The sequence below is a fragment of the Lotus japonicus genome, chromosome 2 (genome assembly GCF_012489685.1).
Source record: "Lotus japonicus ecotype B-129 chromosome 2, LjGifu_v1.2".
In the NCBI taxonomy this organism is placed as follows: domain Eukaryota; kingdom Viridiplantae; phylum Streptophyta; class Magnoliopsida; order Fabales; family Fabaceae; genus Lotus; species Lotus japonicus.
This window is the reverse complement of record NC_080042.1, coordinates 94,306,986-94,363,238: the sequence shown is the minus strand read 5'-3', so window position 1 is coordinate 94,363,238 and position 56,253 is coordinate 94,306,986. Positions and strand designations below refer to the sequence as shown.

General features: G+C 35.1%; 8 protein-coding genes across 15 annotated transcripts; all 8 read left to right on the top strand.

The window, feature by feature from the left end:
* The first annotated feature begins 3,774 nt into the window (after positions 1-3,774).
* On the top strand, positions 3,775-7,808 carry LOC130741334 (4-coumarate--CoA ligase 2). Its single transcript, XM_057594197.1, has 6 exons — positions 3,775-5,106; positions 6,248-6,446; positions 6,611-6,756; positions 6,866-6,933; positions 7,159-7,261; positions 7,403-7,808. The coding sequence occupies exons 1-6, from the start codon at positions 4,000-4,002 to the stop codon at positions 7,523-7,525; spliced, it is 1,746 nt and encodes a 581-aa protein (XP_057450180.1). The 5' UTR covers positions 3,775-3,999; the 3' UTR covers positions 7,526-7,808.
* Positions 7,809-10,183: 2,375 nt separating this feature from the next.
* Positions 10,184-12,516, top strand: LOC130741333 (small RNA-binding protein 11, chloroplastic-like). 5 transcript variants are annotated; one of them, XM_057594192.1, is made up of 6 exons: positions 10,184-10,338; positions 10,658-10,781; positions 10,949-11,114; positions 11,914-11,982; positions 12,062-12,168; positions 12,279-12,516. In XM_057594192.1, the coding sequence occupies exons 2-6, from the start codon at positions 10,725-10,727 to the stop codon at positions 12,363-12,365; spliced, it is 486 nt and encodes a 161-aa protein (XP_057450175.1). In that variant the 5' UTR covers positions 10,184-10,338; positions 10,658-10,724; the 3' UTR covers positions 12,366-12,516. The 5 variants fall into 5 exon arrangements, with proteins under 5 accessions (XP_057450175.1, XP_057450176.1, XP_057450177.1 ...); XM_057594193.1 differs by having other exon boundaries at positions 10,220-10,338; positions 10,693-10,781; XM_057594194.1 differs by lacking the exon at positions 10,184-10,338 and having other exon boundaries at positions 10,882-11,114.
* Positions 12,517-12,610: 94 nt separating this feature from the next.
* Positions 12,611-18,519, top strand: LOC130741332 (poly(ADP-ribose) glycohydrolase 1-like). 3 transcript variants are annotated; one of them, XM_057594191.1, is made up of 11 exons: positions 12,611-12,748; positions 14,013-14,210; positions 14,749-14,852; positions 15,080-15,284; positions 15,394-15,498; positions 15,725-15,843; positions 16,254-16,397; positions 17,131-17,224; positions 17,409-17,606; positions 17,817-17,879; positions 18,166-18,519. In XM_057594191.1, exons 1-11 carry the CDS (start codon positions 12,662-12,664, stop codon positions 18,331-18,333), a joined length of 1,485 nt encoding a protein of 494 aa, XP_057450174.1. In that variant the 5' UTR covers positions 12,611-12,661; the 3' UTR covers positions 18,334-18,519. The 3 variants fall into 3 exon arrangements, with proteins under 3 accessions (XP_057450174.1, XP_057450173.1, XP_057450172.1); XM_057594190.1 differs by lacking the exon at positions 12,611-12,748 and adding an exon at positions 12,756-13,891 and having other exon boundaries at positions 16,254-16,379; XM_057594189.1 differs by lacking the exon at positions 12,611-12,748 and adding an exon at positions 12,757-13,891.
* Positions 18,520-19,418: 899 nt separating this feature from the next.
* LOC130741331 (transcription factor TFIIIB component B''-like) lies at positions 19,419-24,941 on the top strand. Of its 2 annotated transcripts, XM_057594186.1 has the most exons (14): positions 19,419-19,669; positions 20,200-20,304; positions 20,390-20,719; positions 20,861-21,075; positions 21,188-21,254; positions 21,329-21,729; positions 21,839-22,012; positions 22,116-22,509; positions 22,602-22,696; positions 22,802-22,845; positions 23,588-23,774; positions 23,928-24,072; positions 24,274-24,377; positions 24,621-24,941. In XM_057594186.1, exons 2-14 carry the CDS (start codon positions 20,259-20,261, stop codon positions 24,789-24,791), a joined length of 2,373 nt encoding a protein of 790 aa, XP_057450169.1. In that variant the 5' UTR covers positions 19,419-19,669; positions 20,200-20,258; the 3' UTR covers positions 24,792-24,941. The 2 variants fall into 2 exon arrangements, with proteins under 2 accessions (XP_057450169.1, XP_057450170.1); XM_057594187.1 differs by lacking the exon at positions 19,419-19,669 and having other exon boundaries at positions 20,082-20,304.
* Positions 24,942-25,358: 417 nt separating this feature from the next.
* On the top strand, positions 25,359-29,024 carry LOC130741330 (uncharacterized). Its single transcript, XM_057594185.1, has 8 exons — positions 25,359-25,587; positions 25,671-25,779; positions 25,960-26,075; positions 26,506-26,625; positions 26,802-26,891; positions 27,265-27,404; positions 28,169-28,427; positions 28,726-29,024. The coding sequence occupies exons 1-8, from the start codon at positions 25,384-25,386 to the stop codon at positions 28,876-28,878; spliced, it is 1,191 nt and encodes a 396-aa protein (XP_057450168.1). The 5' UTR covers positions 25,359-25,383; the 3' UTR covers positions 28,879-29,024.
* Positions 29,025-29,855: 831 nt separating this feature from the next.
* Positions 29,856-36,374, top strand: LOC130741329 (ERAD-associated E3 ubiquitin-protein ligase HRD1B-like). Its single transcript, XM_057594184.1, has 8 exons — positions 29,856-30,012; positions 30,370-30,908; positions 31,891-32,067; positions 32,362-32,511; positions 32,599-32,807; positions 33,297-33,453; positions 34,920-35,178; positions 35,838-36,374. Exons 2-8 carry the CDS (start codon positions 30,376-30,378, stop codon positions 36,000-36,002), a joined length of 1,650 nt encoding a protein of 549 aa, XP_057450167.1. The 5' UTR covers positions 29,856-30,012; positions 30,370-30,375; the 3' UTR covers positions 36,003-36,374.
* Positions 36,375-43,388: 7,014 nt separating this feature from the next.
* On the top strand, positions 43,389-44,953 carry LOC130741328 (chalcone synthase 4-like). The gene is made up of 2 exons (XM_057594183.1): positions 43,389-43,697; positions 43,827-44,953. The coding sequence occupies exons 1-2, from the start codon at positions 43,520-43,522 to the stop codon at positions 44,816-44,818; spliced, it is 1,170 nt and encodes a 389-aa protein (XP_057450166.1). The 5' UTR covers positions 43,389-43,519; the 3' UTR covers positions 44,819-44,953.
* Positions 44,954-49,126: 4,173 nt separating this feature from the next.
* LOC130741326 (chalcone synthase 4-like) lies at positions 49,127-50,718 on the top strand. Its single transcript, XM_057594182.1, has 2 exons — positions 49,127-49,401; positions 49,549-50,718. The coding sequence occupies exons 1-2, from the start codon at positions 49,398-49,400 to the stop codon at positions 50,538-50,540; spliced, it is 996 nt and encodes a 331-aa protein (XP_057450165.1). The 5' UTR covers positions 49,127-49,397; the 3' UTR covers positions 50,541-50,718.
* The last annotated feature ends 5,535 nt before the right edge of the window (positions 50,719-56,253 follow it).

Here is a 56,253-nt window from a genome sequence, read left to right as displayed (position 1 = left end):
GTTCTAAGAAAATACCATGCTTGATGGTCATCAACTCAGCTGAGAGCACACAAAAACTGTGAGAGGAGTCCAAAAAAACCACCAAGTCAAGAACACAACTAACAGAACAATGGAAAAACCCTCAAATAACACAACTATTTCTCCATTTTGTTCACACCCACCCACTTGCCGAAGAAGGGGGAAGATGGAGGAGGAGGAGGTTGAGGAAAATATAATTTTAGGGTCCTAACATAATTAACAAAACATTCTCGGGTCATTTCCATTATATTACATAATTTAGGGCCAAAATTAAAAAGATAAATTTTATTAATCAAAAAATCAATAAATATGGTAAACTCCTTATATATGGATCAAAAGTGGCTTGTGTAAAATTTCAAAAGAAAAACTTGTGAGCCACACTTCAAGTCCTCTAAGCAATTAAACTAATCGCTTAGGATTGGGGCTATGTATACTCCAATCTGGTAGCCCTAAATCCGGCTTTAATGACGAGTCACACTTTAAGTCCTCTAAGCTAATCACTTACATATGGGGTTGTGTACCCTCCTAGTTTGGTAGTCTAAACTTGACCTGAATGATTAGTCACACTTAAGTCCTCTTAGCTAATCGCTTAGGAGTTGGGAGGCTATGTACCCTCCGAACATAATCCCAAACTCGATTTGATTGATGAGCTTCCTCATCCACTTTTCCAAACCATCAAATATGTTGCCCTCTTCAATAGGTCAATCTTCACACTTAATTGGCACCATCAATGTGCTATAGAGCCATAAAATTAAAACTCCCCATCAACCCAAGAGGCAAAGGAAGAGCCTATAAGAGAAACCAATAAACTAAGAGAATGAAACTTTACTCTAACACTATTTACAGACCTTAAGTTTAGACATTTGCCTTGAGTTGGGACCTCCCTGTACACTAATGGAACACTAGACAAACTAGTATTATATAAATAAGTAAATACAAAATTGGTGGACACTGGACACTAAAGCCTTCACTGTTTTAAAAAAATAAAATATAAAACAGTTCTACATAACGAACAATGTAAAACTATAAAAAATCAATTAGTAATATTAGTTAATGTTTATGTAAGCATAGAGTTACAGAGACAACTTATTCACCAAAGGATTCTCTTGCACCAAGGTGCTATATGTAATGTTCATCAGCATCGAAGAGTGAAACACTGTTTAATCACGTTGGGGTATGGCTCCACCTTCACAGTATTAGTTTCTCAGACCTCACCTTATTTCCACCAAGGAACAATACCTTAAGTTAACTCCAGCTAAAATATGCGTGGTTGAAAACTCCTGTTGAATGATAGTATGTCGGAAATGTCCATAAGTAATTTTCAAACACCAAAGAACCAATTAACTATGTGTTGGAGGTTTTTTTTTAACTCGTTTTTCTTTTTAACATAAAAAAAGAGAAACACAAAACCAACCCCTTAAATTATATTTTGTTGACCCGGCTGGTTGAAAATTTTACGTGGAGGGTAGACAAGTATATTTACTAATTTGTCAGCATCCACCACGTCAACGTTCAAACCAGACCACCACGTCTTAGTTTATTTGACAAATATATTAATGGATGTTTTATTTGTTTAAACAAAAATAGAGGGTTTAGTGTTTCTATTATTTGTTTGAAAATAAAGGATTTAACCACATAAATTTTAGGGTGCGTTTGATTTATTAAAATACTCAGTATTTGATCAGAATGGAAAGTGTGGTGGTGTACTCCATGACATTGGAGACAAATTTCCATCTAATTTTGTGTCTCATTTAATCGTTTCACTGATGAATTATTCTCATATCAATTAAAAAAGTAAGAGTATGGTAGTTACAAACCTATATGAGCCGTTTTAATTGATATATAACGATAATGTATAGGTGAAATAGAGATAAAGAAATTATTTGAGTACATAGTACATAAGATTCATATTTGATAATGAAGGTCATTATTTATTCAGTAACACAACTCTGAGTGATTTTACGCGCCTCTATAAGAGTTTCAAATCAACGGTGTGGAATAAGAGCGAAGAGTGCATTTGACTCTCCATATGTTCACACTTGATTTATCATCTTTTCGATCCGTCCTTGATTTGGTAAATCATAAAGATAAATTTCACTCTCTAGAGATTGATTCTGGACCCTTCCCACCAAACCCCACATGTGATTCCCCTAACTCCTACAACATGAACTATCATTCGTTGAGATTTTAAACCTATAAAAAAAATTTAAAAATAAAATAAAATTCATGAATAACATAAACTAAAATTAATATCAACTTATAATAAGTCTTCAAATAAGCAATGTGAATTTATCATCATACTCATATGTTCTATCTACAAACTCTATAAAGTGGCCATATTTTTTTTTATGCTAACTTGCTTTATTTCTTAGGTTCGTTCTCTATCAATGTAAATGAAGTACTTTTCTTGACTAACCGTTTACCGCTTGATATGAACATCAATGATAAAGTAATTAGTCACTAGTTAGCGGTGAATACCTTGAATTTACCCAAGAGTATTACATTATATCTTACAACAACTAATATTACAAACACCTCTAATTAAACACTCAATTTTATCTTTATTTCCCCTTCTTTTTTATCGCATCATGTCACATTTATTATTATTTCTATCGAGTATCTACTCTTTTCTTACATTCTCACTCTAGATGCCACTCATGCCAGCATCTCTTAGTGGTCAATATAGCAAGCATTTTTCAAAAACTAAATATGCAATCAGAGTTTGAGCTTGTACAAGAAAAAAAAGACACTTTGAGCTCGCTGAGACTGAGCACCATACATTCGGCGCCCCTCATGATTAAAATCTTGAAACCTCTTGACTGCTGTTCATATGGCTCTCATTTCTTGTAATTGAATAGTAAATTACTTACTATAATAATATATGATATATATTATTTAATATATCATGACATATAATTATATGCTTTTACCAATAAAATGTTGTTCTGGTAATAAGAAAATTAGACCTTACAAAAATGAGAGCACAACCAGTGAAATAAAGTCATAGCAAGTGAAAAATACATTTATAACCTTAAATTAATGATTTTTAATTAACATGATTTGTGAAATCAATAATGAAACATCATTGAAGTATAGTTGATTTTTGTCCAATTTTTACACTTTTTTTCCTTGACAATGCATGGAGCAGGAGCAGCAGCCAGAATAAAATAACCTATAAATATGCTAAGTGCTGGCCCACTTATAAACAATTAAGCAAAACTAACAAGTTCTTGATAAATACTTTGTAGGAAAAAGTCTCCTTATTTAATGTGAAGTCTGAGAATCAAACGAAATTTAACAATGTTACTTTTACACATTTGTCTGAAATGGAAAGAGGTGGAAGAGAAGAGAGATAGAAGTAAAAGAAAAATTAAAAGAGAGAAAATATGAGATGTGAATTCATAAATAATAAAATGAGAGAGATAAAAATAAAAATATAAAAAATAAGGTGTAACCATATCATTGTTGAACAAAATTACTCTCATACTTACAAGTTACATGCATCACATGTAGAGAGGATATATATTAAAAAAAAGAAATGGCAAGGCAAGCAGGCATATTGAAAAGGATAGGAGGGTGGGTAGGTAGGTAAGTAAGAGTGGCTGCGAGAAGAACGCTTGGTTTCCATTTGAACGTGATAATACTATACTCTCTCCATCCTTCCTAACACTTCACTCTCACCTAACACCTTCCTTCATTTTTCTTCACCGGCCAGCCAATATTAACTCTCTCTCTCTCTCTCTCTCTCTCTCTCTCACCACTTCCCATTCATAACTCATTCCCTACCTTCCTTCCTTCCTTCCTTATATAATACCATCACAACACTCTTCCCCTCTTCAATTCCACAATCATCACTTCCCTCATTTCCTAACTAAACAACCCACTTTCTCCATTCAATTCATTCATTCACAACACACAAACTAGCTTTCCTTTCCTTTCGTAAAATACAATTTCATTTCATTACACACACTTTCCAACACCATGTTGTCAGTTGCTCCTTCTGTTGATGCCAAACAGACCTCAACCGCACCAGAATCAGTGTCAAATATTTCAGACACCACCCCAACACAAAACGCATCTAATTCCCAAACTACCCACATATTCAAATCTAAATTACCAGACATACCAATCTCCAACCACCTTCCCCTCCACGCTTACTGCTTCGAGAATCTTCCACAATTCTCCGACCGTCCATGCCTCATCCTCGGCTCCACCGGAAAAATCTACACCTACGCCGAGACTCACCTCCTCTCCCGCCGCGTCGCCGCCGGAATGTCCAAGCTCGGAATCACCAAAGGCGATGTCGTCATGATCCTTCTCCAAAACTCCGCTGAATTCGTCTTCTCCTTCTTCGCCGCCTCCATGATCGGCGCCGTCGCCACCACCGCCAACCCGTTCTACACCACCGCTGAGCTTTTCAAGCAAATCACCGTCTCCAAGACGAAACTCGTCATCACTCAGGCAATGTACGTCGACAAGCTCCGGCCACTGGAAGACGTTAACGGTAACGACTACCCGAAGCTCGGGGAGGATTTCAAGGTGGTCACCGTGGACGAACCACCCAAGGATTGCTTGGACTTCTCCGTGATTTCGGAAGGAAAAGAGGATGATCTGCCGGAGGTGGAGATCAACCCAGAGGACGCGGTGGCGCTGCCATTCTCCTCCGGCACGACGGGCCTCCCGAAGGGGGTGGTTCTGACTCACAAGAGCCTTACCACGAGCGTGGGCCAGCAAGTGGATGGAGAGAATCCGAACCTTTCTCTGGGAACAGAGGATGTTCTGCTTTGCGTGCTTCCCCTGTTTCACATTTTCTCGCTGAACAGCGTTCTTCTCTGCGCGCTGAGAGCGGGGAGCGGTGTGCTTCTGATGCCGAAGTTTGAGATAGGGTCGTTGCTGGAGCTGATTCAGAAGCACAGGGTGTCGGTGGCCATGGTGGTGCCGCCGCTAGTGCTGGCTCTGGCGAAGAATCCGAAGGTGGCGGAGTTTGACCTGAGCTCCATAAGGTTGGTGCTGTCAGGGGCTGCGCCTCTCGGGAAGGAGCTCGAGGAAGCTCTCCGGAGCAGGGTGCCTCAAGCTGTTTTGGGACAGGTGAGTTATTATGATTTATGAGTAATTAGTAGTAAAATTAATCTAAATTAATTGCATATGATTTGATGATTGGTTTTCATTTCATTTAATATCTCACCAAGATTTTGTTCTAGCTTCTACTTCTTTCATTTTCATCAACTTTCCCCTTCCATGCAACCAACTATGGAGCCAAATTAATTGAAACCAGGGTGTTCTGTCATTTCAATGAAAACAGTTAAAATAATATTATCATAGTATTATACCAATCATATTCAAGATAAGCGATAAATATAAATTTTTTAACCAATTTATTTTAATATTATTGGTCCATGAAAATTAGAATGATTAAATTTAAACTTTGTGTGGGTCATTTAGAGAATTCCTAAATACGATTAGTGGTTTAATTTTTTTATAGTAAAAATGAAAAAAGAAAATAACTTTCAGGTAAAAAAATATGAACAAAGAAGAAAAGTGGTCCAACTTTGCCATGCAACTAGACATGAGGCTAAATTAATTCAATGAGGGCAATCTTTTCATTGCATTGATGACGCCCTGGCTCTTTCCTTTTGTGGTTGATCTAATTAAACTCTGTGGGTTTGCATGGACCACAAAAAATGGGTAAAAGAAAAATAAATTTTAAAGAAAAAATGATGAAAAACAATATATATAAAAAGTAGATCAATGATAGGGATAGGAGGATTTAAGTTTTTCCTTTTGTATTTCATTCTTATTTTTTCATTCCCATTTTCTTACAACTTGACCTGGCTCAACTTTGGCTGACATGTTCGGGGTCAAACTTGACAACATGATGATAATTTTCGTTGTAGCTGGGTTGGTTGACTAGGCGAGTGCTGCAATGCCACCTAACACACAAGCTAATACCAGTCAAAGTTTTCAAAAAAAAAAAAAAGGATTTTCATATTAAACCTTTTCTTTTATACAAATCATAGGTTAATATTGATTTTAAAAATTCTATTTGACTTTGCTTGTATCAGCTTTTAAGCAAATCATAAATGCAAAGTTAAAAATGAACCAAATTGATACCACTAAGCAAGGTTTATGAACATGAACATGTGCTATTTATTTGTTTTCCTTTTAATATTCTTATTATTTATCCATTGAGGATCAATTTTTTAAACTTGGATCATGTGTGAATTTTCAGGGATACGGAATGACGGAGGCAGGGCCGGTTCTGTCCATGTCCTTAGGATTTGCAAAGCAACCGTTCCCCACAAAGTCAGGTTCATGTGGTACTGTTGTGAGAAATGCTGAGCTCAAGGTTCTTGACCCTGAAACTGGTTGTTCTCTTGGCTATAATCAACCCGGTGAAATTTGCATCCGAGGCCAACAGATCATGAAAGGTACATATTATAGATACATTGATATGTATGCAATGCTTGCATATATGATACATCTTAATATCCATGATAAAAATGCTACCTAGCTACATTCTATTAAATTCTTCAACAGATCAAATTTTTATGTAAAATCTTATGTTGACATTATAAACATTTAAATGTTTTAGGATATTTGAACGATGAGAAGGCCACAGCCACAACAATTGATGCGGAAGGTTGGCTTCACACCGGTGATGTTGGTTACATTGATGATGATGATGAGATTTTCATAGTTGACAGGGTGAAGGAACTCATCAAATTCAAAGGCTTCCAAGTATGCATTCTTTATGATCAAATTATAGACATTTAAATTTTTCCTAATAAACTTTTGGAGAGAAAAAATATGGCAATCACTAATCCTCCTAATTCTTGTGTTGTGGCAGGTGCCCCCAGCTGAACTCGAAGGCCTTCTCGTAAGCCATCCCTCAATTGCAGATGCAGCTGTCGTCCCGTAAGCTTCTTATCCAACTTCAATTTTGATGGTTAATTTATAGCATGTTTGATTTCACGATTTGCATATGATCCTAGGAGCACTTACTCAGAAGCTAAGACTTGTAGTTTCTGACCATAAGTGATTTTAGAGTATTTTATCGTGAAACTAAACATGCTATATAATGAGCTACTGATATAAATTGTAATTACATGACTAATAATTCATCGTTGGGACTTTTAACAGACAAAAGGATGCTGCTGCTGGTGAAGTTCCCGTTGCCTTTGTTGTGAGATCAAATGGGTTTGATCTAACTGAAGAGGCTGTAAAGGAGTTCATATCCAAACAGGTATGTCACATATGCATTGTGACAATAGTTTAATTATGTGATTTGGTAATGAAAAAATTCATATTCTAGCTTCCATATAATTTGGCTAGAATAAAAATATAAAAAGACTTTGACTGACATGTGGACTTTTTGTGTGAGCAGGTGGTGTTTTATAAAAGACTGCACAAGGTTTACTTTGTTCATGCAATTCCCAAGTCTCCATCAGGAAAGATATTGAGGAAAGACCTCAGAGCAAAGCTAGAAAATGGAAATCAGAAGCCATAGAGGCTAGAAGCCCACATTTTTTTTTGCTCTCTTTGTGGCAATAAATCTTCATCATTTATTTATTTATATTCTAGATCTCATCGTAATATATGTATTGAGGCTTCACGGCACAAAGCCAATCCGAGAAGTCATTGTATTGTAGTTGCACATACTCCTTCATTGTAATTTTTTGTCCATTAATTGCTTGAGCTTCTCTATGTCCATTGGACTTGTAATGTGAAGTGATTTGAGATCACTAAATTATTATCAAATCCTTGTGTGTCATGATAATTCTACTCCCCAATGACAATCTTCAATTTTAATTATTTTTTTTTATCAAATTGCTCTCGCAATTCTGAGCCGAATGTACTGAAAGTCAAATGTGTCTCCTTAAGAAAACGACATTTAAAGATCAGATTTTTGACCTAGAGGTTTTTTTTTGAAAGAGATCTAGAGGTTTAAACAACCGCTTTTTTAAATGTTAAGATGATTAAAATAATGAATGTAAGAACCAATAAAATGCATTAAAAAAAAGACAAATTGTGTTTAAGATAATTCAATCATCATGCGAGCAACAAAAGTCTCACTACTAAGAGTTGATGAGATTCTGTTATCCCTCTTGTTTCCATCAGCTACGTTAGTTGTTTCAACTTTAGCTTATGTTGTTGTTTGTTTGGGACCTACGAAAGCCTTCATCTTCTCTCCATATTATCAGAACTGCTAATTTGACTCTTATCGATGTTGCTAAAGCCATGGGATGAGCTTTCTCGATAGCCGAACAGTCTACAACTCCGGCAAAGCCGAATGAGTTATGTTGATTGGAGCATTTTGTAAAAAGGATAATAGCCGCTCATAAGCCAATTTGGTTATTTGGTTTCTCTAGACAAAATAAGAGATCCATATATTTTAATTAACTTGCTTTTTTGGTTTTCATAAAATTATTAAAAATAAATTAAAGTTTCAATATATTATTCCAAACATTACAATATTTTTTGTTGGTATTTTGTGTCAAAAAAAAAAGTTTTTGATTCTATCACAAACATTGGGCCAAGCTTTCTAGGGATTGGGACTTCTAAAGTGGGTTATAAGCAGCTATGTAGCCAATAAGGCTTTGGGCTCACAGTCTTAGCCCATGAACTTGTTAGCTTGTTGATGAGAACTGAAGGAGGAAGAGAACGTTGACCAAAAAAAAAGGAGGAAGAGAACGGTGGCCGCGACGACGGAGGAAGAACAATATTTCATGACGGTGGTGAGGGAATCTCAGCCTTCTGCCAAAGCAAAGCAAAGAGGGTTACCCACTGTGCAGCCCAATCACGCCTCGAGGGCTCTCTGTCTTGGCCCATGAAAAATTGTGTTTGTTTGACAATTAGTTGAGAGCAATTATCTTCTTTTCTTCATCTCCAACATTTTACATCACATGGCTGCTGTGCGAGAAATTTGTGGATCCTTTATCTCTCTCTCAAAATTGCAACATGCTTCACCTTCTCAACTTCCCTTCCTCAGAACAATGACTTCCAAGATTTTTGTTAAGGGTACACGCGTTACAGACATGAGTGGTAGTTGTTGGAGACCCATTACTTTTTTCATGGCCAGAGCAAGAAGGACTCTTAATTGGATAATGAAAAAGACAAAGTACACCCACTTGTTCAACATTGTTCAACATTGTTTCACTTGATTTAGGTTTGATTTGCTCTACCCTTTGATTATGAAGATATTTATTCAAAGACTAATTTCTTTCGTCTTCAAGGGTTCATTTTGTCTGATCAAGTAAAATAATATAAAACAAAAATATTTTTTTTTTATTTAAAGAAATTTAAGATATTTTTGGAAAGATTTTTACGATGTTTACTTTGAAATTGTTCATCTTTAAAATATTGAAAGTAATAGACATAAAATAAAATTTAAACTTTTTTTAAAAGTAAATAAAATATAAACATAACCCTCTTTGAATTAGATAACTATATATAATAAAGGAACACACATTTTATGTGATAGTGATATGAATTACATGTCTAATTTACAGTCATGAGAATTTGTAAGTAAATTAATACTCATAAATTTTTCATTATTGAAACATGTAAATTATATGAACGAACATATATTGTACATATGGGATATATGTGAGTTTGTTTTGAGATAGATTGTCTCTAGCTCTTCGGTGCTCTTCCACATGTGGAAGAAACCTCTTGGATTGGAGTAATTACTTATCTACTATTATTCACGATAGTCTCTCGTTTGTTCGTCGTTTTGATTTCTTTTATGTTATTTTTGTTCGCCGTCCTAGCAATTCAGTTGCAGACTGTTTTGCCAGCAATACCTCCTCATCATGCATCGATTTAGTGTTGATTGAAGAGGTTCCTCCGGAGGTTGATTCTCTTGCAGTCGCTGGCATTTTGGCTTCTTTCCTGGTTTAATATCAGTATGGTGTTTCGTTAAAAAAAATCTAATAATAATAACAAAAGTTGAATTATTATAGATAGTTAAAAATGTCTACGCATTTATGCAATTATTGTTATAATTAAATATATATATTTTTTCTAAGATATCCGACAACCGACAACCATAAAACTAATTTTCAAAGTTCTAAGATTACATTAAGTGAATACGTCTCTCCTACACATACTTGTTTCATATGCTCACCCCACACTAAAATGAAGACTGTTAAAGACACTAATTTATTTATAGAATAAAACATAGCAAAAGGGTTAATTTGAGGTACGTTCAACAAAACAAAAACAAAAAAAAACTTGAGGCGTGATTCGAGATTCAATTGGGTACTCTGATCCGACTCCGAGTGAGGACATTCCATTCGCGAGCAGAGAGAAGTAATTCTGGTATGCCAAATCCCAATCCCAATCCCAATCCCGTGTTTGCTCAATCTTCTCTGTGAATTGCAGCGTTTTTTCTGTTCGTTTGTTTCCTTCATCATCGTTTCAATACTTGCTTTGCTTATCATTTCTGTGTGGGTTTTGGATTGTTCTTTAGGAAAACAGAATTTTCATATTACTCTGAAATTTGTTGAGTTGACCCTTTCCAATTCAGATGAGAATATGAGAGTTTGCAAATGCATGTATTTGTTATCTTCTTCATTTCTGTACTTGTGATCTTTAAAATATAGATGAAGAAATTCTGAAACTCTTGTTTAATTTGCAGTAATAGCAAGTATTAATGGCCTTTGTCATTGTTAGCTTGAAGAAATGAGCGAAGTGGGAGGAAGAGAATGGTGCCTGCGACAACGGAAGAAGAGCAATATTTCGTGACTGCACCGCCCTCTAGGGTAGCTTCTACCTCCTGATTTCTATCATCCATTTCTAACTTGAAGTTCATAGTAGCACCTTAATTTTAGCAATTGATTGACATTTCTCAAGAGGTTCCAGTGCGCAGCCCAATTACGCCTCGAGGGCTCTTGGTCTTGGCCCATGAAAAATTGTGTTTGTTTGACAGTTAGTTGAGAGCAGTTATCTTCTCTTCTTCATCTCCAACATTTTACATCACATGGCTGCTGTGCGAGAAATTTGTGGATCCTTAATGTCTCTCTCAAAATTGCAGCATGCTTCACCTTCTCAACTTCCCTTCCTCCGAACAATGACTTCTAAGATTTTTGTTAAGGGTAACACTTTTTTTTTGCTGCTATCTCATGCTTCTCTTTGTTGTCGGATTTTAATTATTTATTGCCTTCAAATTTGTTTTGACATATGAATAAAAGAAACCCATGACTTAATTGAACATTGTTTGTTCAACCTCTTTATATGGCATGTGATCATAAAGCTCTTGCTAGCTTATACTATAAGAAAACCCTTCAAAATATGAAATTGAACTACTTAAATCTCTATCTAGTGGTTATGTTACTTTAGAGGATCTGGCTCTACTGGAATCCATATGTAAGCCATGTGTATGTCTGAATAAAAGGGAAGCAAATTCGGATTTCAAAAAAGAAAATAATGGCATTTACATAGATTCAAAAGGGCACTTCCTTGATTAGATGAAATAACGGACTCTAGAATCATTTTGAAGGTTCTTTAGGTATTTAACGGGTTATGATTATGAGGTTTGCCAGTTGGTTTTCATACGGTCATTTACTGTTTCCTATCATGAATTTTAGTTATTGGAAATCGGAATACTTTCTTCTAATTATCATGTAGCCTGATGTAAGAACAGCTAATGTAGTGCAAGTTATTTGCGATCCAAATCTTAAATTACTTGAAATTGTGAAAAATGTTTATTTTTGTGCAATTCAACTATTTTCTTTTGCCCTGACATTTTCTCTACAAATGGGTTCTTTTTCTGGGTTTTTTCTTGCTGTATAACACTGAAAACTCAAAACTAATGCCTTAATGTTGTTTAGTAATCTGATTTTCATTTGCTCTAAAACTTGTAACTGTTACTTTGACCTTACAATCTTGATGCAGGTTTAGCATTTTCTACTACAGAGGATAAATTAGCTGAAGCTTTTTCTCAATACGGCAAAGTCCTGAAAGGTTTGTGCCTCTGTTGTCATTACAAGACTAAAATCTTTCAGGTTAAAATTCTCAGACATCTACCTTTTCACTTCCCCAGCTGATATAGTCTTGAATAGAGCTAAAACTAGATCCAAAGGTTTTGGGTATGTGACTTTTGCTAAGGAGGAAGATGCTCAGAAGGCACAGATTGGCATGAATAGAAAAGTCAGAATCTTCTAACTCCAGTTTTCTTTTTGTTCACCTTCATTATGAATCCAAACATAGCCTTAATTATGTACCAGAATTCAGAAAATGAATCAACACTTTTTTTCCAGATATTACATGGACGTGTTCTGTACGTAGACATGGAACCACCTGACAAGCATAAGAAATCTATTTCAGAGGGGGCAACTGATAGTTGATGCTCAATAGTGTGTAAACAGTCAGATACGCAAGGGAAGACTGCACCTTGTTTCCAAGTGCTTCTAGTTGATATTTTCATCTTGTTTTCAAAGTACAATATTTAGATCCACTAATGAATAGATAGATTTAACTAGCATGTGATTTTTTGCATGTTTGGAAACCCTTTTATAGTTGATTTTGAAGCTAGAATCAGTTCTAGGAAGAAGTGTGTCATCTTATCGTTATAATTATTTGCTTGATTCTTAATTTTCCTTAGTGTATAAATCGTATGTCTTAAAATGCATTTTGGTTTTCCATGCAAAGTTCCATGCAGTTTCACACGACAAGACAGCTGAACATCAAACAAAAACACTGCAAGTCTCTTAGATGCACTAATTTTAAGGTAAAGAATTTCAAGCAAAAAGATGGGAGAGATTGATATATTCTAGTTAGTCCCAGCATTGGAAGAGTATCTAGAACTGCCTTTGCTGAATATTTGCTTGCAACAAATATGGTCTCCTCTAGCAATCAAGCTATTGGTAAATTCATATAAAATATCCTTCTTTCTCAGGGTTCGAACCCTGAACATTCACCTGCAATCACCCTTAACTCTATGTGATGTAGTGTTTAATAAGAGACGAATTGTGTTGTAGGAATTAATATGTGATGAATTGTGACATTGCTCTTATGAAGTTTTCATTTATCTGATACAAGTGTTGTTTGGTTCATTTCTTAGGTTTAATCTAATCACCTTTGATAAAATAAAGAAAAAGAAAAACCTTTGCTTTTTCAAAAGTCGTCGATTAATTTCCAAGTGCCACATATTATTTTTTACGGATGTTTTCACCTATTCGGCCAAATATAGTGTTCCTATAAATAAGTGGCTTTTTTGATATTTTTTATGTTTAAATGCAATTTAAATTTAATTGATCATATTTTTATGTTGTCAATGTTAACACTTCATATGAAATCAACAATTTAATGTATATTCACACACTCTCAGCGAAAAACTCATTTGTACATTATCATCTAATGGCTATGGTTGTTTGTTATGTCAAAAAGTAAATTTTAAATTTAATTAAAATGAAAAAACATGAGAGTATATATGTTCATCTAAGCTTATATGATTTTAATTTACTAAATGTATTTTTTAAAATGTTTCAAAATAGAAAAAACTGGTTTTTTTAATTTTTGATTTATTGAAGAAGATTTTTGAATTAATCGGTTTGAAGAAGGTGATGATTTCAGAGAAGTGTCAAAGTAACATTTGCACTGTAACTTGTTTCTTGAGTTCTCACTTCACTGCTTCGAGAGAATGGAAAACAGACAAGACTTGAGATCGATTCTTCCATATCTACCCCTCGTGATGCGTTCTTCCTCATTGTTCTGGCCATCCCAAGTCGTCGAATCACTCAAGCAACTCGACCGGGTCAACTCCGGCCACCAACTGTTCCGCGCCATTTCCGACCTCAGAACCTCCCTTTCCCTCTCTTCCGAACCTCTATCCCCTTCCGCTGCTGACGGATACGCCCTCTTCTTCGACGATGTAATTCACCCTTTCAATACACTCACTGAGTCACTGGCATGCATTCATTCATTGTATCAATTGGTAGTGAATCCATGATTCAATTGATTTCAATTTGCAAATTGTTGCGTGTGTGTTTCAGCTGATGTCTAGAGAGGAATCTAGAAAGTGGTTTCAAGAGGTGGTTCCAGCATTGGGGATTTTGCTTCTCAGGTTGCCCTCTTTGTTGGAAGCACACTATCAAAATGCTGACAGGGTTTTAGATGAAGAGGGGGGTTTAGTCAGAACCGGTCTTCGCTTGCTCGATTCGCAGGAACCGGGGATAGTGTTCCTTAGCCAGGTTTCTGCTTGTTATTCTTGCAGCTTTTCTGTTTTCTTATTGTTTTGTAGTATTGTGTTTTCCTGTTATTGTCTTTTACTTATAAAAAGGAAAATGTTTTGTGCTACACTCAAATTAAATTAGAGAGAAAGGAAAAGAAGAGAAATAAGTGATAGATTTGATATACAATATGATGCCATAGGAAGAAAGAAAGAGAGAAAAATGAGGTGTATCTGGACTGACTGTATCGCAGGGGTAACTAAGAATCTGGATTGGTCTTTTGATGGTGGAAGATGGTTTATATAGCTACTTGAAATTGAAAATAAAATAAAATTCTTTAACCTCTTGCACTCTGTGTTTTTTACTGCAGAAAATATCAAAATTGCTGTATAGGTGCTCAAAATAATACAACTTGACTGTTACTGTTATGGTGTCACCACCTCCGTTATTATAAAATGGATTTAAATAAAATTGCTTCCGCTCCCGTTGTGTTATACATGTGTGTGACTTGCTTTGTGATGATGGTCATAATTAACATTATCAATTTCTTGCTTTTCAGGAGTTGATTGCCGCTCTTCTTGTGTGCTCATTTTTTTGTCTGTTCCCGGTCAATGAGAGATATGGGAAACATCTTCAGTCGATTAACTTTGATGAATTGTTTGGGTAAGAAATCTTAAGCTATATTTTTTGATCTCCAAGTATTCTTATTCACTTATCATCTTATTTCTCTTAGTGGGGTCAAGATGCTTGTTTGTGTGTGAGAGTTAAGAGAGAGAGATAGAATTGACATTGTTCTGGGTCAAACATTGAAGGTTTACTTAATGTCTTCTTTCATGTCATTGCAAAGTTTCTTGAAATCCAAAAGATCAGTTATGCTTCTGCATTTTCAGGAGTTTGTATGATTATTACAGTCAAAAGCAGGAAAGTAAGATTCAATGCATCATTCACTATTTTCAAAGGATAACTTCTAATATGCCTCAGGGTGTTGTTTCATTCGAGCGAAAAGTACTTCCGTTGGAAGATGATTATATTCACATTTCTTACCCAAATGCTGACGTTTGGAGCACTTCTATTATACCATTATGCAGATTTGAGGTAACTAAAATGAATTTGTTTTTCGACTTTTCACAAAACTAATTTCTTTTAGTTTTATTTTTAATAATCCATTTGGTTTATGATGGGTGATGCTTTGTGATTTTAATAGGTTCACAGTTCAGGACTTATAGAAGATCAGTTGAGTGAAGCTGTTGAAGTGGATTTTGCAAATGAATATCTAGGTGGTGGTGCTCTCCGCAGGGGCTGTGTACAGGTGCAGTATGTTTTTATTTCTGTCTATGACCTTTTGGAAATTGTGGTAGTGCTTCTCCATACCATAGTTCCTGATGTGTTTTATAGGCATATGCATGGAGTTTGTTGTTCATTTTGTATAAGCACCTTTGGTCCTTTTGTAGATTCTGTAGGCTGAGATATTTTTTAGCACTTGAAATCTCAGCCAAGATGTTCATTAAATTTGCTTGTAATTATCTGATATATAGGAGGAAATCCGCTTCATGATCAGTCCAGAGTTGATTGTCGGCATGCTCTTCTTGCCATCCATGGCGGATAATGAGGCTATAGAGATTGTTGGTGTTGAAAGGTTCTCAAGTTATACAGGGTTAGCATTGCTCAGCGGATCTAAAATTTCAATTAATAATGAATATTATTAATGCTTAGCATGGTGAATTTTCTCCTGTCTTGCCTGTGTTTGGCCTATACTTTGCAGTAATTTGAATAAATTAGGTTGCGTGTCTATTTTCTTCTCATTCTTTCCTGGTTGTGCACCTGGCTACAACTGCTTTTTAATACAAAATAATGTATCTTCCCAAGATTAGAAAAAAATGGATATTTTCCTTTTATTTGTTTTCTTTTCAGTATGCATAATTGCATGTAATGGGGTGAACTAAATTTAGAAATATGCATCTGATGTGATTTCACATTATATTTTTTTTCAGCTGTTTATGCTTATTGTAATTGCTTGCTCCCTTCCTTTGTAACCTATTGATGATTGTGCCCTGATTTCTTTAGGTATGCATCATCATTTCGATTTTCTGGTAGTTATGTGGATGAACGAGATGTAGACACCCTTGGAAGACGTAAAACCAGGATTGTTGCAATTGATGCATTATGTAGCCCAGGGATGAGACAATACAGGCCAGAGTTTCTCCTCCGGTTTGTTAATCTTGATTTATGTGGTTACTGCTTTTTAGGATGCGTAGTGGCTACTATTGTGGTATAATCTAAAATACATTTTGATGTTTTTCCCTTTAAAATTTGTAATTTTTCATAAGGTGTGTTTAGCATGCATGCATTTCCTGCAAATTGGAAACCGTTTTGGAGTTGCTTTTAGTTTCTTTTTCTAAATCCTCTACAGAAATGTGCCTGATTTACTGCAATGTGTAGCTATAATGGCAGCCACAGTAGTAGCCATGCTTCACTTTTCTTTTCAACTAATATTTCTTCTTTCATTAAAACAAGCTTTTCTTTGTGTTTGGTCTGTTTTATACCTATAAATTAAGAAAGTTACACAAAAGATGTTATAGGAAAAATATTTCCAGTTTAATAACAATTGACCATTTAACTATTTACTGATGTTCTAAGTGGTTAATTAGTAACCACTAAAGGGCAAACATGGTGCTATAAAGCTCCTGGAATGCGCGAGGGCTAGGGAGGGAGGAGGGGTCGAGTAACCACGAATGGACTTAATTAGTTATTTGAGTCACCAATTGTTCCTAAATTGGAAATACTTTTTAGGGCATGCATTGTATGTAATCTTTCCTAAAATAAGCAAGCAACCATCTAATTTCTCTGAATGGAAGGAAAAGTAATCCATAGATTTGTACCTTTTTTTGCTCATAAGTAATTATAATAACATACTCTGACCTTAGCTTGTTCATTACTGCAGTGAGATCAATAAGGCATTCTGTGGTTTTCTGTACGGATCTAAACACCAACTGTATCAGAAAATATTGCAAGAGAAAGGATGCCCATCTACACTGGTTGGTTTTTGTCATGTCTTTCTATAAACAGTGAAACTGGATATTAGGTTGAGCTACAGCGTTTCAATATGAACCTCTCTCTCTCTCTCTCTCAATTAGGATTACTTAATTGTCTAACTATTTCTGCCATCTGCATTTATCTTTGCTCATTTATCTCTTTTGAACATCCTTTGCTACTTGTCAGTTTGACACTGCCACCTCAACACCTATGGAAACAAGTGAAGGAAAATGTTCAAATCACGAAATCAGAGATTCTCAAAATGATTATCACAGGATGGAACAGTGCAACAATATTGGGGTTGCAACTGGAAACTGGGGATGTGGTGCTTTTGGAGGAGATCCTGAAGTGAAGACAATAATTCAGTGGCTTGCAGCTTCTCAGGTACATGAATACATGAATATAGGGCAGTTGTCATTGTAAAGATATCTGAATGAGTTACAAGTGTTTATGTTTACCATACATACATGAATATGTGGCAGTCATCATTGTGTAGTTATCTGAATAAATTAGTTAGAAGTGTTTATGTTTACCCATCAATGCGTGCATGGTTAATTGAAGACCTTAAATTTTGTCTTGGTTCATTCCCTACAGGCTCTTAGACCTTTCATAGCATACTACACATTCCGCTTGGAGGCATTGCATAACATCGACAAGGTAACTTGAAAATCTCATTATTAATTTTCTTATTTTTCATTTAACATTGAGCATTACTGTACTATCCAATCTGATATTTTTTTTATTTTCTACTTACTTTGGTTTACTACTGAATATCACTATTATCTGCATTACCTCCTTCCTAACTCATTTCACTAATTAGTGGTAATAACATCTGTGAATCAATTATCTTCATTTAGCCAAATACCAGGAATATTATCACTCAACTTGGACTTTTATTGCTGTGAAAAATTCTTACTGGAGAGTTTGGTTGATGTTGTGGCAGGTTGCTCATTGGATTTTGTCACACAGATGGACAGTTGGAGACCTATGGAACATGCTAACTGAGTACTCAATGAATAGATCAAAAGGAGGAACTAATGTTGGGTTCCTGCAATGGGTCCTGCCATCAATGTATGATGATGCTGGGATGGACTTTTCAAATATACCTTAATCTATTGTTGATTGTCTTTGACCTTTGTCTAGGTTTCTTCTCTTTGAAGAAAATTTGTGAATCACATTAAAAAAAAAAGAGCTGTGAAAAAATTATTAATTTCAAAACTGTACATACCATGCATAGTGTGATTTAGGGACCACAGAGTTTTATCATTCTTGCATATAATTATAACTAGATTGCCAATTCCCTTCGTCAGATCTTGTACTTTTTAAGTATCTTTTACAAGATATTTTTAGAAAATATACATTTTTTAATTACTTTAATTGATAATTGATACAATTTTTTTTGTCACAAGAGGAAAGAAAGATACATAACTAATTTAGCGATATTTTTTTTGAACGAATAATTTAGCGATAATTTGTAAATATATTAATTTGGTTTTGCGGATTGATTAGTTAGACAATGACTCTATATTTCGAAAGGTAATATTATTGATTTTTCAAAAAGTAATTATCGTTATTATTCACTGATTGAATAAATTAAAATAAATCAAAATATTGATCACAAAATTGAAAAAAATTAATAATGTATTTTCCGAAATAACCATTTAAGCATATATGATAACTATTTAAAAAGTAACTAGTATTAGTTTTAAAGTGCGTGTTTTCTTGTTATTCGGTTACCATATAAGAGCTTCTCGTTTACGTAGGGAAGTGATAATGAGTGAGACAATTCTTTGAGATCTAGAGTCGGATACACTTGAAAATCTTCTAAGTGTTAGGCTTAGGCTTAAATCTCCTATTACTAAAGTTGATGCGAGGCGCACAGGGGTAAAATAACGAAGTGATAAGAAGTGTTGCATTAGATGAGTGCGCTAAATCTAACAAAAAAATCATTAGGTTTTTATTTATTTTTTATTAGTTTATTTGGTTCAAGCATGGGCTGAGTGTACCTCTATTTATAGTTTTTGGGAGAATTAGGATTCACTTTTTAGGACTATGCATGCTTGATTCACTTGAGCATAACATCTATGTCAATTTAGAGTATTAGATCCTTTTAAGCGGTATTTAAAAACTCGTGCTTGGTCGAACCCGGTTCGACCATTTAAAAAAAAACCACGGAAAGGATGCGTTTTAGAAGACTGACAGATTAGGTCTCCTCACGGCTTAAAATCTTGTCTCTCTCTCTGCTTACGTGACGTCGCAACCGCTTCATCGCCGTCGCAACTGGTTCACGTCGCCTGCACGAGCTCGCTACCTCGCCCAGTCCGCTCCGAGCCCACCGTGCCTGCAGGCTGCAGGAGGAGAGCAACAACGACGTCTTTGTCTCTGACCACAACGTCTCCTTCTTAGTCCTGGTGATCGTCTTTATGGTTGTTATCAGTATACTACAGGTACATGATGTCATTATTCTTCTTCTTATTTATCATATGGGATGGATGAAACTTCATTGTTATGGAACTTGGAATAGGAATTTGATGTTAGGAATGTACAAGAGTTATAGGTGAAGGAATTACATTATCACATTTTGAGTTCAATTGTTTCAACTTGTGATTTTTATAATATTAAATGTTTGTTCACAAATATTTATAAAATTTGAGTTACTTTGATATGATTATCAACTGTCACAGTTCATTCACTATAATGTCATTTGATTCATGCACTATACATACTTGATTCCACTCAGTGGAGATTGACTTTGTTGTTATTTAAATAATTAGTCATATTAATATATTATTTCCGAGCTTAACCGCGTCTGCTATGAAATGGCGAATTGATATTCTAGTCTAAGCTCTCTGGCAAGGATGGTGGGGTGGCTGCAATTTTGTTCAAAACCATACATTTTTTGACTTAGTTGCGTTGATATTTAAGTTCTGTTTGATAGGTGTGCCTGATCTGCTACTTACAATCTGCTGTTTTTCAGGATAATTCTTGTATGGTTTTCCAGCTTTAGCTAGTATAGTCAACCTCATTAATTACCCCATGGATGCTTTTGATGATATTCTATCCGGAGCTCCTGCTCCACGTGGTAAGTGCTACACTCAAAAGATACTGGGAAAGCTTCTTATTTTTATCATGTTCGTGTCATGTGGTTATATTTTATTCTTTTGTAGCTCGTCGAGGTAGCAAGTTTATGCCAAAGGCCAAACTGAAACAGCTTCCTCAAAAGGAAATATCTGCATCAGAACACGCGACCTCATCTAAAGATGGAGAGAACGTGCCTGTTGCTTCATCAGCCACAAGCACAAAATCAGGAGGAATTTTGAATGAATGTCATGATGCTGTTGCTTCAACTTTAAGTACATCAGCTGAAGATTCTATCAGGTCCAATCATCGACCACAGGAAGAACTTTCAAATTTGGAGGATGCCACAAAATCAGCATCTGAAGGCCTTGAGGCGGGTTTAGTCACTAACTCTATTCCTGAGACCAATCTCAATAATGGTAAGTTAGTTATGCTTTCACATTGTTTGTGTCTGTGAAGTCTCTTTGCTTCAGGTTGAACTTGTTCACGTGTCACAAGGCATAAGACTTCACTTGGATTGAAGTTAGTCTGATCCATTTGGTATTTATTATTTGGTTTAGGGGCAAAACAACCAATCCACCCTGCTAATGCTGTAGAAAATGAAAATACTGTGGCTGCTCAATCTACAACTAACTCATCCATCAGTAGGATGGAAGAGCCACCTAAAAGTGGGGAAGGTTCAATTCCTGATAGCAACAAAAATTTGGAACATATTGATAATTCAGTGCCAGTTATCCCAGATGCAAACTTCAAGAGTGCTTTGGAGAATAATGCTGTAACATTTGAGAGCAATATTCATTCAAATTTGAATTTTCGTTGTTTTTTTCCATGTAGTTCTACTGCTTCAGATGGATGTAATAAACTTATGGAGCAAATTTTGTTTTCAGGCAGTGTCTGGGGAATCGGAATGGAATCCTTTCAGCGACGCCCTCCCTGATCCTGGCACTAGGAATGGTTAGTAATATCCCTGCTATCCTAAATGTGCTTCATATAACTGAAAAGGTAAACCTGTGTTTGTTTTACTGTAGCTCGTAAGTTTCAACCCAAGATTAAGCCACGACCTAGAGTAAGCATTGCACCGGCTATCGCTTCTGCATCATCTAGTGATATGATGGAAAAGTCTACTCAGTTGCATGTTTCTTGCACAAATGAAGTTCAATCTTTTCAGTTTAGTGGTGATGGCATTTGTGGGCAAAATACATTCTCTGAAGACAAAAGAAACATGGCATCAGTTACTCCTTCCCAACCAGATTCCCTGAATGCTATGCCTTCGGAGGTTACAGCTCATGATGGAACTAGAGATTCGGCTTCTAGTTTTGGAAAACCAGCTCCTGATAATCTTACCACCCAAGATCCATTAACCTTAAATGAAGCTGCAGTCTTCGAGGAGGATGATACTCACACTAACATTAGAAGGTTGGAAACAGAGGTGAAATTTGTGTGATTTCAAAAATATGATAGTTTCCTGTAAAATATGCCAAATAATTAATTGATCATTTTTTTGATATAAAATTGATCATGGTTATTATTTTTGTCAGGAAGTTGTGGACTTGAATACTGCCTGCTCAAATGGTGGCGTCTTTGATTATCAATCAATAGATTCTGCCACAGATCCAACTTCTGAAATTCCAGTGAATGAAGAATTGACAAATGCTGCAGATTGTCCCACGTTGGCTGATGTTTTGCATAAAGATGTTACTGTAGAAAAAGAAGTATATATCGGTTATTATGATTTATCGTGTATTTATTTTCATTTTTCTTTTTATGAATCTTATTGTTGATGATTTCTTTTATTTCATTTACTATGTTTCTCAGGTTGCCAATGGAAGAAAGAAGGATAGTTCCCTGAGGAAGCACAGAAGATCTACTGCTGGCGAGGAGGACAAAGGGGGTAAAACCGCAAGGCAGCTGAGAAAAAGTGCAGCTCGAGAACCTGCTAACAGCTCATTGAATAAGGATGTTGATGATGATGGTGACATTGACCCTCTGTATAATTATAATATAGATGAACTAGAAGAAAATGATGATGAAGACGAACTAGATTATTCATCCAAGAAGAAAACAACATCAACCAGTTCAAAGAAGAAATCTGTGGCTAAAAATGAAAAAACGTCTCAAAAGCGTAAGAAGTCTAATGATGATTTAGAAAATACTACTAAAAAATCTCTGAAAAAGTTCTCTCATTCCACCCTACGAAGAAAACGATGTGGTAAACTTGCTAAGACTATTTGTGTTTTTAACTTTTTTTTTGTTTTGTTTATTTTATCTTGTATGATTGTTATAAGTGTTTTCCTTTTATAGAGGATCTGCTGAAAACTCCTGAAGATGAATGGGATCCTCGAAATATGCCTATAAAGGATATTATTATACTTGCAGAATATAAGGAGCGGTTGGCGGTGTGTATTCTCAATTTTAATCCCTGTATTACAATGCCCAACAATTGTTAGTATTGCATGATGGCTTAAGTTTTCACCAACTATTCTGTTCGTTTCTCTATGTAGAAAAAGGACCCAACAACTTCAAAAACATCTTCCACCAATCAAAGGTACACTCAACTTTAGTAACATTGCATATCTAGATTTTATTTAATTTTCTGGTCCTGTTAATCCTTGTCTAATATGAAAGTAGAATAAGTACACTGCAAAATCAATTAATTTGGAAAATTAACTGCTGTAAACATCTTATTTACTACAATTCTTTGTATTTTTTTACAATCTTATACTATTGAATTAAGTTATATCTGACAATGTATATAAACTTATTTGATAAAGGAAATGCTTTTTATTCCTTCTCTTTTCTTTCCCTGGAGACAAGTGCATGTACTTGGACATAACCATCATATGGCTTAAGTTATTCTTCTCTCTTTTAACGATTCAATTACTTTCCTCCATCAAATTATCAAAATGGTCTGTAACTGAATGGAATGGATGTAATGCTGTCAATAAAGTGCATTGTTTTCACTTTTGCTGGCCTAAGTTGGGTTGAGGGCTGAGGCAGGAAGAGGGCTATAGATTTGATAGTGGTGCTTTTCCCTGCGTCCACAATGAGATGTAGTCAGTGCAATTTAGGGATACAAATTGAAGGTCCTTGTATTTTTGGTGTTCGTCAAGGCACTCATGCTTTTGGATCACTACTTCCTCTCAGTATTTTGAGAACAGAAATGTATAGGGAAACATTATATATATATAAAATGCGCTCCATATTATCCACTAGCTATTGTCACTGTCACTTCGAAGTTCTATGTGGTGCAGTAAATAGATTTTAGTTTGCAAAATATTTGTGTGCAGTGGTGGAGATCCTTTTTATGAAGCCGGTGCCAATTACGAAGAGGGGTTCTTTGGCTCAGAAAACCCAAATGATAATCAAGACACTGAAAATGTTACAGACACTACCGCTTTAATTAATTACCAGTCCTTCATGGACAAGGCACCTAGGGGAAAATGGTCAAAACAAGACACTGAACTGTTTTATGAGGTATCTGCATAATTCTCACAAGATTTATGATGTTATTATTTCTCTTAAACACAGCTGCATACCTACCAATTATATCATTTGTGATTTGGGGAATGGGAATGAGAGAAGGAGCAATCTTATTTAGTAAATTAACTAATTTTTTTTTAAACACAGGCTGTTAGGGAGTTTGGCACAGATTTTTCTATGATTCAACAGCTTTTCCCTGATCGAACACGTCATCAAATTAAGTTGAAGTACAAGAAGGAAGAGCGGCAGCATCCTTTACAGTTATCCGATGCTGTGAATAGTCGTTCAAAAGGTTGAACTCTTTATTTACCATTCTGTATTGTTCTCAGACAGTGTTTACTCTTTAAGCAGAGTCCAGAAATGATCCTCAAGATTCATTTCTTTTGATGACTTATTCTTTACTTTATCATGGCTAAAAATAAGTTTTTAATGGTTTACTGTTCTTCACATATACTCTTATGATTACTGAATATCTATTCTTTTCCTCTGCTAGATCTGTCTCATTTTAAAAAGGTGATTGAGCGGTTGCAACAAGCTTCTGACAAGGCTGAACAAGACGCCAATGAAGATGTTGAGGACCTAACACCTGAAACTAATGTATGCATTTTCTGCCCATTTAGTTTATCTTCTGATGCCTCCTTTCTTTTGGTGTACATAGTTCATGCTAATTTTCTTATAAATGCCATAATTATCAGATCACCAAGATAAATTGCCTTGATTATTTGTTCTCTCCTATTTTTTTCAATAGAAAATGATTAAATCCACATATTAGTAGCTTTCTGAAGTCTGAATAGTATATTATCCCCTAATTGGCTTTCAAAACTCATTTTATGCATGCAGGAGGAGGTTGCAACAACTGAGAAGGACACTGACGATGTTGAAACAACTAAGCAGGACACCAATGTTAAAGATCAGGAAGATTCTGCAGCAATTCATGATCCAGAACAACCTGATAATGATGATGATGATGAGGATTACTCTCAAATATGGTCTTATACAAGTGAATTTTGATGATTACTAGTAGTATTATGGTCCCATTGTGTTTTAATTTTTTTAATGTGAAATGTGATTGTTGTAACGTGAAATTCTTTTTATTACTGATTATTCACGAGATCACTTCTTTTGATTTTTATAATCAAGGTCCTGGGCATTTATTTCCTATTTTTTTTCCAATCTTGGTTACTCATGATATGATTTTTTTCCAATCTTGGTAGTTACAAAGAATATGATCCATGAAAAGCTATTCAAATAGCACCCTGGTAATTAAATGGATAGTTGTTATCTCTTTATGAGTTGGCAAATTGCCCTTTAAAAATGATAAAAAAAAATTAGTTTCATTATTTTCATTCCATAAAATTTAAGGAAAATGAGAATGTATTTCATTCCACAAAGGTGGTGTTTTTCATCATTTTTTGAATTAAGACTATTTTTTTAAAAATAAATAATAGGTTTTTTATTTCATATTTATAACATTCAAAATATTCATAAATGGTTTTTTTTTTTTTTTTACATTATTTAAAAAAAATGACCCAAATTCTTGGAAGCACGAAGATACAAAAGAGAAATAGTCAACACTCGTAAAACCCATATTCACTCACTCACAATGGCGGGCTCTGAGCCCTCTCCTTCTCCAAAAATCCTTTTAGCAAAGCCCGGTCTCGTTACCGGAGGCCCCGTCGCCGGCAAGTTCGGCCGCGGCGCCGCCGGCGAAGATGATTCCGCCCAGCACCGTTCTCGTCTTCCTTCTGTCGCATCCCTCAACCTTCTCTCCGATTCCTGGGACTTCCACATCGATCGCTTTCTCCCCGTAAGTAATCTCCCTCCAATCAATTTTTCGCTCAACTCCATAGAAATTAATCGCAGTTGAGTTGGGTTTTCAATACTCTGCAGTTTTTGACTGAAAACGCGGACTTCACTGTGATTGGAGTGATTGGGCCACCAGGAGTTGGCAAGTCCACTATAATGAATGAACTTTATGGCTTTGATTCAAGTTCCCCTGGTGAGTTTATTCACATTGTTTAATTTGTTAGCATATGTTTGTTTTTAGTTTTTAGGGTGAAAATGAAATGCTTTAGAGTTAGTTCTGGTAGAAGCTACAAGTCTTAGATTCTGAGTGAATGTGGGTTTGATTAGGTGCGAATTGTGAACTAGTTTGTAACTTTGATGTCTGAGCCTGCAGGGATGCTACCACCTTTTGCTACACAGTCTGAAGAGAATAGAGCAATGGCGAGGCATTGTTCTACGGGCATTGAACCAAGAATATCTGCTGAACGTATTATTCTTCTTGATACTCAGGTATTGTTGCTAGACTCATACCTATTCTTTCAAGAGAAACGAAGAGAAAAGAGAGTAATGATAGATATGATATACGATATATAGCCCGCTCAAAAGTGCACCTCCAATAAGTACTCTTTGGTTTTCATCCAAACGGGTACACGATGTAACAAAGAAAGAAATAGGGGAAAAATGGGGTGTATGTAGGTGTCAATGTTGTTGGTTTCTGAAAGTGAGGATGGCTGCCCATAGTAACTTCATTGGTCAAAAAGTTTTTTTTAACCATGTAGAAGTATAAGGGATAATTTCCCCTTCATTCTTTTATTTTCTTTATTTTTGTTTGGGGTTTTGTTTGTTTTCCATTGCTTCCAGTGTTGCTCTTTCTTATCTTATGATTTGTGGGATTTCCAGTTTTACATGTGTACTTATTTATTTATTTATATACTTGTAGCCTGTATTTAGTGCTTCTGTTTTAGCTGAGATGATGAGACCAGATGGCTCTTCAACAGTTTCAGTGCTAAGTGGAGAATCCATGTCAGCTGAATTGGCTCATGAAATTATGGGTATTCAGGTACACAGCAACTCCCAAGCATAGTTTTTTTTTTCTTTTTCGTTTTTTAATGAAAATATAATTCTGGGTATAAACTTTCTAGCTTTCCTTATCATGAGTGGATTTTTTTTCCTTTCCTTGTTCTGCTGTATCTGATGAAATTGACTATGTTGGGATGCTGCAAGGAATCTTTGTAGCTTGCTGTTCTTCTAGCATCCGTATGTCATATTCTGCTGGTGGTGTCAGAGGGAGTCCATGATGATTGCATGTGGCATTTGATGTTGACGGTATGTGCTTGAATAATTGCGACTTTATATCGTGTTGAAGTGTTTGGTATCTTGGAAGCTGTAGGCATTTATTGAACATAATATGGTATTGGTATCAGCTCTTATATCATAGTTTTTCTGTCATTTGAAGTTTCTGGCTTCTCCTCTCACTAATAACATGTATAGGATGTTATTGACTGAAAAAATAGAAATATCATTTTCTGGTAGCATCTTATTGCCTGCAATTTGGTAGACAAGTTTTTTCTGGGCCTCCTTGTTTAATTTAAAATTCTTACAGATCTTGTGTTCTGCACTTAATTTTATATAGTAACGTCAGCAAAACCTATTGATGTGTTGAAAGAGGACTGACCATGCTGCACTTGTTATCATGTAGGTTGACTTGTTGAAGCATGGCATTCCAGACCCATCCTTACTTGCTTCATCCCATTCACAGAGCTCTAGTTCAGGGCATGAGAAAGATAACAAACTTTCTGGACGTGAATACATGGCTACTCCTGTTTTTGTCCACACCAAGTAAGAAATATCTTTCTAACTTCACGCATTGACAATAAATAGTTGGCATAAATGAGTGATCACATGCTGTAATTATTGTGATACAGCCAAGATAATCTCCAAGATGCATCATGATTGCTCCAAACTGTTTGGCTCTTGTTTTTGGTTAATTATTTAATGAAAAGTAGAATTCTAAAAAATTCAAGCCTAGCCAAGACTCGGAGGGAACTAGTACTTAGAATTGACGAACGGTTCACTTATTTTACAGCTTGATTAGCCGCTTGCTATTAACCAAATTCCCTCTTAGTCTGTCATTCTGTGTCAATTGATTTTTAATGAATTAAATAACCTTTTAAATTAAGGTCTATGTTATCTGATGTGTGTGTCACTATATATTTTAAAATATATAAAAAAACCAAGAACCAAAGATTGGAGAAGTTTTTAATGGTGTGCTGATACTGACTAATGGTAAAAGAAAAATAATGACAAAAGAGGCTCAGGCTGATGCTAGCGATAGCCTAACACATGGACACAGTACTGATATTATGCATCACATGTGCTTTCTTTGAAGTGAGAATCTCTAGAATGAACTTTATGTTGTATAATGTTCAACCGTGGTGTTTCCATCACAATTGTGCTGACTTTAATATGCAGTCTATTTGAAAATTGTATAACAAATTAATAATTATCATTTGTTCGGTTCGGCCTTGTATCTACTTTTTCCCCTTATTGAAATAAGGTTGCTGCACAGTGAAGGACTCACTTGTACTCTGTTTTGACTATAGGCTGCATGATCAAGAGTTTACTCCTAAAAATTTTGTACAGTTGAGGAAGACACTCATACAGTACTTCAAACCGTCTTCTTTTGTGAGGGAACATGCCGAACACAAGCCCGAGGAGCATATTTCATCTTCTATGGTTCATGATAGTCCTATGGATTCTAATGTGCCAAGTTTGTTTGCAATCCCATTTAAGAAAAAGGATGAAAATCCGAGAGCTCAGCATGGAAGTTACATTTCGGCACTATGGAACTTACGGGATCAGGTCTCTCTCCACTGCTCATGCACTCAAATGAATTCCTCAATAGGATCAGATTTTCTTACTCATGGAACATTGCCTGAATAAGGATACCAAAATTGAAAGTTTTTGTTAAAAATCAAAGCATTTACTGCATTTCTATTTCCTATGTAATAAATATCTTCTTTTTCAATAGGAACTGTGCTTTTTATTCTTATCCTAATACGAAGTTATACAGATAAAAAAATAACCCTTGTAGGATTTATCAAGTTTTGTGAGAAAAAAATGTTTTGACTCATTGTGATATGTTGTTCTTGTTTGACAGATATTATCCATGAAGTCACCATCTTTCACTAGACCTGTGTCTGAGCGTGAATGGTTAAAAAATTCAGCCAAGATATGGGAACAGGTAAAAAACTCCCCAACGATGTTGGAGTACTGCAGAACACTTCAACAATCGGGTATGTTTAGGAGGTGAAATCTTATCAAAGGCAGAAAGATTCAAGACAATCTATGTAACTGCGTTCCTAGATTTATCTTGTTTTTGATACAAAATTATCAAATTTGTGTATGAAACTCACTTTGTCAGCGCTGTTAAATTTAGAAGATATTTATTTGTTAAAATTTTGGCGTTTTTCACCTTTGACGGTGTAATATTGCTCTTGTAGATTAGTGAGCCTATGATGGGTGTGAAGGTTTGGGTCAGTATTATTCTATGTTGGGTGTAGATTCATTCTTTTAGCATTTCTCTATTTCGAGCAATGAACATGCTGCAAAAAAAATTCGGACAATGCTGGAATGTGGACCGTGGTACACCATCAAAACTGCAGTTCTAAATCCACAAGATGTTGTGACGTGATGATTAGCTCACCTCGTTCCTTAATCATGAGGTCGGGGTTTGATCATCACCCATGTAAATGAAGCGCATTTTGTGGTTAGCCATTTATCGCTTAGTGCGAGCACTTGCTGCGAAGGGATTAGTCACGATTGTCAGCGGCGAATGCTCTGGGCTAAAAGAAACTTAAGTTCTAATATAATCATAATTTTTAGCAAGCAGTTAGGAAATTGAAAATACGTAGGAAACATAGTAGAATCATTTAAAACAAAGAGCCTCGGCCATGAGAGGGGATGATGCATGAGTCATTGACCACAAACCGCCAAGGGAAGGTCTTCTCCTCGAGCCACAAACGCGACACTAGCACCACGAGAGATGTCATATGCAGCATCAAAATGTAATGAAACATGACTATATTTATTCATAAAAATGTAATTTCCCTTAAAAAAAATCCATACACTTAAAATATTAATTAGAATTATGTTTTTAAAACAAGGATGTTAGCGATCTAGATCACTAGAATTAGAATTATTGGGAAACAATAGGGAATAATATTTACTACTACTAAAACATTTAATTGGCATGTCCATTCATCAGCACACGTGGCGAAATCTCATTGGACACACTTACATCATTTTCACAAACGAAGTTTATTGTTTGTATAAGAGAAACAAATCGGAACTCCACCGCGAGAACCAGAGCAGGGTGGTCGCCACCGACGCAGTTTCTTCTTCCGTTTCAACTCCGAACCTTCACCTTCACCGTCCATTTCAATTGGTACCTAATTTCCTCAATCAAACCTTTTCTTTTGATTTTTTTTTCAAATTTCTTTGACTTCATATTGATCTGAATCCAAGTCCATGGCTTATCTTGTTTCGGTGATTTATCTGCATAATCTGAATATGCAGATTCATTCAATTGGTTTAAATTTCTCGCTAATTTCTGAAGTTGAATGAATTACTAGGTCAATCATTTCTAATATTTCTTCTAGGAACCAATTATTTAGGGTCTTGTATGTATGTTTATTTCGTTTGTTTGATTCTTCTTCATGGAACATCCAAATGCATATTGTAGGATTGAATCACTATATAGGGTTTCAGATGTTGATTGAATGATTTTTGTTTCTTTGTGTAGAGCTGAATGATGAGGCTGAAAACATATGCTGGTCTGAGCTTGATAGCTACTTTAGCTATTACATATCATGCATTTAACAGTAGGGGTCAGTTCTATCCGGCGATGGTGTATCTCTCGACTTCCAAGATCAGTTTGGTACTTCTTCTCAACATGGGTTTGGTTATCATGTGCACTCTTTGGCAATTGACAAAAAAAGTGTTCTTGGGTTCCCTTCGGGAGGCGGAGGTCGAGAGGCTTAATGAGCAGTCGTGGAGGGAGGTTATGGAAATCCTCTTTGCCATTACTATTTTCCGGCAGGACTTCTCGGTTACGTTCCTTGCCATGGTTACCGCGCTGTTGTTGATTAAGGCTTTGCATTGGTTGGCTCAGAAGAGAGTCGAGTACATCGAGACCACTCCTTCGGTGACTTGGCTGTCCCATGTTCGAATCGTATCTTTTATGGGTTTCCTCCTCCTTCTGGATAGCATTTTCTTATATAGTTCTATGAAACATTTGATAGAAACGTGGCAGGCTTCGGTTTCATTATTCTTTTCTTTCGAGTAAGTTTTCGTATTCCTTTTTCTCCTCCAAAATAGTATGGCAGCTGAATTTCAGCCTTTAATTTTTATTTAAATTTGTTTCCATTTTGATTCAGTTATACATAAACCCAACTAGGTCATGTTGTTGTGTGAAATTTCACATTGTGATTAACTACTTTAATTTTCCTGTTCTTAATCAAGCTATTCATTGCTGGGAATATCATGACATAGTTAAGAATGAAATATGAGACAGGAAATTTTATCCCACAATGATACCATCGCAGTTGTTTGGCATAGAGGGAATAAAAGAATTATCTGAATATTCATTAAACTTTATGACAGCAATTGCGAATGATACGTTCATAAAATTCTTCATTACTGAGTCACTGGTAGTGTTATTTTCTTTATGAATATTTATCGCATCAAATAAAGTGGATTTTACTTGTGATGCCCAACTTAACATACTACTATTGCTATTGTCTCCAACTCTCCATATAATAAATATTTCCAAGTCTTCCATTACGTGGCAACTCCTTATTCATTTCTTTCGTGTCTTTTAATGAACGATTTTTTCAATTTTTTCCTTTTCTAATTATACTACATTTCACTTTTCAGTTTTTCCAAATGAAAAACATTTTTGACTATTTTTTTACTTCCCTGAGCATTTTTGCACGGGACTGCATTCTAGTTCATATAATAACTTACGTCATTACTTTACTTGATTATTTTACTAAATAATTAAATTCCATAATACCTATATGAGCTATAGATCAGGCACAACACTTCTACTAAGCGCGCTTTCGTCTTTTATTTGTGGTTTCCACATAGTGTGATCTATGTAGCCGATCCTACTTAGTGAGAAAAGGCTTGGGTGTTATTATAATTTGTAGTTTCAGATGTTCTTGCTATTTGCTGCATTATATATATATATATATATATATATATATATATTTGAAATGGTAAATACTTGATTTTTTTTTTGACAAATCTGTTTTTGTCTCAGGTACATGATATTGGCAACAACAACAGTTTCGATTTTTGTAAAATATATTTTCTATGTCAGTGACATGCTTATGGAGGGACAGTGGGAAAAGAAACCAGTCTTCACATTTTACCTGGAACTTATCAGAGACTTGCTTCACTTGTCTATGTATCTGTGCTTCTTTTTCTTGATATTTGTGTAAGTGATCAGTCAATACTTCTTTTTTATATGTACGGTAGCCTTCACATATGCATGCACAATGGAAGTCATAGTCTCTGTTTTTTTGCGTGTGTCATCAACAGTTACTCAATTAGCCGTTGGGGAATCTGATATATCTTCATAATTGGCTATCATATTGACACTTATATTTTCTGTTACATAACATGTCTACATTTGGTTTGTTTGTTTCGCATACTCATTTTATTTTTGGTTTGATTACATGTTTAACATTCACTGGTTATTTAGCCTACTAACTTTAAGTTGATCTATTAGGAACTATGGTATTCCCCTGCACCTAATACGGGAGCTGTACGAGACATTTAGGAATTTCAAAGTTCGTATTGCAGATTACATTAGATATCGTAAGATCACTTCAAATATGAATGATCGCTTTCCAGATGCCACACCTGAAGAGCTTAATGCGTTAGTTCTAAACTTGGAAAATAACATCTCGTCTTATTAATTTAATATTTATGATATTGAATATATATTTTTTAAATGGCCTTGCAGAAGTGACGCAACCTGCATAATCTGTCGTGAAGAGATGACTACAGCCAAGAAACTTATATGTGGACATCTTTTTCATGTTCATTGCCTCCGATCATGGCTGGAGCGGCAGCATACTTGCCCTACCTGCCGAGCCTTGGTTGTGCCACCAGAAAATGGAACGACTGTTGCTGGAGGGCAGCAAGGATCACAGTCAGATGGTCACCGGCAGGGTAATCATATCACAACTCACTCTAGGACTAGGTAGATAGTTTTTATAAAATATATCAGTAATCAGTAATGTGCAAGATGTCATAAGCTTATTTCCAGGTACACAATTTCTTAGAATTAAAGCAAAAAGAAAACAGAGTTGGAAGTCTGATCCTGAATTTAGTTACAACTCTTGCAATCTGCACCTTCCACCAAATACTTATCTCTTTTGTATGCATTTGTGAAATTTTCTCATTCGTTTCATATGATGCTCCCAAACATGCTATTATAGAACTTCTTGCATATATTGGTTAACTTCCAAAACCTTGTTTCGGTGATTATGTTGCCTCTTTGAGTCCAACACAACTATACTGTTTAAGATATTTTGAATATAATATCTTGAAAATTATATAAGCATATAGCTTGATGCTCTTGTCATTTTAAACATCCAGGCTTTGTATATATGTTTATTCACTGTATCATTTAATATTGATTATTTTAACCTGGAGCAGGAACTGGGACAGCTGGAAGCACAGCTCAAAATGAAGCTGGCAGCGGGATGGCAACTGATAGTTTGAGTCGGCATGAAGCTAGGCTCCAAGCTGCTGCTGCTGCAGCTTCAATATATGAGAAGTCTTATGTTTATCCCTCTGCATCATCTTCTGTATGGTATGCTTGGACAATATCCCTCATTTTCTTCATCTGTTTATGAAATCAGTTTTATGCTGTGGATATTACTGGTTATCGATATAATAACTCATCTTCTAAGACCATTGCATATACACTGATAGATAGAATTCAACATGGGATAAATTTTATTATTTTTGAAACTCCTAAAATACGAATAATGCTGAGTGGACTTCATCATGGCATTTTCTAAGATATGGCGCATGCTTGGGGTGGGAAGGTGCCTTCCCTTGTATAAAAATAAATGGGAGTTCTTTACGCATTTTTGGTGGGGTGGGACTAATAAGATAATTAAAGAGAGCAAGTGAAATAGAAAAGTAAATGAGTTACACTTAGAAGAATTGGCAGGTTCTAGAGTTGAATATATTGAGAATAACCTATAGAGTTGATTAAAATGACAGCTCTGGGGAATTGGTTTTTGACATAACACATGGTGTTCTCTGATCCATGTAGCTGATGAGAACATTGTCTGGTTGTTTTAGTCTATTCTTTCAGTTTGAGACATAATTCTAATTTGTCAAAGCTGGGTTTTGAGAACATATGAATTCTGAATTTCTGATTCTTTTGAAACTGTACAAGTTATTCCTAAATTTTAACAGTCTTATGTTTTGTTCTTTCCTGCGTATTTCAAGCAGGAAAGAACAAGTTGAACCTTTTTAATTTCAAGACTTTATCTGCATTTTATGAGCTCCTGAATTGAAAGTTTGTTTTTGAAATCTTAGGGCATGTTTGTTTCTATTATTGTTTTCTTGTCAATTAAACTTTTTTCATAGAATTACTTCACAGAATAAAAATATTTAAAAAACATTTTTCATTGTACTTTCTTTTCCATTTTTCAAGGAAGTTTTGAAATCATGGGGATACTTTGGTGATAATGATGAGGGTGTTGTGGTAATGGTGAGCAGAGGTGTGATGTTGGGGCTGGTGGCAGCGTTGGTTTGAAATGAAAGTCCAAACGACTAAATTATGGAGAACAAATGTTCTTCTCTAAAAGTATACTATGGGGGACGAGTTTATCAACTAATCAGATAAAAAATAGAAGGTGGTTTTTTTTATGTGGTTTAGACTTTAGTTTTTTAAAATAAAACTATCTTCAAGTTTGGCAATCAAACTTGCCTTGATTGCTGGATTTCTGATTGAATTCAATTCAATAAAGTTTACAGATTTTGGAAAATATAGAATCTGAAAATTATGAATTGCTGCTTTGGCATAAAAGTTTGGTGGTGAACAGTTATTGACTAAATCTGGTTGAATATATTACATCAGAGTATCACGAACTATGCTACATTACATTTTCACTCGTTATTCTTCCACTTAATTCACCTGTTTGCTGAGATGATTGATTAACAAGGAAAAGGTCTTACTCTTCTTATATTTAAACGTCGCTTGAAAAATTGATAATACTATATGAAGTGCGTAAATAACTAAGTGTGTGCTGAAATTCACAGCTCTCCGGGGCACGCATTTTATACCCCTACTAGTACTGGATTTAATGGAGAACAAGCTTCCAGTGAACAAGCACAAAAGCAGTTTCTTATCCCTGGTCAACCAACAAATGTATCCTTTCCTCCAATGGGACACTACAATTTTCTGCCTTCCCAAACGTTTGCATCCCCTGTGAATTATGGAGAAGCGTTTGGAAATGATCCAAACATCCCAAGCTCTCAGCTGGAAGCTCATAGGAAATTTCTCCGATGGCAGATTGAGGTACAATTGTGCTTTCTTTTTTCTTTACCTCCATGTAGTAAGTGTTGTGTGACACATCTTGGTTTTACCTGAATATTAAAAGTCACATTTCATGATTATGGTAACCATCAAATGAATATTCCTTATACTATTCTTTTCTTTTGATGGGTGTCAAATCCTACTTGTTGCTTTTAATTAGTGCAGAAGATGATATTTGGGATGAAGATATTGATCTTTTCGATAATGTTGGCTTTGCTATAGATTTAGATCTTATTGACGTGTATGTTCACTGATGTAATTATTTTGGGTACATGTACTCAATTTTAATAATATTGTTGTGTTGGCTTTCAAAAAATATGAAGGTTCCTTCTCACTGTCTGTCCTCTCAGTTCTGCCATCCCAATGAGGGACATCTACTGGTATTATCTTAACTATCAATTAGGGTTCTATAAGAATTTAGTTATAAGTTCATGCCAAATGAATGCATGCAAATTGGTTCTTATTTTTTCGAGCTTGTCATATTTGATTCTAGCATTCTAAAATATTATGCACGAATCTGCGTCTGCACCAATGTGCACAGTGCATGCATGATCTCTTTAATTGTATAGTTGAATGTTTGGTAGAGATTGAATTACATTATTTTAAGCTACACCATCCACTAATTACTCAATTTTGAACAGGTTTTGGAAAAGCAGTTACGGAATCTTCCAGAGACAAAAGCTGATGACAGAAGTGTAGATGACGGCACATCATCATCAGATAGCAGAGGCAAGCTTATTATTTCATCGTCATCTGTTTCTGGTCATGTTCACCATGATGAGGAGATTCAAGATGGGAAAGCCTAAAATCGGCTGGCAAATATCCAGGACACAGCTAAATGTAGATATAGGATTAGGAAGAGGAAAATACCGAAATGACACTATTGCTTTGACATTGTAAATGCACACTGTCAGTGCCCCTTAATATGATTCCGGCCTCCTTTTTCTAATGAAACAAATGCGTTTAGATTAGCTTTAAAACCTCGGCAAAGGGTTGATCGAGGGAAGCATGACACAGACAGGTCTAGTATCTGACATGTATGTTCGAGCCCTCATTTGTCTCTTTGAAGTGAGGTAAATGTTGTAAGGGCCTTTGAGTCCTCGTAGTTTTCCTTATTTGTGTTGGGGCACCATCTCTTTATCCTAAATTTTAGGTATCAAAAAGAAATTTAGCTTGGATTTTTTTTTTTGGCAATTTTGTTATCAATTTCCGTCTAGCTCGGTTATAAGTAAATTACATATGTTCATTCAAGCAGCTGGGAAGCGATGTGGGTAGTTCCATGAGTTTATCATTGTGCAATTATTTTGTCAAATTTGGAGACCACTCATTTCCAGCTTGCAATATATTTAGCCATTGCACCCTATGCCTTAAGCATTGAGGTTGAAGGTTTGATCATTGCTCATGGGAATGAAGTATATTTTGTGGTCAGTTGTTTACCGTTTAATGCTAACACCTACGACAAATGAATTAGTCATCGCTGATGGATATCTTTAGATTAAAAAAAAAGTGAATTTGTCTTCGTTGATGGATATCTGTAGATTAAAAAAAGAGTTTAATACATATGCACTGTAAGTGTAAAAACAATCAATTACAACATATCACGTAGGTGGAATAATAACATTCATCTTAAATTTTAATTAAAATAATATATTTTTTGATGTGGCAAAACTTAATTGATGACTATAAAAAAAGTTTAGATTCACGGTACACATATTTAATCCAAAAAAATGCTAAGCGGACACTAATGTTGGTCTAAAAACTAAGTGGTGGTTTTAAAAATAAAATTGACTATTTCTACCTTAAATTAATATATATATTTTATAATAATAATATTAATTTAATATAGATACATATGTAAATATATAAAAATTAACACTCAAAATTATGATAATAATATTTAATTAAATAATTTCGAAATTTAATATTTATTAATTAAATAAGTCCGAAATGATAAATAATTAGGTAATTCTAGAGAATGATAAAAGGTCAAACATTTCTTCCTCTACAATAATGGTTGAGAATGATTCCAAGAATATGCTGTTTAATTTAAGAAATAAGGAAACAAATTAGTGGTGAATCAAAGGGAGGGCGGCTAGAGATCAAATCCTAGGTAGACAACTATAAATTGATGAGGTTCTTGGTGGTAAAGGAAAGTTCAGAGGAAGAGAGAAACCAGTTGTATGAGCACTTATGAGTTGTGGTTCTGTCTTTGAATCACAATTCCAACAATAGAGTGTGAGAGCGTGTTCCATCTTTGTTTCAATCGTGTGGAAAGCAACGAGTGGAAGAGAAGGAGTGATCATTTTAGTGTGGTCCATATACCATTATAAGTGCAGTCACGTTCAACACGTAATCATTTGATCACTATACATTTTGTTAAGAATGTCCAAAGCATGCAAGCTGATATCCTATCAACATTTACACTACAAAATGTATAGTGATCAAATGTTTACCAGTTGAACATGACTGCACTTATAATGGTATTCAGACAACACTAAAATGAACTCTCCTTCACTTCCATTTGTTGTTTTCCACACGATTGAAATAAAGGTGGAAGACGCTCTCACACTCAATTGTTAGAATTGTGATTCAAAGACGGAACCACAACTCATAAGCGCTCACTCAACTGTTTTCTCTCTTCCTCTTCTACCACCAAAAACCTCCTCTATTTATAGATGTCTACCTAGGGTTTGGTCTCTAACCTCCATTTGATTCACCATCGATGTGTTTCCTCAATTCCTAAATTAAACAACATATTCCTTGGAATAGTTCTCAATGTAGAAGAAGAAGTGTTTGATCTTTTATCATTTTCTAGAATCATCTAATTATTTACTATTTTCGGAATTATTTAATTAATTAATATTAAATTTCAAAATTATTTAATTAAATATTATTATCATAATTTTGAGTGTTGATTTTTATATATTTAGATATGTACCTATATTAAATTAATATTATTAAGGTACGATAAAATTAGGTGTTCACTAATATATTTAAAGCGGGAAAACATCAGAAAACCCGTAAAGTTATGATCTTCGTGATCAGAGGTGGATCCGGGCTCTAATTAACTGTGTAAAATATATTAGTTTTTAAAATGCTTATTTAATTTCACCCAAGAATTTTTTTATTATTTCTACATATTAAATTTAATTAATAGAGAGAAAATATATAATTTATAAATTCGGCCTAACAAGCTTTGGAGCTTGCGCCTACGTATCCCCTTTCCACGAAGGGGTCTTCAAGGCCACATAGTTCTTAGGGTTTAAATAGAGTTTTATTTTGGGGTGTCTGATGAGAATCGTGTCTCGGCCTACGTACTCTCTTTAGAGAGGCATCAAGGTAACGTAGTTTTGAAGGAAAGCTTGAGAAAGCTCGATTACGAAAGGCTTGAAGAAGTCTGAGCTTGATTTTGAGAGGCTTAAAGAAGTTGGAATTCGATCTTGAGAGGCTTAAAGAAGTCGGAATTTGAAGTGCTTGAAAAAAGGTGTTTTGATTTCGAAAGGCTTGAAGAAGCCGGAGTTTGATTTGAAAGGCTCGAAGAAGCTTGGGATTAAGAAAATATTTTGGGAGTTTTGAGAAGTTATTATGAATTTTAAAAGAGATCTCTAGAATTTGGAAATTATATTTTAGATCTTTTAATGACATGGAAAATACCTTTGATAGTTTGTTATGTTTTATATTTTATTTTATTTAAGTATTTCAACAGATTTTTTAAAAATCTTAGGGATTTGGGTTTATTATTTACGGTGCTTTTTAAGTAAATATCTATCTATCTATCTATACTATCTATAAAGAAGAAGTTTTTGTAATATAAGGGTAAATCAGTCAATCAATTAATCATGGCCCATGGATGAATGTTTTTTCATGGACGTTTTTGTAATTTTATAGATTATTTCATGAAAAATCAATCATGACTGTTCGTTACTTTTGATCTTGACCATTTATTTCTTTTATATTCCAGAATTGAGAAAAGAAGTTAATTCAACCTAAACAATGGAAACTTATTATGAAATGCTGCATTTAATGAGAATCAAATTCTCCACCATTATCTTCATCACCTGCTTTAAGAAAAAATTAAGAAAATAATAATAATTCAACCTTCCATCTCCAACGCACGTACTTATAGAAGAAAGGGAAATGTATATTAAAATATCTTTTAAAGAAATTAATGAGTCTTCCTTTGTAACCACAAAATATAAATTAATGAGTAACACATCCTATAATTATGGGTGTCTCTTCACCTGCTTAAAATTCACAACTTTTTGAACGTTATTTTAAGGGGTGGGTTGTTTCATTCTAGCTCCACTACCTCTTTCAATTTCCACTACCCCCTTTCTCATAAAAACTTATAAATGCCATTGATATTGTATGTGTTATGAATTTTTTGGTGTGTCCTTTCTTCTTCTGTAGTTTCTTATTCTATTAGTATTTAAGTGCATGATTTCCATACTCATTTTTCAAGTTCTTTTCGATCCCCTTAAAATTCAACAATCTGGACATGTTAGCAACATATACAGCCTCTCTTTCAAAAAAAAAAAACATATACAGCCTCAAGGTATCAAAACATGATTGATTTATCATAATATATATGTATGTTGAGATCATCTGATCTCTTGCATTGCATAAATTTATTTTTCAATTTTGAATTCCATTTCGTGATTTTTAATCCCACAATCTGGACTGTTATACAAGTGATTGAGATTTTGGGAACATAATTAGAATGATTTACCTATCAACTACTAAGCTATTGGAGGTGAAAGGATGAGAGGTAACCTTCAGAAAATTTGAGCATTATATGGGTAATTTTCTAATTCGTATATCTTTTCATTTTTTCACTACTTTCAACATGCATTTGTTTTGTTGATCTGAGACTAAGATAGCTCTCTAGGCTCTAGCAATTTGATCTAAGATTACTGGAGAGGTTGAATATGGTGCCCCTTATGTCGCTCCATTTGTCTACAAGTTTCCTCTCAAATATCTACATTATTTGTTTGTATTTGCGATTTTAAGGGTCTAGGGTTGTTTTGGGGTTTCTTGCAGGATCTCAGGGTGTATTCACAAATATCAATCTTTCTAATCATTGTTTTAATGTATATGTAATTTTAATTTTATATAAATTAAAAAGTGGTATATGTTATGATTTTCGTATGTTTACCATCTTTACTTCTCTTAGGTTATATAGAACTTCAATTCCCTTCTCTCCTTGATGTGTAACCACTTAATGTATTTAACTATTTGATTATTATTTAGTTGATTTTGCTTTTGGATGGTTTGGGTTCTGTTTTTTTATTTGTTCTAGCATCTCTAATTTTAAGATATGGATCTTGCAGTGCCTAAATGATGATACATGAGAAGTGAGAGTTTCTATCTTTCTACTTATTTTTCTGATTTTCAATTTCATGGTGTTTATCTCTTGCCCTGTTAAGTATATTGTAGTAAACTAAACACTCTTTAGCATGAAAGTCTTCTTTTTGGAACCGCCATTTGCTTCCTATTTAGTGTTCCTCCAAGTACAAATGTTTATGACACTATTAGGCATTGCAAATTCAAGAGATGCTATTGTTGAACCTTGAGGATGCTATTGAAGGTTTATTACACTCTTTAGCATGGAAGTTTTCTAGCGTGTCTTTTGTTGAAACTTGGGGATGCTATTGAAGGTTTTAATGTTGTTCTTAATTACACTTTGTTGATGCAAATTTGGAACCTATTTTCCTAGCCGTTGCCTTTAAATTTGTGATCTATGATCGATGCTAATTAGAAATGATACTTCAATTCCTTCAAAGCTTGCTAATACTCAGTTCGATCCTATGATAATTAAGTTGTATATGATATGAATGTCTTCATAAAAATGCTATTCTTAATGCTGAGATATTGTCTTGCATTCCATGAAAGTACAAGCAAGTGGCACTGAAAACTTCAAGCAGATAGAATTCAAAATATGATAATAAAAAGTGCAAAGTACTGTACCTGTAGTTTAAAATTAACTAAAAGAAAAAAAAGAAAAGGAAATTGATAAAAGAAATATTGTGCAATTTGGATTCATCATAATAGCATTTGATAGGTCATATTTTAAATGATGAATTCGTAATCTTTTATTTGAACCAACTCCAATTCAAATGGTGATCTTTTCTCTCGCCTTCTAAAAAATAGTAAATTCACCAGGAAAGCAATATCTCTTCCTTTGTAATTTAAAAAAAAATTATCTTCCTTTGTAAAAAATTAATCAAGTTAATTAATGGTAAAAAATCCTTAGCACTGCCACTATTTCTGTTACGCGTGGTTAAATTGTGTTTATTGAAAAAATTAATGATTATTACATCAGTTATGAAGTCCAAAGGATATGACTAATAAGTGAAATTTGATAGTTCTAAATTATAACATAAATTTGATATCAAGCCAAATAATTTATTTTTTTAATTATTTTTTAAAATCATTTAATAATTTAAAAACCACATAACACATTCATGATCATAATGATAATATAAAAAAATTCTTCCTTAATGATGAAAAAAACCTTTGCACTACAACGTTTTTAGTTAGATGTTGTTAATATCATAACGTGTTTATTGAAAAAGTTAGTGGTTAATAATACTTAGGAATTTAAAAGGACATGATTACTTAGGATTTATAGAAAATATTAATCCTAAAAAATAGTTGATGGTTCTAACATTAAATTTGATATAATTTCTGGAAATTTAAAATTTAATTTCCAAACTTACAAATTTATGTTTGCTTATCTATAAAATTAGTTTTGCCTTTCTCAATCATAAATTTTCTTTTGATAAACAAAAAAATAGCACAAATTTTAAAAAAAATTCTCACAAGAAACAAAATTGATTATCCCCGTGCATCGCACGGGTCATAGTACTAGTAACAACTTAAAAAAAAAGTAAATATAACAAATTAATTATTGTTTTTATTATCTTCTATTATAGAATCGAATCTAATTAATTAAAGAAATCCTATCCAGGAAAGGAAAAAACGAAAAAAGGGAAAGAGAGGAGCGAACGGGACATAGATCAATAGGGATGGAGGCAGCCTGGTGGTTCCGACAGTGGAGACAGGGGGACGAGGGGTGATGTTTACTGTGTAGCCCTTTGGTCTTAAATCTTAATCATTACTTTAAAAAACAAAACAATCTGTTTTCCAAATTCCAATATGCATTCAGAGGAGAGGCAAAGCAGAGATAACATCTTATTGAAATAGTTTTCTATATCACAAACAAAATCATATTAGAATACATTTAGATGAACTCACAAACGTATAGGCATAACATCATAAAATTCACAAATTCGTATCAAGTTTATAAGTTCAAAGATTTACCCATTAACACATTGAACGTGCAATTCATCAATAGCAAATATTAATAACCATGTTATCTAGCAAAGAGAAAGGATAATCATGTTAAAGAGTATCATGTTATCAAACCTGGTTGAAGAATAAGACAAATTAGGACTTGATGATCCTGCAAATAGACTTGTCACCTGAAATTCAGTCTCACACTTGATATCTCTTATTTTAGAATTGCAGTTCAAGAATGGAACTACAACTCATAAGTGATCACTCAGTTTCTCCCTCACTTTGAACCTTGCCTCTACCACCAAGAACCTCTCCTCTATGTATAGCTGTGTACCTAGGGGTTTGGTCTATAGTCTCTTTGATTCACCCTATATTTGTTTCCTCATTTCCTAAATTAAACAGCATATTCCTTGAAATCATTTTTAAGTAGAATAAGAAGTTATTCTCTAGAATTATCTAATTATTTATTATTTTCGGATTTATTTAATTAATAAATATTAAATTTCGAAATTATTTAATTAAATATTATTATCATAATTTTAAATGTTATTTTTATTAAATTAATATCATTAAGTAAGGATAAAATTACGTGTTCACAATTATTATGTAAAGGTATTACATATGTAACCAAAAAAAAATGTAAAGGTATTACATACACTAATAGACAATTGCCATGATTTAGAAATTAGAACAAGTGATCATATTGAAGGCTAGTTAACAGTAACATACAATGAAACTAAATAAAATAATAAGCAAAGAGGACAAGGCATTTCCACCAAGCTTCGTAAGCTCGGTCATCGCAGTCAGCAGCCAGAGCCAGCCATTGACCAAACAAACTCCAATCCACCAACCTTCACACACACAAACACACATATAAAAAGCCTATCTCCACACTCAAGTTTCCACACCACAACCGAACAACAACTCCTACTGCAACTAAGTGCCAATTCAGCTCAATTTCCACTGCTTCTTCATTCGCTTCTTGCTTACAAACTTGATATCATCAACGACAAAGGATTTTAAGATGGTGAGTGTAGCTGACATTCGCAAGGCTCAAAGAGCTGAAGGCCCTGCAACCATCTTCGCTATTGGCACTGCAAACCCTCCCAACTGTGTTGATCAAAGCACTTACCCTGATTTCTACTTCAGGGTCACTAACAGTCAGCACAAAACTGAGCTCAAGGAGAAGTTTCAGCGCATTTGTAAGCATTCTGCATTTTTCTCTCTAGCTCCATTTTTTCTATATTACATTCATTTACATTGCTAGACAGACTAGTCATTATCAGATTGATTTTATTGTACTAATGTTGTTTCTCTATAATTGATTTCAGGTGACAAGTCTATGATCAAGAAGAGATACATGCACTTAACTGAAGATCTTTTGAAAGAGAACCCCAACATGTGCGCTTATATGGCACCTTCTCTGGATGCTAGGCAAGACATGGTGGTTGTAGAGGTACCTAGACTAGGCAAAGAAGCTGCTGTCAAGGCTATCAAAGAATGGGGTCAGCCCAAGTCCAAGATTACCCACTTAATCTTTTGCACTACAAGTGGTGTGGACATGCCCGGTGCTGATTATCAACTCACCAAACTCTTAGGTCTTCGCCCTTATGTGAAAAGGTACATGATGTACCAACAAGGGTGCTTTGCAGGTGGCACGGTGCTTCGTTTGGCTAAAGACTTGGCTGAGAACAACAAAGGTGCTCGTGTCCTAGTTGTTTGTTCTGAACTCACTGCAGTTACCTTTCGTGGCCCTAGTGACACTCACCTAGACAGCCTTGTTGGGCAAGCATTGTTTGGAGATGGAGCAGCTGCACTCATTGTTGGTTCCGATCCAGTGCCTGAAATTGAGAAACCTTTGTTCGAGCTAGTATGGACTGCGCAAACTATTGCTCCAGATAGGGAAGGAGCCATTGATGGTCATCTCCGTGAAGTTGGATTGACCTTTCATCTCCTTAAAGATGTTCCCGGGATTGTTTCAAAGAACATTGAGAAAGCACTAATCGAGGCCTTCCAACCGCTAAGCATATCTGATTACAACTCAATATTTTGGATTGCACACCCAGGCGGCCCAGCAATTCTTGACCAGGTTGAACAGAAGTTGGCCTTGAAACCTGAAAAGATGAGGGCCACTAGAGAAGTGCTAAGTGAATATGGTAACATGTCTAGTGCATGTGTCCTATTCATCCTAGATGAAATGAGAAAGAAATCAGCTCAAGGTGGACTCAACACCACGGGTGAAGGACTCGAATGGGGTGTGTTATTCGGTTTTGGACCCGGACTTACCATTGAAACTGTTGTTTTGCGTAGTGTGGCCATATAAAATGCTTGATTATTTTATTATTTTGTAACACTCACGAAGTCACTAGATTTTGTATATGCGAGGAAGAAACTAAACTCATTGAGTTTTATTTTGTATGTTCAAATTAAATAATGAATGGCTAATCGCTTTTTTTCATCTGTTTCAAAAATGAATATATGTTTATGTATATATGTTGAATGGCTATGGAAACATGTTTGACATGTTGACTATTTTTCACACCCTTCAGTATCACAGTTAGCATGTTAGGTTGCTGGTCTTAGACTTATTCAATAGTTATCCATAAAGGCGCGCTCCTATAGCACCAAGAGGCACTAACCCCTTTTAACTCCTTGCCTCAGCAACTTTGGTGCCTCTTAGTCTTGCAGAGATACGAATACAGTCATTCCATAATACCTCTTACTCATGATTGGAACACACTATAAGTAGTATGATATTTGTTACTGGTTTTTACCAGTATAAAAGGAAATAGGAGTTGAAATTTTGCTTGTTGTCAATCTAAGTACATAGATTCCATGGTTTACAACACATCTTTATGTTTAAACAGAAATATACTGCACTATTTTTGTTTTAAGAAAATTACAAGTTCTTCCTTCTGTGCTTGCCTGAAATGTATATTGTGTTAGAAGTCCCACATTGGCTAGAGATAAGGTCAATCAAGTGTTTATAAAGGGTTGTGCAAACCTCAACTCTTGAGCTAGCTTTTGTGGTTGAGTATAGGCCTCCCAATTTCTAATATGGTATCAGAGCCTATCCTAGATCCATTTGTTGTGTGGAGACCTCCCATATTTGGGCCACTCGTTGTTGTTTCCACGTTCCAGTCTGTTCAATCCTGGACATGAGGGGGTGTGTTAGAAGTCCCACATTGGCTAGAGATAAGGCCAATCAAGTGTTTATAAAGGGTTGTGCAAACCTCAACTCTTGAGCTAGCTTTTGTGGTTGAGTATAGGTCTCCCAATTTCTAATATATTGCATCCTGATTTCCCTGCAGGACATGTTGACCAAAGGCCATTTGATACTTTCTTACTTCAATCAAATGAACCTAAACCTAGCATAAAGCAAAATCCTTCACCAGGGAGACCTTCCAATGGAGGTGTAGAGGTATTGAAAAATAGGCAGTTGTAGCAGATGATTTACACACTACTGTTGAGCCTATAATTGGCCCTGGTGCTCCAGGAACTAATGTAACATCCTCCAGCAGGAGTCCTTTAGAAAAATCGGAATCTAGCTCAGAGAATGATTTACTAACTGTCAACTGTGATGCTCCTTGTACTGCAACAAGCAGAGTTTTTGTTAATGAGATTAAAAACAAATCTCAGGACAGTAAAATCATGCTACTATTTGATAAAATTCTTCTAGTTATGCAATCTCCATGTAATAGCAGAATTCATATGTCAAGAAACAAGGGCAAGGAAAAGTCCTTATCAGACGGTGATTCGAATGGAGGAGAGTGACAGCCAGTTAAGTGTTGAAAGCTGTAACAGTACTGAGTTTTCCCCCAAGGTAAGAAGAGACCTGACTTTCAACGACAGTTGATGGTTGGGAGTAAAAAAGCGACGAAAAAGCTTCATGAAGAAGGAGAGGGAAGTGAGGATTTAGAGCCATGTAACATGGTACAGGGAATAGATACTACTCCAATATCATGTTGTGCAGATTATCCCAAGCATTGAAAGGGGTGCAAGGTTGCTGAGTGGTGAGGCTGGCCGAATTTTATCCGGTGATCAATGATGGAAGTGATCACCAAGCAGATCAGAATATTACTTTGAAGCGGAAATTAAATGAAAATACAACCTTCAAGATAGGTTTCTATGCATCATTCAAGAAACAATGCAGTTCAAGTTCAGGGGAAATAAATTCAAAGAAAATCCAATCCAATAAAATCTCCATCCAGATTCACTGAACGACAGATGTCACACGTGACAAAGGGAATCTTTGATGCATTGAAAAAGCTCCAATTTTCCTGCACTGACATCCTGAAGTAAGTAATGCTAGGCAACCGATACTATGTTATTTCATGTAAAGTGGATTGGAGTATGCTTGCCATCTCATTTGATGATACATGCTGAGGTAAGTCATTAAAGAAATTGTTAAGTGGATTTGTGATGTTTTTGAGGAGGTATTGTTGCAGATGAAAGTCTAGTGTTGACATAAATTACAATATTGATTTGATGTAGATCACTAATCAGGACACTTTTTAATTCTCACTTTGCAATTTAGGTTGGTTTGAATTATGAGAGTCTGTGGTTGTAAGGGTAATTAGCTGCCTTAATGATTGTGCTAGACCATACACGGGTGATGCTTGGATTGGTTTATGATGCCCCCCCCCCCCCCAAATAACTATCAGGTTTGTTTATCAATGCCTGAACCTACTTATAGGAAGTAGAAACCTCCAAGAGCCTATCATAATGTATTTTTCCCTTCTAATACAGATTTAGCTCGGAGGAAGCAAGAGTCAAACTTCTGATAAATCTTCAAAACAAGAGTGCTCATCAATTTTTGATATTTGAGTACTCCAGTTTTCATTTTTTCATACATGTTTTTCTACTGTGTGTGTCAGTTTAGTTTATCTTTCTAATAAACTAAGTAGGTGATTACAGCAACACCAAGGCAGATTGAGTCTGAAGTGTTGGCTCGGATCCACTTTCTCAGAATGGGTTAGTTAACCTTTGCTTAGTTTCTTCAAATTGAAAGCTTAGATTTTACTGTTAACTGCCCGGGCTGAAGTTACTTCTTGATTAAACTTGCATGAGATCAGAAACTTGATTTACAAGCATATCATTTGGTTCACCTCTATTGCTGGAGATTTACAAGTAGCGCCATTTACTTTATACTTTATGTTCTCCCATAGGCTAAGCCTCATCATGGTTCTTAATTTCCTATAATTGGTTTCTTAGAAAGTCAAACTGACTTTTCCTCTAGTTTCTCCAGTTTCCCTGGTTATTTTGGTCTCCTTCTGTAGTTCTTATTTTTCAAACTATATAATAAAAATCAAGTGTGCTGGTTGTAAGTTTATTCAGGAGTTATTAGGGGAAGGTTTTTGCTTGGAAAGTGGAGAGTACAATGTGCTGGGTTTTAATTTTCAGAAAAATCTTGTTTTCTACTTCCAAAAGCCAAGTTTTTGTGTATACTAACTATGAATGTTTGTACAAGATCATAAGAGCTATCTGTCATTAGTCTTTTTCGAGTTCGAAAGACAATGTATGAATAAGACCACATAAAAAATTAAGAATTGTCACTTAGTGGTGGACAACTTCAGATTGGGGAACTCTGACATTGGCAGTAAAGTTTGAAGCTTTTGGAAAATATGTGGCAGCTTAGAATCGCTAGTAAGTGAGGCAGGCTGTAGCAGGGGTTGGTCAAAAACCACTAGAAACCAAGTTATGGCACATGTGGTTTTTGGATCCTCTCCATCCAGCTTTTCTCCATTTTCTCTCCATCCAAAATCTGAACCTTTGATTTTGAATTTTAAAGGTGAGGATTAGTTCATGTTTTCTCTCTCTTCTTAAATTGATTCAAGCCTTTAAATACAATTCATTTTTTCTCTCTCTTCTTAAATTGATCCAAGCCTTTAAATTTCCAAATCAATTGCTCAGATTTGGATGGAGAGAGGCTGGATGGAGAGGATCCAAATCCGTTTTTGCATCATAACCAGCCTCTGGTAATTTTTTTTTGTTGGAAATGATTTTCCCACATACGCCTCTCAGCGACCAAAGAGCGACACACATTTTTCTGGCAATTCTTGAAGGCGGCAAAACTGCCACAAAATTACTTGTTTATTTTGCTGGGGTTTCAAAATCCTTGCTAAACACTTTTGTTTCTTAACAAAAATTTTCTGGCTGTTTGTGAACACTGCACTTACCGCCATAAAATTGTGTTTTTATAACGTTACAAAAATTAGGGCTTTCCTAATAACCACTACGAAACGAAACTCGATCCACCTAATAAAACTACGACTCATACAGATCAAACGAAACTCGATCCAATTGAATTTACCAAAATAATTAAATTCAAATTTAAAGATATTCAAAATAGAAAAAAAAGTACTGAGATAGTTTATTGTTTTAGTGAATGATGGAAATTTCAAAAAAAGTGAATGATGAAACGTGGGTGGGTCTTATTTCTTAAGACGAAATTGAAAGCCATCCTCGGGTAATTTCCACCTAACTCCGCAATCACAAGGTCATAGACTGCGCACGCCAGCCATTGACCAGACAAGGAAACAAAGAAATCGTGGAATCAAAATGTTCGTGAACTTCAGCTACCACAACACTCACACTCCAATCCACCTTCACATATAAATTCATATCTCCCCCACTCAAACTTTCCACACCACAACCTTCTCTAACACCAAATTGTAAATTGCATTGCTTCTTCATTTATATCTTTCCCAACAAACTTCATTTCAAAGATAGTGAGTGTAGCTGAGATTCGTAAGGCTCAGAGGGCTGAAGGCCCAGCCACCATCTTCGCTATTGGCACTGCAAACCCTCCCAACTGTGTTGATCAAAGCACTTACCCTGACTTCTACTTTAGAGTCACCAACAGTGAGCACAAAACTGAGCTCAAGGAGAAGTTTCAGCGCATGTGTAAGCATTCTACATTCTCCTCTCTAGCTCCATTTTTTTTCTATATAACATTCATTTACATTGCTAGACTAGTAGTCATTATAAGATTGATTCTGGTATTTTCTTGAGATTACTGTACTAATGTTGTTTCTTTATAATTGATTTCAGGTGACAAGTCTATGATCAAGAAGAGATATATGCACTTGACAGAAGATCTTTTAAAAGAGAACCCTGACATGTGCGCTTATATGGCACCTTCTCTGGATGCTAGGCAAGACATGGTGGTTGTAGAAGTACCTAGACTAGGCAAAGAAGCTGCTGTCAAGGCTATCAAAGAATGGGGTCAGCCCAAGTCCAAGATTACCCACTTAATCTTTTGCACTACAAGTGGTGTGGACATGCCCGGTGCTGATTATCAACTCACCAAACTCTTAGGTCTTCGGCCTTATGTGAAAAGGTACATGATGTACCAACAAGGGTGCTTTGCAGGTGGCACGGTGCTTCGTTTGGCTAAAGACTTGGCTGAGAACAACAAAGGTGCTCGTGTGCTAGTTGTTTGTTCTGAACTTACTGCAGTTACCTTTCGTGGCCCTAATGACACTCACCTAGACAGCCTTGTTGGGCAAGCTTTGTTCGGAGACGGAGCAGCTGCACTCATTGTTGGTTCCGATCCGGTGCCTGAAATTGAGAAACCTTTGTTTGAAATGGTTTGGACTGCACAAACTATTGCTCCAGATAGTGAAGGAGCCATTGATGGTCACCTTCGTGAAGTTGGATTGACATTTCATCTCCTTAAAGATGTTCCTGGGATTGTTTCAAAGAACATTGAGAAAGCACTAATTAAGGCCTTCCAACCATTAGGCATATCTGATTACAACTCAATTTTTTGGATTGCACACCGAGGTGGCCCAGCAATTCTTGACCAAGTTGAGCAGAAGTTGGCCTTGAAACCTGAAAAGATGAGGGCCACTAGAGAAGTGCTAAGTGAATATGGTAACATGTCAAGTGCATGTGTCCTATTCATCCTAGATGAAATGAGAAAGAAATCAGCCCAAGATGGACTCAAAACCACCGGTGAAGGACTTGAGTGGGGTGTGTTATTCGGTTTTGGACCTGGACTTACCATTGAAACGGTTGTTTTGCGTAGTGTGGCTATATGATGTGCTTGTTTGTTTTATTATTATGTAACTGTACAAACTCATTAGATTTTGCATCTATGAGAAAGAAAATAAACTCATTTTGAGTTTGATTATGTACGTTCTGTGAGAAATATTTCCAAAATATATAAACTTGGAAATATGTTTGTATTAATTGTTATATTTATTAATGTTCGAGTTATCATCAATATGTTGATAGTGGTGTAGTGGTTGGGTAATTCTCCACTTATTGTTTCCTTGGTTCGAATCTTGGTGGCTTCCTTCTTCCATTTATTATTTTGAATTTTCAGAAATTCAAAATTTTAGCCAAAAGGTGCAATGGACGGGATTCGAACCCACGAGGCGCGTCCTTTGTGTGAGGACGTGTTCGCCAGTTGAGCCATGGGAAGGTTGTGTTATTTAGTGAACATTAATAATATATAACGGTTTTCTGCAGTTGTTTCTCCAAGAGATATATCTCTTCACCAAGGGATGTTAATATATCTATATAAAGAGATATTTGGGTAGAAAACTGAGATAGAACATATGCACGAAATTGGTCTTCATTTTGGCCAATTTCTCTTCCATTTACTTTATACTAAATCATCCTCCACTTCACTAATGTATGAGTGAAGTGTGGGAATCATACTTCTGTAAACTATTGTCAAAGATACGCTTGGTGTGTTAGTGCAAACCACATCAAGGAATTCAAAGTATCCTGAAGGGAATTCGCCGGTTTTCTCACTTGCATCCAATACACAGTAATTGGTGGGGGCGAATTGAACCTAAAGGTTAGTGCTTATGCACGCTTTGAATCTTCAAGTGCTTCCGTCGTCAACATCTTCATCAATCCAAGTGTTGCAGCATCTTCCCCAACAGATTATTTCCCAACAGTCTTTAGGTTCAATTATTCGTAATCAATGGCTGCATCACTCAAAGACATGACGTCTAATTTTGTGAAATTGGACAATTTTGATGGAGGAAAGTTCAACCGATGGCAGAAGAAGATGCAATTCCTTCTTACAACCCTAAAAGTGGTGTATGTTCTGAACACCACAAGATCATTAGAAAAGGAAAATGAAACTATGACTGAAACAAGAGGAAGATCAAATGGGATCAATTACACGTATAAATAGAGGTTAGTACCCCACAACATTCGTATTGTGTGAATACTATGAATTCTTAAGATCTGATATATCTTCTACATGCTTTAATATGATTAAGTTTACATGTGGTAGCAAAGCATGAGTTAGAGAATTTGTAGTTTTTCTTTAATGGTGATTTGATCCATGAATGATGTCTTAAAATTATTCTTGATGTTTTTGAGAACTTAACTATTAATTTTCCGTTGCATGAATATGATGTCAAAATGAATGGTTGAGATTATGTGATTGCAACAATATAAATTATTGTTGTTCATGTTTGAATGTCTTGAGTTTCATTTATTATGCAAGTAATAATGCATGTATCATGTTTTTAAAATTAGAGTTAAGTGTTTGTATCAAGAGAATCCTTATTTATGATTTCCGCTTCATAAGGATGATAAATGATGATCATATATTCATATATAATTTTATGATTTGTGACTTCTATCATTGCTTGTTATGTGGAAATGGAAAACAAACTGTTACGTTTAAAATAGTTATAATTGCTACTGATGACAATATATGAACGTTGGCAAGAGTGGTCTTTCTCTGCTGGAAGTTTTGTGGGTGTGTGGGTTCGATCCCACCAGACACCGGTTTTCATTTTTGTGAAATTTAAAAAATGAAATCGTGTGATTTCAATGGAATTCGAACACAGGACATGGTGTTCCATGTGCATTAACAAACCACACAACCAGCTATAAGTTTTTGTCAAGTCTCTGATATTAAATGTTAATATCATTACTATTTTTGAATCGAATTTGTATGTCTTATCATTTTCATATATATTATATTATGGTGAAACTAAAATAAATGTGTTTCACTTGTATTATGTGAAATTAGTGAATTATCAAAATAATTTTTATCACCATGAAACTTTCATTAAATGTTAGAAAGTGATAGAGGAGGAAAGTTTTATTACCATGATTATTTACACAAAAGGAAGGTATTGGTTATTTTGATACCTATGCACCTGTTGCAAGAATTACAACAATTAGAGTGTTGTTGGCATTAGCTTCTCTTTATAAGTTTGTAATCCATCAAATGGATGTTAAGACTGCTTTCCTAAATGGAGAGTTGGATGAGGAGGTGTATATGAAACAACCTGAAGGGTTTGTTATCAAAGGCCAAGTACAGAAAGTGTGTAAATTGACTAAGTCGTTATATGAGTTAAAACAAACACCCAAAAAAAAATGGCACCAAAAGTTTGATCAAGTTGTGCTTGCTCATGAATATAAAATAAATGAGTTTGACAAATGTGTTTATAGTAAAGACCATTGGCATGCTGTTAATAGAGTATTGAAATACTTGAAAGGGACAATTAATTATAGTTTGACCTATAATGGTTATCCTTCAGTTTTGGAAGAATATACAGATGCCAGTTGAGTAACTTATGTAGAAGATCATGCTTCCACTAGTGGATGGATCGTCAACCTTGGTGGAGGTGCAGTTTCTTGGAGTTAAAAGAAACAAACTTGCATTGCTTACTCCACCATGGCTGCAGAGTTTATTGCTCTTGCTGCATGTAGTAAAGAGACTGTATGACTAAGAAATTTATTGTATGAGATGCTTATTTGGCCAAAACTAATGAGACAAGTATCCATACATTGTGACAGTCAGTGCACACTATCAAAAGCATACAGCCAAGTATATAATGGAAAATCTAGACATATTGGTTTAAGACATAGCTATGTGAAGGATTTAATTACAAATGGAGTAATCTCCATAGTGTTCGTAAGAACTGAGAAAGAATCTTGCAGATCCTTTGACGAAAGGTCTGACAAAGGAAATGGTGTTGAAGACATCATTGGGGATGAGTCTCAAGCCCATATCGAATTGATCACCAATAGTGGAAACTCAACTCACACTTAAGTAAAATTAAGTCTTGAGTTCAATGGTGAAAGTACACTATAAGAGTGATTGTAAGTACTTTATTATCGATACATCCCAAGGAATAGAAGTACTTGGACCATAAGAATAAAGTGGTAGGATGAAGGTTTTCTTCTTAATGGACATATAACATATATTTGTTGGAATGCATAATTATGGGTGCATTTCTGATATAGTCTACCTATATGAGAATGAAGTGGTGCCGCTTCATGGAGTTAAAGGGCTTGACTCTTAAATTCTCATGAAAAGGATATGTGACACAAGGCCTTATTGAATGTGTCAAATTAAAATTCTTTTGATAATACCGAGATTTCATGTGTAAGTTATGCACACTTGTTCCATTGAATAGTTGGTTCAAAGCTTGTCTACCAATTTCTATTCGGGATAAGTGGAACCCATTTCTTACTAAGTAATGGTTCAAATCGTAAGATACCATTATCTGAAACCATGATATTTCCAGAAATATGGATTTAGTTATATTTTGTAAATGGTGGGTGATTGTGAGAAATATTTCCAAAATATATAAACTTGGAAATATGTTTGTATTAATTGTTATATTTATTAATGTTCGAGTTATCATCAATATGTTGATAGTGGTGTAGTGGTTGGGTAATTCTCCACTTACCTTTGTTTCCCTGGTTCGAATCTTGGTGGCTTCCTTCTTCCATTTATTATTTTGAATTTTCAGAAATTCAAAATTTTAGCCAAAAGGTGCAATGGACGGGATTCGAACCCACGAGGCGCGTCCTTTGTGTGAGGACGTGTTCGCCGGTTGAGCCATGGAAAGGTTGTGTCATTTAGTGAACATTAATAATATATAACGATTTTCTGCAGTTGTTTCTCCAAGAGATATATCTCTTCACCAAGGGATGTTAATATCTCTATATAAAGAGATATTTGGGTAGAAAACTGAGATAGAACATATGCACGAAATTGGTCTTCTTTTTGGCCAATTTCTCTTCCATTTACTTTATACTAAATCATCCTCCACTTCACTAATGCATGAGTGAAGTGTGGGAATCATACTTCTGTAAACTATTATCAAAGATACGCTTGTTGTGTTAGTGCAAACCACATCAAGGAATTCAAAGTATCCTGAAGGGAATTCGCCGATTTTCTCACTTGCATTCAATACACAGTAATTGGTGGGGGCGAATTGAACCTAAAGGTTAGTGCTTATGCACGCTTTGAATCTTCAAGTGCTTCCGTCGTCAACATCTTCATCAATCCAAGTGTTGCAACATCTTCCCCAACAGATTATTTCCCAACATGTTCAAATTAAAATAATGAATGTTAATAGCTTTATTCGTTTTTTTAATTCATCATTTACAATTAAGCGGTAAACCTTATCTACATATAAAAGATGATGAAGAAATAAAGATGCTTGCAACTAGTTTTTTTTTGGTAATGTAAATCTTGTTACTAACTTTTTATATTTTTACTTGAATTACCATTGATGTTGTACATTGTATATCAATCTATAAGTGCATCTCAAAGCATTTAAAAGGTACAATAGAACCTACTCAACATGATCTATTTATTATATTTGAATACCTTAATCAGTTACACTATACCGTTTTATTGTACTATGCCACATTTTGGATGCTTTTACCTATTTAAGTTCATTGCCTTCTTGGTTGTGGCAGAAGCTGCTGGTGACTGGGTCTCGTCCTAAAGAAGAGGAAGGTAAAAATTAAAAACTACTTTGCATTATCATCTGATATTGCAAGTGTTTGCTTGATTGGAAGAATCTCACTTTGTCAGTGGAAGTATTGTTGAGGTTGAAAGTATTACTTATGTGTAGCCTTTTCTTTTTGCTGTGCAATGTACTTATGATTGAGACCTGTGAAATGCTCAACTTCAAACCAACCTCAAAAGGTAGTCCTTTAAAATTCACCTGATACATTTGATAGATATTCTATTTTGCAGTTGAGTCATTTTATTATTTCAAGCTATATTGGCTTATGAGAAGGCAGAAGAGATCTTAGTCAGGCCTGAAACTGTAACTGAGACTGAGAGGCTGGAGTTGTTTCCTTTACAGATTCACCATAGGTTCAATAAACTTGATTTGATAGATTAATTGAAAAACTAGCTCTTTGTGAATGATATTACTTTGCTCTGTTGTTTTTCATTCATTGGTGTCTTTGTTCTGCTTTTTTAAAATCACTTTTCTCCCTGGGTGGGTTGGGAGACCTGCATCAGTGGCTTAGAAGAATCGGCGAACTGCATCACTGGAGAAGTTATTTTGATGTGGATTTTCAGTTATCTATATTTGTAGTTCATGCAGCTTAAATCGCTTAACTGGTAGCATTATACACTCTATTTTTTCCCTTATAAAATGTTAAATTGATAAATATTATATTCTGTTTGTTATAAGTGATGGAAATTGAAAATAATGTTGGTGTGGTTTTGAAGGAATGGAAGGGGTTGAAAAGTAGAAAGTACAAAGGATAGTGTATGAAATGAGAAAAGGATCCAATTATTTTCAGAATGAGGAATTCAAGGAGGCTTTTATTAACCACAAAATTCATAACTTTAGGCTCAACTGTATAAATATTACCCCAGCAGACTTATACCACAAGGTAATTTTCTCATCAAACTCTTTCCATTTACTCACAATTTTGAAATTTCTTCTCAGACAAGCTTCACTCCTATTTTTCTAATTCCTTGTCTGATGTCCTTTCTAGATATACAAGAATTCC

Bases quoted from the DNA above. Each gene is read 5' to 3' on its own strand.
- LOC130741328 (XM_057594183.1), top strand. From the start codon at position 43,520: ATGGTGAGTGTAGCTGACATTCGCAAGGCTCAAAGAGCTGAAGGCCCT. The intron at 43,698-43,826 runs GTAAGCATTCTG...AATTGATTTCAG, and splicing joins GGAGAAGTTTCAGCGCATTT to GTGACAAGTCTATGATCAAG.
- LOC130741333 (XM_057594192.1), top strand. From the start codon at position 10,725: ATGGTGCCTGCGACAACGGAAGAAGAGCAATATTTCGTGACTGCACCG. The intron at 11,115-11,913 runs GTAACACTTTTT...ATCTTGATGCAG, and splicing joins TTCTAAGATTTTTGTTAAGG to GTTTAGCATTTTCTACTACA. The intron at 12,169-12,278 runs GTCAGAATCTTC...CTTTTTTTCCAG, and splicing joins AGATTGGCATGAATAGAAAA to ATATTACATGGACGTGTTCT.
- LOC130741330 (XM_057594185.1), top strand. From the start codon at position 25,384: ATGGCGGGCTCTGAGCCCTCTCCTTCTCCAAAAATCCTTTTAGCAAAG. The intron at 25,588-25,670 runs GTAAGTAATCTC...AATACTCTGCAG, and splicing joins ACATCGATCGCTTTCTCCCC to TTTTTGACTGAAAACGCGGA. The intron at 26,626-26,801 runs GTACACAGCAAC...GAATCTTTGTAG, and splicing joins ATGAAATTATGGGTATTCAG to CTTGCTGTTCTTCTAGCATC.
- LOC130741329 (XM_057594184.1), top strand. From the start codon at position 30,376: ATGATGAGGCTGAAAACATATGCTGGTCTGAGCTTGATAGCTACTTTA. The intron at 32,512-32,598 runs GTTAGTTCTAAA...ATGGCCTTGCAG, and splicing joins ACACCTGAAGAGCTTAATGC to AAGTGACGCAACCTGCATAA. The intron at 32,808-33,296 runs GTAATCATATCA...AACCTGGAGCAG, and splicing joins GTCAGATGGTCACCGGCAGG to GAACTGGGACAGCTGGAAGC.
- LOC130741334 (XM_057594197.1), top strand. From the start codon at position 4,000: ATGTTGTCAGTTGCTCCTTCTGTTGATGCCAAACAGACCTCAACCGCA. The intron at 6,447-6,610 runs GTACATATTATA...TAAATGTTTTAG, and splicing joins AGGCCAACAGATCATGAAAG to GATATTTGAACGATGAGAAG. The intron at 6,934-7,158 runs GTAAGCTTCTTA...GACTTTTAACAG, and splicing joins GCAGATGCAGCTGTCGTCCC to ACAAAAGGATGCTGCTGCTG.
- LOC130741331 (XM_057594186.1), top strand. From the start codon at position 20,259: ATGGATGCTTTTGATGATATTCTATCCGGAGCTCCTGCTCCACGTG. The intron at 22,510-22,601 runs GTAAACTTGCTA...TTCCTTTTATAG, and splicing joins CCTACGAAGAAAACGATGTG to AGGATCTGCTGAAAACTCCT. The intron at 23,775-23,927 runs GTATCTGCATAA...TTTTAAACACAG, and splicing joins ACACTGAACTGTTTTATGAG to GCTGTTAGGGAGTTTGGCAC.
- LOC130741332 (XM_057594189.1), top strand. From the start codon at position 13,661: ATGGAAAACAGACAAGACTTGAGATCGATTCTTCCATATCTACCCCTC. The intron at 14,211-14,748 runs GTTTCTGCTTGT...CTTGCTTTTCAG, and splicing joins GGATAGTGTTCCTTAGCCAG to GAGTTGATTGCCGCTCTTCT. The intron at 17,607-17,816 runs GTACATGAATAC...CATTCCCTACAG, and splicing joins AGTGGCTTGCAGCTTCTCAG to GCTCTTAGACCTTTCATAGC.